We start from the raw sequence: 60,948 nt of genomic DNA, 5'->3' as shown, positions 1-60,948 counted from the left end.
TTGTATTATCTTTGTAATAAATGGATGAATAGCAGCGTGGCACAGATCCTGTTTGCTGGTACTTGATATGCTGTGTTATAAGTAGTGTGCTATTGCGTTGCAGTGCTGATTTGGGTAATTTTTCAATGAACACTAGGGATTTACTCACAAACCACATGTGGTCCCTGGAACCCCTGCGGTATACGTCTGTCTTCTGTAGTAAAATGTGTACCAGTTGTCTGTTTTGTCTTAATGTCTGAAGTTCATACTGTGTAAGGGGGTGTAATGTGAAATTGAATGGTTGTCACACCACAGGAACTAGTGGTGGGTAGTGAAAAGTTACATTTGTGTAAATAGCCTGTGCCTAAACTTTGAAGTTATTTAACTGCTCGAAATGTTTACATTTTATACTAAAAGGTATTTTAGTGCTACAGTATGTTATTTATATTTTTTTATGTGATAAAATTAATTATGAGTTATGTTTTGTATATACTATTATTAAGTACTTTTAATTTCATGTCAAAAAAATAAAATAATAATAATAATAAAAAAGCTATTCATGGGTAGAACCTGAACAAGGTCTCTTTGTACATTAATTACTGTAATATAATTAAAGCACCAAATCCTTGGACATTTCATTACAGTACATCTTATGTGTTTTTTTCATTTTTAAAATCATTGGTGACAGTAAATTGCTGCTGATATAGATTGCAGTACACATGGTTATTGTTTTTTGTTTTGTTTTGTTTTGTTTTTAATACCAGCGTAAACAACTACAAAATGAAACCATTACCCTCTGCATTCATCACCACTGCTGTCTGCTGTCTTGGCATTTATTACAAACTTTAGCGGACCAAAATGTATTTTATAGCAGAACTATCATTTGCTTAATAAATTGATACAGTTAAGCCAATAACTATATAAATTAATAAAACCTGATTCCCCGTAGTATTGTTATTATTGAAATAGTGCTCCAGATCTACTTGCAACAAATTATTCTGAACTGACACATACAAGGCAGACTTTTAGTGATCGAGTTGTAATATATACAAATTTCTCATTGACTGGTTTAATTAACTGATCAAATGAGGTCATATAGTAATTGTATTTAGAACACTTTCAAATTTGTATTAAATAAACACCTTTGACCTACATGACCTTCTACTGTATATGAATATGCTTCCTAAACTACCAGAATACAGCTTTCTTGTAAGGGTGTCTCAATCAGTAATTTTACAGAAAAGATGCATTAGACTCAGTTACACATAGTTCATTCATATTCCCATAATCATGTCTAATATGCATCCCTTGTTAATGCACTACAATTCAGCAGACCAAGAAATAGAAATTACAAAGCAGAAGGGACAAATAAACCCTTTGACTAACTGAAAAAAAAAACATAAAACAATGGAATTGAGCTGATAGTGGGATCTTTCAAAAATACAGTAATTTGCTGTGTGAGTGCCATCTTGTGCATTATTAGAACATTGCACAAGAAGTGTCTTTGAGACATCACATCGAACTTCAGGTTTCCTTTTTCCTTATTCATAAAATGGCTGCTAAATAGGCAGTTACATTTGTATTTAAAACTGGCATTTGTAGCTCATTTCCTAGAAATAGACCTCCGAATGCTCTATATGATTCTTTGATTATTCACATAGGGAAGCTAATGGTATTTATACATTTGTGTTATTCCACTTCAGTGGGATAACGAGTGGGAAAACATGTCCTTACTGGAACTAGTTTTGAATGTGTCTTTGCTTACATTCCAATCCAGTGGTGTTCTGCTGAAATTCAGGATGGAGGTGCGCCTTGGTTGTTCAAACAATACTGCCAAATTTCTATTGTTGTTTTGATTTTGACTCCGATTTCCTTGAGAACGAGTTTAGTCAAGAAATGGCAGTGACCAATCTGCCTGCGTCTGACTTATCTGAGCATCCTGTAGCTCTTTCTTAACACTGGTAACTGTTGCAAACAACAGAGAGGCTGCAAACTGACAGACTGAGCTCAAGCTTCTATCTAAAAAGATGGTTGTGAAGCGGCCATAAACTGGGTTCGAAATGAATCTGCGTCGAAGCATAGTCTGTTGACAATGAAAGATCTGCGAGTAGAATAATCCATGAATTAATTGATTTACTGTAATATAAAAAATGTACACATTTTATTGCTAGTTATTTTAAATATATACTTGGAGGAGAAACAGAATACCCAATGACTATTTATGGTATATGGTTATTATTCGTCCTTACATAAACAACTCGCCTCTCTCAGGGCTCATGTTTTACTCCGAAAAAAAACTTAAACCACAAACAATCATTCAGTATCCTCTCTCTATATAATTACCAAATATTAACACTCAACTTTAACTGTCTTTGGAATTGGAGGGATACATACAAACTTTGATACCTTCTGAATAACAGTCAAAAGGAGCAAGAAAGCGTGAGGGAGTGGCAATGAGTTCTATAAAGGGTAAAAAAAAGTTCAATTTCAGAATGTTTTTTTTTTTTTAGAAGGGGCACACAAATATTTATTATCTTTTTACTCACAAAAAGCAGCCTTTTGAAGAAGACATGCTGGAACATGTGGAGTTGCATAAAGGAGGGGTAAATATATTGCTGTTTCCTGCTTGGGTTATACCATTTCCATTATTCCTCCTTAGCCTTTGGTTAAAAATGGGGTCCTACAATTATCTCACTGCAGAGTAGACAACGAACAGATAATGTGTTCTGTGTAAGAATACAACTTTTTTTTATTTTAGTATTATTATTTTTAAACACATTAGTGTTCAGTGTTAATTTATTTGACTCAATTACTCATTTACACATTTTTTTCATTCAGTATGATCGATTGAACCCACAACCATGGATAGACGTTAAAGATGCCATTAAGAAGCACTGCCCCAAACATTAATGGTCATCAGTTAGAAAAATGAACCACAGCAGGAAGGGGAACCAAAACCGGCAACCCCAGTTTCTTCTGTTTGTGCTTACATAGCCACAAACGGAAGATTTTAATAAGAAAATACAAAATCTATATAGGTGGAATGAACCATAAATCCAAGGAACCGCATGCTGACCACAGTTCGAGTCTAACCTGCATTGTACAGGCAGCATGCACACCAGACAGGGCTACGGTTACAGGGTCTTCAAAAGCATATTTTTATTGAGAGTTAACGGTATAGTCAGAACAGGTGCGCTGTGTCAAGTGTTTTGCTTTTTAAAACCCAACTCTTAGAAACGAAATGTAAATTCAGAACAGATAAAGAAACCTCTTCAGTCGAAATGTCACTTCTCACTGCTTGTTAAATATGAATAGAAATAATAAAGTACACCTGAAAAGTATTTGGCATCATTCATTTATGTTGTAATATCATGTCTCTTAATAAAGCAAATCGAGCTGGAAAACAGTATATTGGGTCAAACTATTAAGAAATGCAGTCAAGAATATATACTGACAAAGGCACCTGCCAAAACTAGAGGTCTACCGAATAAAATGTGGGAATGACTTTGTTTGTATCTGCTACCCAACGGAAATAACAAGGATTACACAACAATGCTTTTATTTAAAACATAAATATCTACAATTAGATAGCCATTGCAGCTAGTTCAAAAGGCAATGGCAACTAAGTTTGGTCATTTCCAGTTTCATTTCTGCATGAGCTCAGTTTAGTGTTCTGTTGCAACACATAACGAAGAATCTTTTATGTCTTGATAATCAGCTTGTGTTAGTATAGCATTGCAATTCCATGTAGTTTGACAAATTCGGACATAACTCATACAAAGGCAGTCTGTCTAAAAACATGTGTTGAAACATTAGGGGTCCACTGGCTTTGGAAGAAGATGAAATTACCAAAAGCATAAGGTCTGAGCTTCAATTCTTCAACAAACGAGTAAGGACACATAAGGATACTTAAGAACATTTATTAAATATGACTGGCCTGTTCAAAGTTCAAAATTACTTTGTCTCCTTGAAAACAAAAGTCATGCCTCAAAGATCATCTGCAATGGAACCCTAGGTTTATAAGTTTGCCAAAACTTTATAAGAGGCTTATCATTGTGTGAATAGTATTATTTATTATATTATTTGTTTATTTAGCAGACGCCTTTATCCAAGGCGACTTACAGAGACTATGTGTGAATCAGATCATATTGGATAAAGCAAGTTCTGATACAGTTTGCTCTAGAGACTTTAACCAATAGGAAGGGCCAGAAAGGATGAAATAGAGCTCAAAAAATAAGCAACACCGTTTCACCCGTATTTAAACTATATTAAACAGAATTCAATTTGTTGAATTTCATCATTTCGTTTTGGTAACATGTATTTTTCCTTTGTAATTTCCTCTTTAGTATTTGTCTGGTTTATCTTCTCTTCAACTTCTCTTTTAGGGAGGTAGTATATTTTAAAATTTAAAAAAAGGTTGGGTCATCAAAAACTCGTCCTGAATCCTAGATTAACAACTGATTCACTTATCATGACCCACATTTGACCCAACACACTGTAAAAAGGTTAGTCACATGTAACTTCTGTAGCCCTTTTTATTTCTTTGATGGCCAATTATAAAGTCAAATGACCGGAGGGTCGTGGGTTCAATCCCTTGTGGGGGACACTGCTGCTGTACCCTTGAGCAAGGTACTTTACCTAGATTGCTCCAGTAAAAACCCAACTGTATAAATGGGCAATTGTATGTAAAAAAATAATGTGATATCTGTATAATCTGAAATAATGTATAATGTGATCTCTTGTAACAATTGTAAATCGCCCTGGATAAGGGTGTCTGCTAAGAAATAAATAATAATGATACTAATGATTCTGACAGCACACTGCAGATATGTCACCATGCTTGGTGCTTTTTTTTTGCAAAACAGCCCTCAGGCTTGCAAAGATCTTGTGAACTCAAGTAATGTAGCAACCCAACCACACAGGACTCTTGGAATATGATATAGACTTCCAATACATTTCCAGTAGTTTATACTGGCAGCTGCTACACTGAATAATAAAAGAAAGATTCAGTCACATAGGTTAACAATTCACTGTAAAGTTATTTACTATTTTGGTGACTACCTCAGTAACAGTGAATGTGAATGTAGGGCTGAGCTCAATTCGAACGTGTTTGGTAATGTTTGTTCTTTTCATATTGTACATTGCTGATGAATTAATCTGTGTGTATGTTGACCTGAATCCAAGTTTAAAACAAACTGAATGTCAGACTGCAAAAAAAAAAAAAAAACAACAAAACCCAACAACCCTGAAAAACTGGTAACGCTAACAGTTTCAAATAAAGTTTGTAGATTTAGAATGACATACTGTAACTGGCATGAAAAAGACATCAGGCCACGAAAGAGAAGAATCATGTCTTTTCTGGTTTTGTGCAATACCTTGCATTGTGTTTGGATATTAATTTAAATGCAACTCAGAATTATAGAACATCATCAAGATAGATGAAGAGTATGAACTACAATTGTCAAGTCAGTAGGTTTTCAAAATTCGTTCTGGTAACACATTGTCACATAATTTTTCCACGGTTCCAATGAATTTACCATTTACCATACATCTTATGCTTATGCTTTAATTAGTTTCTTTTTTTAATGTATTTAACTGATATTTACTACACTTTTCAAATCTTTAATCGTGGCAAACTTTATAGACTGCTCAGAATCTTTCAGCCAGTCAGAATGCATGTTTCACCTTCTGTATTCCACGCCACATCACAGAGAAACCCTATTCATGATGTCATTTTTACTGTGCTGTACTATCCATATCAGTGTGGTTGACGGCACCTGCTTTAATAAATCATACCTGAGGCACCTCTCGGAATTCCATTTAACTGTGAAGTCCATATAAAATGGTAACATCCCAATCGCCCACATACCTCAGCCACCGAACGGTATTCTCTTCTCTCTTAGATAGTGTTATAATATTTGAACGGGAGCTTAAAGAATAAGTAGCGGGGTTCCTAAGAATATTGTGTTATACGTGTTGCTACAACAGTTTCAATAATGTACCTGTAATTTTTCTTTTCGTTGTTAACATCCTGACAACTTTTTACACTTATAACTTTAAAGTCTGTTTCAAAGATATTTTAAAAATGGCCGCTGTAGTGCACTGGGGTTTGAGATTTGTTCCATACTACAAATCTGTTTCATACCACATCATGGATCGTTATTACTGTGTTACCTGTTTGACAATGTGTTCAATAATCCTTACACTATCAGTGCACTAGAGCAGCCATTTTGAAAAGAGCTTTGAAACAGACTTTAAAGATATAAATTTAAAAAGTTGTCAGGATGTTAACAATGAAAAGAAAAATTACAGGTACATTATTTTTATTTCTTGGCATCCCGCTACTTACTCTATAAAGCTTAGTAAATCAAATGTTTTTGAAATCGCAAATGTTCATGATAGCATAACATGTGATATGCATATGCAACAGTCATAGCTTTTGACTGCAGCATAGCCTTATAATAACCTAGAGTCCTAAATGTAAGAACAAAATGATTAACTACAATGTACCAAATACAAAAGATCATTATGAATTTACATGGTTATTTTGCATTTATATATGTTAGGATCCCAGGGTAAAAATACAACCCAGTCTTTTTGGGGTTCATTGTAGATGATGAAAATATGACCTAATCTAATAGGTGTTAAGGCTTATAGCATTTTCTTCAGTTTTAAACATCGAGTCTGTGGGGTTATACTGTATTTCTACTTCGGATCCTAACATATGTTTATTTATGCTTTTTATATTGCACATATGATGCTGTCTAAACAAGAGCTTTAGTTTTTCTGCTTTATAAAGCAAGTTCACGAATAGTGTAGTATCCATGGTCACCATCAGAGGGCAACATGTTAGAGCAGAGAGTTATGTTTTTTGAAGCGCAGCAGCTCCTCTAGTGGCAGAGAAAGTAAACCACAGCTGCTATAATAAAGAAATCTGGAAAAGCGAATAAAGGACACAGATTCATGTTCTTTCATCTATTATTAGGAATTATTAGGACATCTCCAAATACATTTCAATTTAACATTGTTCTTTAAAGCAACACCGTTTCCAGATTTGAATCTCAACATTTTCTTTCATTCTGTGGCTACAGATATATTCTCAGTAGTCATTACATGTCAAAGTTAAGTGCTATAAAATGAGTATTACAATAATCAATATTTTCAGGCAATTTTGTAATTATTTTGTTAATCAAAAATACATATATTTGGCTTTTTGTTCACCTTTTCTCTCTTAATATTACTTTAAGAATTTATTGTAATGATAAAAATTATTTATATCTTCTCACCGTAAAAAAAACCCAAAAACCAGAAGCTGAAAGTGACAGTTGAACCGTTCTTTATAAAAAAGACCCTACTGTTAACAAATAATAAAAATATCCTATAACCAGGAGTAACAGGTGGTGAGAATCGAGCCCCTGCTGCACCACAAGCATGAGGTGCTGCTCCCTGCCCTGCAGCTTCTTTGTATAAAAATAGGATCTGCGTGCCAGTTTTTTTCTTTTCACACAATATTTGGCTGAGATGGAAACATAAGGGTTGATATCACCTCAAAGCAGGCTGCTATCTTCTGACCAAACCTAATGAGCAAGGGTAGGCTGTGGCTTCAGCTACCGGCAGAGTGAGGCCAGATGAGATGACTGTAGACTCCCACAAAGAGTGGCTTGCTTCCGGCAGATGTCCTAGATATCAGGCCAGTGGATCCTACCACAAAAAGTTGCGTAAAATAAATTGTATTGTTTCTAACCTGAGAAATAGACGGACTCTTCCGTCGGCCAGGTTCATGGAGACATTTTAAATGAAATGTGGTTTACATTTAGAAACCATCTTTTTTTTATGGAAAGCAGAATGTATGACTGTAACCAAATTTTTAGTTTATAGACTTTTTTAGAATTTAAAGTAGGTATTTCTAATAGAATGTAAAATGAACTTAGAATAACAACTTCATACAATGTGTTTAGTCCCCATGCATTTTCCATTAAACTCCATCAGCATTTATTGTAAAAACTCCTTTGAAGAAAATTGCACATTTGTAGTCAAATTGCAGAATTGACATACTAATTAGAAAAAACCATGTCATACAAATATTAAACAAGGATATAACATTGTCAAGGCTCTGAACCTCTGTATTCTACATTTTGGTGGATTAAAAGCCACCTTGATTGCTGTGGTCCTGAGTACCTGCAACAAACCTAAAACATCAGATTGTTAGAATGGCCAGTAGTATATTGTAGGGCAGCAACAAGTCCTCTGAGTATAGGAATGTCGCAGACTGCTTGAAGCTGCAGCTATTAGGTACCTGTATCATGATATTCAATGATGCTTTTGTCTAAACATTTTGAAATTGCATAACCCAAGCCTTCCAATCAAAAACATCTCAATGAGGGCCTTGGTTTAAAAGTTGCAAGATCTTCCCTGGTGACAGACATCTTTTAGATTTTCAAGCTGAATCCTTCATTGACATTTCTGTATATTTACAAAAATGATCAACACTGTGCACTGGTATGGTGCATTGCTCTGGGAACTCGGTTTGATGTGGAACAGTTGTTCATTTAGCCAGGATACTCTAGAATGTCTAAGGTGGGCCTCATTGAGTAACTGTTGAGTTTGTCAATCATGAGGAGACACAGCTGGTTAGTCACAATAAAAATACATGTTGAAAAAGTTGAAAAATAGACCATTATTTGCCATATTGAGCTACAATACTGTACAATACAATGCAGAAACGTTTTGTAGGTATAGTTTGTCTGACGTTATCTTTAAAACCATAGTTATCTCACTTTAGTTGTCCAAAACCCATTAGCCACATTCTTTGGCATCTCTTCACTTGGTTTCAGAAAACATACTAAGAATGCCGCCAGCCACGCTCCCAAATCATTTTTTCAGACAACTGTTCTCCACATCACTTGTCAGACGAATGATGGCTAACGGCTAAAAGTGAAGAAATTGACCTCATGGCAGCTACAAAATAACCACTTCATAAGGGCACCTGCATTCGAAGTAGAAGGCTTGTTTCCGGAAAGTGAGCTGCCGGAAACCAGTTGTGGTTCTGACTTGCTCCTCTCTTACAGTGCGTTACCTCTCTGGTAGTTTGCCATGTCTGCCACTAGTGTACATTCACCCTTGGTCTATTTACAATTTACATGGTGCCTTAAAAAAAGGATTTAATTATGAATAAGCAAATGGTTGTGTAAAAAAAAAAATAGTGTTAATTACCAATAGACAATGTACGTTTCTAAGGTGGAGGGGTGTTTTTATTTGCAAAAAGGAGATAAGAACAATTTGTAAAGGTTTGATGACACTCATAGAGCAGGTATACAGCTTGCAGAAATGAAGCATTCTGTTACTATTCTCAAACTCTTGTATTTGTAGTAATCAGCAATCAATACTCAAGCATCTTAAAATGTACTATTGACATACAGTATATGGCTGTGACAGGACAGAAGCCCTGCACATGTAAATGGTGTTATTTTGGTACCACTTCATTTCCATGTGAGAATGTGGTGGGGATTGAAGAAAATGTGGACCTTGATTGGTGCTCCAATTAAATAATAATTGAATTTGTGTAATGATGCAGGTGTATAAAAGGCTGCACCGGGCCTGTGAGTTCAGCCCTGTAGAGACTGGTCCTTAAGGAGCGCCAGTGGGTTGCTACCAAAAGTACCCTAAAAAGAGGTGGCTGTGTATTGTTATTTGTTTTAGAATAATTTGTTTTCATTAATTGTTGTAAATGCTTTATTTACATATTTATTAATATCAGCACAGAATAGGAAAACTCTTCCAATAAGTTCAGTATTGAGATGTTGAAAGCAATTTATTTTGGCCAGTAGGCTACTGTGTCAATGTACATTTAACATACTGTAGTCAGTACCTGCAATAATTCACTGAGGGGTAGACTCAGTCATTGAATGCAGAACTGCTACATTGTTTTTCTGGTATTTGGTGCTATTTGATCACATTTCCTGGCACAAGACATTGGACACATCCAAAGACACAACTTCATAATAAAGTGTATATATACCATGTTTGGAAAGTTTGTTTTCATCCTAATAAGATTTAATTATGTTTTCAATAGCTTGTGGCTGTTAAATTAAAGGTATTTCCCTGTAACAGAGAAGTTCGCTGAATTACCGCGATGTAGTTTGATCTGGAGAGTTAATGTATGCATGATAGCTACTGTACCTTGAAGACTTTTGGAAAGTCACACAAAAAATGACTAACTACTGTCATCTAGTGGCACATTGTGTAATAGAATACCAAGGTAATGCATCTGGTGCTTGTGGTGTGAGTGTAGATTTCTGCTGATTTTGTTGTTATTATCGTTTTATTACTGCTTAAATACAATCTGGTGTTTTTTGCTGCAAACTGTAGGACAAAAGGCATAGTCAATAAAATGAATCTCATTAAATAACTATACTCTTTATGATAATCATAAACCATAAAGTTGACTTGCAACAGGGATACTAGAATAATGTCACAACTAATGTGAACTATTATTGACCAAAAAAAAAATCTCACCCATTTGTTTTGCTTTGGTAGTAAATGGATCCTGTGTAGTGTACTGCTGCACTTGTCGTACAGATTTCACATTACATCTTTTTAATTTATCTGAATATGGGATAATGATCTTTTCATAATTCCAAGATATATTGTTAAAAAGCGGTCCTAGTGGAGTCGCTGTGCATTATGTAACTGTGTCTCATGTGTCTTGTAGTTTTGAGATTCGCATGGTCGTCTCCTGTCTTCATTTAGTTCTGACTGCCACCTGGTGCTTGTTTCTTGTGATAATGGATAGCTTTTGGAAAATACATGGCAACCTACAGGGAAAAATTTAATATCACTATGGCATCTTCTTCCAGTCAATGAATATCAAGATTCATTGACCACTTTGCTACTAAAATATCTTCCTTATAAAAGACCAATAAGACCATGTAAAGAATGTTTGATTTTTTTTAAAGAAAGGGTTACACTTACTTTGGGGAATTTTAACTTGTATAAATCACTAGACAGTTCTTTTGGTGGGTGTTTGGCTGGGGTGTGAAAGTGCGTGCACCATCTCTTTGTTAATCTCATTGGTTAAACTGTTGCTTCACTACAGAGCTTATCTTTTCTTTCTCCCCCTCTTCCTCTCTGCATCCTCTGCAGCAGCATCTTCCTTTAGTGGTCAATGGGTCCAACCCCCTGACTTGGTTGGTTTCTGCTGATGTCCACCCTGAAGGTAACATATCCTTGAGCAAATTGTGTAAACTATTCCCACATACAAATTCACAAATCCTGGTGGATTCAATCCTTAAATTATGTATTTAAATACATAGGATAATCCATTGGGACTTTTCCAAGGATAACCTTGACAAAATATCTCATAACCATTTTGTATACGCAGCTCTGTTCTATACATAGAGACAGTACCCTTGATTTTGTATACGCAGCTCTGTTCTATACATAGAGACAGTACCCTTGATTTTGTATACACAGCTCTGTTCTATACATAGAGACAGTACCCTTGATTTTGTATACGCAGCTCTGTTCTATACATAGAGACAGTACCCTTGATTTTGTATACACAGCTCTGTTCTATACATAGAGACAGTACCCTTGATTTTGTATACACAGCTCTGTTCTATACATAGAGACAGTACCCTTGATTTTGTATACGCAGCTCTGTTCTATACATAGAGACAGTACCCTTGATTTTGTATACACAGCTCTGTTCTATACATAGAGACAGTACCCTTGATTTTGTATACACAGCTCTGTTCTATACATAGAGACAGTACCCTTGATTTTGTATACACAGCTCTGTTCTATACATAGAGACAGCACCCTTGATTTGTATAAACAGCTCTGTTCTATACATGTCTTAATTAAGTTGCATTACAGGTGTTGTCTAGTACAAAATGGCTGTAAAAATTTCACTGCAACTTCGTTTTAACCTCTGGCCATAACAATGATACAGACAACAGTTTTGAACTTATTCAATTGATCTACAAATCGCCACTGAGATAATATGCACTTGTGTCCCACGGTCTAACACTGCATGCGCATCTCTTTGGTGCATTTCTATCTGTAAACATGTTGAAAACGACTGGGAGAGTCTTTTTTGTGTGATTTAAGGTCAGTACTAGATCTGCCACTTTTTAGATCAATTGGTATACCATAAGAAAGGCTGTCCAGTACCAATGAAGTGATCTAATGTAATTATTTTTTGTTTCTGCAAATTATTTTCTAAACTGCCCCTTCAAGTGTTAAAAATCTATTCCTTTGAGACAAATGCTTTTAAATGTCTTAGTCATGCACTGGTAAATGCAATACAATTCTTTATATATATATATATATATATATATATATATATATATATATATATATATATATATATATATATATATATATATATATTAATCATCAATGGAACACAGACATAACAGAAAAATAAGTCATTTTTAGACACATTTTATTTTATCAAAATAAATTGACAAAAACTGTTTGTTTTTAGTCACACACGTACATTAGTTGCTAATAAAGAGCACCAAACATTTCTTACATATCAAAACACATGCAATGCCAATCATGTAAAAGAAACATCGCTCTAACCGAAGAATGTTTTTTTTTTATATATCTTTACTGTAAAACTCTTCATAGTTAAGATAAATAGATCTCAGAAAGCATATATCCCCTTAATCAGATATTCAGGCACAGTTTTTTTTCAATTTGACAAAGGTTTCCTTTTAAGATCTGTAAGTAGATGAGTGTGTACAAATGAGCTGACTTTCCCTGTGTTGTAGTTGTCTGTTTGTGTGTGTGTGTGTGTGTGTGTGTGTGTGTGTGTGTGTGTGTGGTTATATGTATGTCATAGTCCTCCACGACCATATTGTAAATGAGACGAGATAATGAAATCCAGATTTTAAATACAATTTAATTTTAAAAAGTCTCCTTTCAAAAAGTAAACTTTTTGACCAAATTAACATTCCTATAAATGTGTGATGCTGTGCAGTATACAGCTGTAATAAAGTAGATGATAGCCGGTTGCAAATCTTTACCATTTTTACTTTTCAGACTGATTGTTAATTTAAGCAAATACGACACAAAACAATGGTTATGTGCTGTTTTTTTAGCATGTTGGTGACAGATGTATAATAAAAATTACTTTTATAAATAACTGCTGAAAGGTAAATGATATCAACATATTATTAACTACATTAACAGTTTTGCATCGACAGTAGCAGGAAATTGAATTTATTCTTAAGTATGTTTTTATTTTCTCTTAATATAAATCGATTAAGTAGCATGTTCATAGCTTTATACTTTGTATTGAAGATAGGTAGATAGTACTGCATTTGTAAATACTGTACATATAAAACTAAACTTACTGCATTACAAAATACCTTATTATAAGCAATAAAGCAGTGAAGCTAAAAACAAACAAACAAGTGGACAGTCAAACTTAAAAAAACAGATTAGCCACCATGTGACTCTTTTCCTGTCAACAGAGATATGACACATTAAGATACATATTTACATCACTGCAAGCATGCTGTGGGGACCACAGATAGAAATTTGATTTTGTTTATTATTTTGCAGTCATTGATTTGATTGTGAAATCATTGTAAATATATTATCTCAATGGAATCATGCAATCATTTTTGAAGACAGACAAATCGCTAAGAGGTGACACACCTAGGTTCATCCATGTAGTTGATACTGTATTCCTAATCCGAAACAAAAGTAATGAAAAAAGCAGTGCAGCAAGAATCTTACAGTATTGACATCTGCTGAAACGTTTTCTTTTTCTTACTGCAGATACTCCACTGTAAGATAATGTCTCAGGCATGGCGCCCATAAAAACGAATTATTGTGAAATGTCGTAGTAGTAGTCCCGTAGTCTGCGTTCAACAACTACAAAAGCAGGCCTTTCTTCAATTCTGAAAAGAGAAAAAAAAAAACCTTGTTGAATATATAATTGCATCTTTTATCAGAACAAGGAAAGACAAAAAAAATATGACAAACAATATTTTAATACTGCATACAAGAGGACCTGTGATTTAGGTCCCTATTCAGCCTATAAAGTGAAGCTTGGCTTCCCCAGAGTCAGATCTTCCTGAGGCATGTCAGCATAGCTCTCCACCTTTCTGTAACTGGGAAATGCTCCCAGTAGGTGTCACTAAAGAGCTTACAACAATGTTTAGAGGCTTATCATTCATTTAGTATGTTATTCGCCTGTTTAGACTGCACTTGTCAATCTCTTGATCTACCCCTCCTACTATGCACTGGACTTGCCTGACCTAAGCACCATGTTACTGGATGCTCAGCAGATCTCTGCACTGCTATTATTTCATTGTAGATACAAATTGTTTTAATTCTAAACTCGTTACATACTAAACTTCTCATATTATATTCTAGTAGTATTTGCACTTACTGTAAACTGTACTGTACTTAAATATTGTTTTTGCCCTGTAACCTTCTATTGCCCTGTAACATCTGTAAGTTGCCTTCTGTCAAATAATAATAATAATAATAATAATAATAATAATAATAATAATAATAATAATAATATCCAACCCCACCCACTGGCAAAACAACTGCAGTCTAACTGCAATTACATTTTGGAAGTGCTTAAATTGCCTGTTGAGTTACTGGAATTAAATGACACACCAATTTATGAGGCATTCTTTTTGGGTCAGGATCTATCAAGTGGACAACTGGTAAGTTACCACTGAACCTTTGTTGACTGTTGCCTCAGATGTTACAATGGGTGACTGTTTGTAATAGGGAGGGTGTATTGCCTAAACAACTGGGAAAAGTGGGAAACATGTATGCCATACAGCTGAAAAGTGATATTAAGTTTCAGACTCACTTGTAGGTCCAGCATTGTTTCATGAGGTCATACATTTCAGGCGGACAATCAGGGGGAGACTCCATCCGATCTCCACGTTCAAGCATTTGCATGACTTCATTTCCTTTCATACCCTGAAAACAAATGTATTTTGGATATATAAATAAACCATGTGCATGTTAAGCCACTTTACTTTATTTATGTGTTCAAAATAACATCAAAATAAAACTATTTCAATATTATTAATGATGACTTTGTGTAGATCAATTTTATTGATTAGAAACCACTTTTTTTTTTGAGTATGAAAAAAATCTACTTGTCCTTTTAATTGGACTAAACAGTAAATGTTAAAAAAAAAATAAAACATATAATTAACTACATTAACAGCTTTGTATCAACAGCAGCAGGAAATTGAATTTCATCTTAAGTATGTTTTGCTTTCTCTTTACAATATAAATGTAGGTAGCATGTTAATAGTTGTATACTTTATATTGTGAATACAGATAGTACAAATAGGACATTGCAAAACCATATAAACCTATACGGAAACCTTTTTAAGAGCTTGCTGGGTAGACTAGTTTCAGAGACACTGCATTTTACACACATTCCAGTATATGGGGGAACTCACTCTGTATGGCTTCTGTCCCAAGGAAAATGCTTCCCACATCAAAACACCAAAGCTCCATACATCACTCTTGCAGGAAAACTTGAAGTAATTCATACATTCTGGAGCATACCATTTGACGGGCCATTTCCCATGTCCTTTAGCCTAAAAAACGAGGAAATGGGTAGACTCTGAAGTAAGCAAACCTTAGTACTGTACAAAATAGTTCATTTTGCTAAAGCTTCCAGTAAAGTAAAATTCTTGAGTTAACAAAAAGATAACCAGGTTGTCATTTGTGATTGATTCACACTAATAAACAAGACTCACTTTGTAGTAATTCTCTTCTGCATTCAGTGCTTTTGAGAGCCCAAAGTCACTAATTTTGGCATAATGCTGGGTGACTAACAGCACATTTCTGGCAGCCAAGTCTCTGTGAACAAAGCTGTTCTCTTCAAGGTACTTCATGCCCATGGAAACTTGATGAACTAACTCTGTGATATTCTTTTTGGAAATATGCCTAAAGAGATTTTAAAAGGAAGCAGGTTAGCAATACAGTCAACATAAATACTCTACAAACTGCCAATTTCTGTAAACAATTGTTTTTTTTTTTATTCCTAGAAAACTCTTGACATGAGGAGTTATTATCTATAAAAGCATACTAAATTGCAACGAGCCAGGGGCTGAACTTGTGAAGTCCATTAAGAGGTAGGTAGTGCAGTTTTGTTTTGTTATTTTTGGAGTATGCTATCTGAAATTTAGAGTTATTATATTTTCAAGTACGAATATAGATGTTCTAATGTACATAATATACCAGAATAGAGGCTGTTTAACGTTTTACGTTATTACAAAATATTTTTTTGAGCTCCTAAATAAAAAATATATTCCCAGTGTTCATTTTCACACTAAATTCACTGTATGGATATAAATAAAGAAAGCATGGAGGGCATACAGGGACCCAATCTGTAAACAGCCAGTGGTTAAGAAAGTCCATAGTCGACCCTGTTGTTCCTTGATGAATTTTTTTAACTATAGTTTGCCATCTGGTGGTAGGAATAATGAAGTGCAGCTGAATGAAAGCTTTAAAAAAAATAACAATTTCGGCACTGTTTCGTCAGTGGGCATAATGTAATCTGTGTCGCAGGGGTTAGAACATGTGGCTTCCACTGCGGATAAATAAATAAATACATTTCTGGCTGGCCCAGCTCTGTGCATTTGCATGGAAAGCAAACCACTAACTAAAACTGACTTACTTGTTTTTTTGCAAGAATTTGTTGAGGGGACCTAACTCTGCAAGTTCCATAACCAACATCAGATTCTCAGCTTCACAGATTCCAATCATTCGGACGATGTACGGGTTGTCCAGCCGCTGCATCACGTTTGCTTCTCTGAGCATCTCCTCCTTGACCGCTGGATCATTGTCCTCGTTCTTTAGGATTTTTACAGCTACTGTTTTTTCAGATCTGATAATAAATTGTAAAACACATCTTTAAAGTAAGTAGCTTCTAATTAAATGTTATTTTATTTTCACTGTCCCCATAACTTTTAGTTGTTTCCAATTGCAATGACTCACCACATCTGTTGTTCACTTCCATTACCTATGTAGATCTCGTGTTCATTTCTGAGATGTGTTGAATCTTGTGTTTTATGTAATTTTTATGGGAAACAGAAATGCCATGTTTGTCTAATACTTATGTACACTAGTACTGAAAAACAAAGAACACTCAAAGTAATTGTAGCTATCAATATAGTTTCATACATTTTCTCCTCCATGTACATTCATTATATAGGTTTCAAATGTGCAGTTTTGAAAGAAACACATGTTTTTAATAAACTTGTATTTGTATATGAAAACATTATATCTGGTACTAGACTGGATTAACAAAATCTCTGCTTGCAGCCATGCTTTTAGAATGCCGCACCTCCTGGGTCATTTCACCTGGTTGGTGAAACTGACCCCACCCCTTCACTGTTTTTTTATTTCCTGTCAATAACCAGTCAACTGCTTCCCCTATTGAGTGGCATGCTTTCAATCAGTAACGTGTTTTGACCCAGAAGACAAGAAAGTAAAGCAGAAACAGACTTCCTGGAACGCAAGTCAAGTCAGCTTGGAATTCACGCTAACCTATTGTAGTACTAGATGTCTGTTTAAAATGAAAATACAGTAGCTAATGGACGTGCAAAATAGGTAAGATTTATGGCATTCTTCTGTGGCTACAATTACTTTAAAAGCCAATTCGTTTGTATTAATGTCCCCTCTTATGGTAAAATAAAAAAAAATGTAACATTAAATCCATCTCTTCAGGGAAGCAGGCACAGGCGTTGAAGGTTGACTAGTAAGCAGGTTAATCTCATCTAACTTGTAGTCTCACATTGGCCCAGTTTCCATGGAGGGTTAAATGATCGTGAAGGTGCGCATGCAAGTTTGGTGGAAAATCTTGTGAAAATGGGGTTTCAGGCCAAAAAAACAATGCTCACAGAGAAGGTAAAACCCAATTTTGTAAAAAAATGTAAAGCCAACACCCAATTTTTCATGAAAACCCCAATTTCACGTGAAAATAAACTCTTGTTATTTCCTAAGTCCCAGCACTACAGACTTAAGTAAAGACGTCAGCTGAAGTAGAGTCTAAAATGGCAGCAGGTAAGTATGCTTTTTGTTTGAAATATTTTCTTCATTATATTGGTGTTCAATTAAAAATGTAAAAAAAAAAACCCCAGCATTTTGCAACTGTGACATGGTTTCCTTGTGAGAAGGTGACATTCTCGTGTGCAAATTGTTGTATGCATGGAAACCACACTTTCAGGGACGTTTCTCTGGAAAAAACAGGATAACATTTAATTGGTTGTCCGTCCGTGCCTCCCCCTGGAAGGTGCAGGGTAAATCTATTTGGCCCCCACCCTAGATGTTTCAAGTTGGGAAAAAAAAGCACATGTAAACAGCTTCCTTGCAGGATAATGAACAAAAGCAAAGAGAACTGATCTTCAGTACCAAGGCTTGTGGCTTTTAACCTAGCTGTGATGAAAAAGATGTCATAAACCCTTTTCAAGCTTGTTGTTTAATGACAGATAAGAAATCCTTGAATGGAGGCAATTTGTAGAACTGTTCTAGTAAGGCAGAGGTAGGATATATTTTGCAGGTTGAAATAATTAATTAAGGGACAACATTCTACAGTAGAATGGATGGAGGAGCCAGAGGATGCATATACCTGTAGCAATTCAACAAGCTGACCACGTGTTGGCACCTTCATTAGAAAATGTTAACTCAAGTCACATGTTGATAAAAGATACATCAGGTAAATTTAGTTGTAGGTTTTTCAAGTACTTTGTTAACTAATCTCTCTTGTTCCTTACTATTATAAAGAATACTTACATTACAACTACAAAGCACAAGCAAAAACAGTACATGTTATGTGATTCAAAAAACCAGGTCAACCTTAATTCTGCTTTACTGACGTTACAAGACTACTGCACATCAGCTAGCCCAGTGATAGGCCAGACCTCCGTGCAAAGAACTTTCCTACCTACATCCATTGTATTTGTTTTATTTTGAATTACACATTTCTCCTTGGGGTGTTACCATTGAAGACATCAGTCATACAATCACACATTACAAGACGGTATGTTGCATACTCAAAAAATACAGAATAACACAGTGCTAAAACCCCTATCACTAAGAACTAGGATTAGATTTTATTTCAATTACCCAAGAACTATTAAAATCGATGTTCAGATTGTGAGGAGAGCAGCCATTAGGAGGCTGTGTGGTCCAGTGGTTAAAGAGAAGGGCTTGTAACCAGGTGGTCCCCGGTTCAAATCCCACCTCAGCCACTGACTCATTTGTGTGACCCTGCGCAAGTCACTTAACCTCCTTGTGTTCTGGCTTTCGGGTGAGATGTTGTTGTAAGTGACTCTGTAGCTGATGCATAGTTCACACACTCTAGTCTCTGTAAGTTGCCTTGGATAAAGGTGTCTGCTAAATAAACAAATAATAATTATCCTACACAATATCGGCAGTTTAGTTTGAAATATCCAAATGTAGTCCAGTGTAAAATAGTTTTAAAAAGAATTGATTTGTATGTAAAAACTATTTTTCGGCCCAGAACAGCATTAAGCGGACATTCCTGTTTGATAACAGTCTGGAATTTTCTTGTAGTCAAAAATCAAGGAGGCATGGTGAATGTGGCGGATATTAATGCTTACTTGCATCATGCGTTTAACATGTTGATAAAGCATCTTGCCATTTTAATATAGTTTTTAGAGGCTGGTAGTGGTACTTACTTCATCATGCGATAAACCCCTTTCATCACAGTACCAAAGTTCCCAGAACCAAGCTCTCCGTCTTCCAGTATAAGTTGCTTCCGGTCTAGATGAACAGTTTTGGGTTTCAATTCTTCTGGGTCGGCATACGGGCTTTCATAAACCGCAGTGTCCATGGGCATAGCCTCTTTGGAAACTGATGGTAGAATGAAAAAGCAAAAATCAGTGCTTAGAAAAGAAGCCCTACACATTATTAACACACTACATTGGTTACTTTTTGACCTTCAGAATTGTACTGTAGATGCATTCCAAGCTTGTATTTCAATAAACATGCAGTCATCATCTCTTGTTATACCTTGTTTTTTATTTCCTGGCCTCATTTCGTAGGGGTTGAGTTGTGCAGAACTCTTAGCACGAGCACCCATATCGCTCGCCTTCTGCATGGATGAAGAAAAATACATTTAAAAAATCTGCAGGAAATGGAAAGTACGTTTTTTGTTGTTCTGTAGCAAAATCACATGCAAAATGCGCGGCACATAAAGCAGCATGATGAATTGTTTTGAACACTAGATCACGCATTAAGCAGGATTGCAAAATATGCAAGCACCAAAGCTGTATTAGAAATTTGAAAAGTGGTGAAATGTAAATTAAGTCGCAAGTTAATAACCCCATTTCCCTTACAAAAGTTTACCACGGTATTTTGGCAGTTTTACCATGCTTTTCTCTATATGTTTACCATAGTTTACCATTTATGTTTACCATTTACCATAGTTTACTCTGGTTTGCCATGTTTATTAATATGCTTTACTGTACCTTGCTATTCTGTACATTGCTTACCTACGCTTTACCAAGCGTTCACTATGCTTTATTACACGTTGCTATGATTTTACTGTGGTAAACTTTTATAAGGGTACCATAAATACATTATTTGTTGTGTTAAAAAGACAAACCATCCGAAATTCCATGAAAAAAAGAAAACAAATCTTCAGTCAGTGGATGGTGCAGTATATGTTACTGTTGTCATGCTGCATTCTGTTGTTTTTGACGTTTAATCTCAGTGATGGGAGCCTTCCTCCCATGCTCAGCGTAAAGTCACACTTAAACAACCCAATAATGGAATGTAACACTGGCTAATTCAGCAAGGGAACCCTCCCAGTTATTATCGTGACAGCGCTCTCCCATGCCAGTCCCCTGTGAAGAAGAGCCGTGCTGCCAATACACAACTACTGGAAACATAACAGGGTGTACCCCCTTGACACGCTACAACACATTTCTTGTAGAAATACATTGCGTTTACTGTAATTCTATTCTGTTCTACTGTGTTATGTCAGGTTTCGAATTATTTCTACCCATTTCATTCATTCATTATTTCTTTTTTTAAGCACATACATTCTGACAAAATTGGAAATAAAATAAAATACAAAAACAAAGAGCTTGGTGTATTCTTGTTGTTTAGTAAAAATAAATCCATATAATTTGTATAGAACTGTATTCAACCAAAAACAAGTTTTGCACTGAAGGTGGGGGGCTGAAATGGTGTGGATTTTTTCAAAAGTTGATTTAAAATATCACCTTGACGCATCCACAGTTCCACATTTAACTAACAGATGGCAGTATAGTACACCCATTCAGGACCACCTGTATGTATTTTTGCATTACAGTATACATTAGAACAAATTTAATATAGAAGGAGTAATGGAAGAATGGCAGAATTAGTCGGGATGCAGAGTAAATTCCTACAGGCTCCTACACTTCATTCCTACATGACCTTCACTGCATAGCCTCAAATTTGGTTAGATGTTTTCAGCATGGTCTGGCTGGCTCCAGATTTTATACATTCATAGAAATATTTTTTTAAAAATAAAGGTATTTACTGATTTACTGGTTTGGTTTGTTTTCTTCTTCAGTTGATTTTATGTAATGACTTCTACTTGATTAGAAGTAGCTTTTCTTTTCTTTTTTAAAGTGAAGTACCATTTTCTAACCCTATAAGACTGCCAATAGGAAACATACTACAGGCTAATTAACAACTTAGGCTTAAAAACATCAGGTATTGATTACGAAACAACTTATATTAACAACGCTTTGTTATAAAACTGCCATGACAACGAAACAACCCTGTCACCAACAAACACCCATGCAATCATGATGATGTCAGGATGTTAATGGGCCATAGGGCACTCGCAGCATCTGAAGATGTTTGATTTTTTATTGTGTTCAGATATAACTAGGCATTGTACAGGTTTTGTTGTCTGAGTGATTTTGTTAAGAGGGTGAGTGGAACTAGGTGTTTTACAGTATAACCTGCATTACTATTCTATCCAGCTGTTTAGACAGATGAACACATCACAGACACTCCTTGATAATAAAAAATATGAAACAGGTGAACACCGGTATTCTGGACCATAATTCTAAGTTTTACCTACCTTTTGGTACCTGTTTGCTTTTGGGTCAATACTCTGCCCAAATTATAGATCACCAGTTTGGTGAAAGTATATTTAAAATATTCATTGTCTCAATTCTGTGTCATACTTATAACACAATGCAGTCGTTGAAACACTGACCACCATTTAACATCCCAGCAGTACACCTACTTTCATAACAAGGTCTTAGTAATTAGTAATAGCAGGAGGAAGCCTACGTGCAGTGTGTCAGGTGGAAACAAGGTGAAACTCTACATGCACTGGGTTGGGAAGATCCTCACTCAAAAATGTTACACGGGCTGTTAAAACACTGAAACTGAATGCATGCAAATAAGTATTAATTTGCTCAGTAAAAAAGAAAGTAAATGAATTATTTCTTAGCATATGTGATGACGCAATCCGATATAAATGCCATTCTTGCCATATCAGACAGGTTGCCACTATCTACAGGTACGCTGAAGGTTTTATGCAGTATATTTTGAAGATGATTTTGATTCTGCAACAAGCACATCACTTTTTTGGACTCAAGAGTGAATAAGTATTCTGCAGTAATGATTGATAAACACACATGCTGATTAATAAATGTAGGCACAGATTGGAAGAATTAGGAAGAACACCAGCTGCCCCAACACCTTGTTAGTAGCAAACCACACATTAGTAGAAGGGTGTCAGATCAGGTTAGTTCATTGCATACATTTCCTACCACTTTAATTTCTGAGGGAAAACAATTGAAAATGGTGTGATAGTTGCACCTGTTTGCTGCCAGACTTTGGAAAGGAGTAGGATTTCATTCTGGAGAAAATTCCACCTGTTGCACCATTCTAGAAACCACAATTTCAAAGAGGAATTATTTTCTAAATGAAAAGGGCTCACATATTTCTATAACCAGCAAGTAGTTGGTTACATTTAAACACAGGAAATTGACTATAGTGTTAAAATGAAGCACAGTTTACATGACTTCTGCTGCAAGATTCCTCTTGGTTTACTCTTCTATTATGTTGTTATAAACAAAGTGTTTGTTAATGCCATGCATATCTATTAAACAGGGATGAGTACAAAGCTGTCCTATTCACTACTGTATGGATTATGGAATTCTTCATAATTTCCAAAGATTTAAAAAAAAAATGTTATGTGAAAGAAAACTACATTTGTGATGGATTGCATTTTAACTGCACTTTCACAATTTCTGTTTGTGTGGCCCAGCAGCATTCCCCCTAAACCAACTGTATTCTCAGGAAATTTCAAAAGAACAGTTAAAAAAGCAAATTATATTTTTGGGAAACTATGTCTAATTCCAACAGAATAAATAGCCACATATTTTATTTGCAAATAAATAGGCAATCTAACCCAAAGATACAGCGGGCACTTTGACAACACACACAAACTGCAAATGGAAACAGACTGTAAAAGACAGATAGGTTTGTTATAAAACAAGACCAGGGTCTCATTTCCTGAATATCGACACACCTTCATCAGGAGTTTGTCCCAATGTTAATGAGGTGGGGAAAAAAAAAACATATTTTTTTTTTCAAAACTTAAAATTTAGTTACCAACATGAGTAAGCAGAAAATGCAGAGTGGCATTAACAACAGAAACACAGAAAAAAGTAGCAAGATTCGAGAGAAGAAAAACTGCAATTCAACACACCTGCAGTTCATGACCTCTACCAATACACTAATGGAAAAAAATAATAATTCTATTGATAGAGATTAGATGGATACTTACCCTGGGGTGATTTTGAGGAATGGGTGGACAGCTCAGATCTATAGAATCTGTACAAAAATAAACCGGCAAGTACAATTGTTTTAAATAAAAAAGCAGAAGTAAATATCATCTGAATGAAGATTAAGAACAAAAAGAGGATCTTGAAAACAGCACATATTAATGTAATATGCATTAAATGAATATCTGTGCCTGTGGGCTCCGCCATGTTTTATTTCCACTTGCTGCCTTTTGAGTATAGCAAACGCATCAGCATTTTCTCCAGCTACAGTATAATATTTATAACATTGCCCCCCTCGTGTTATTCTGGATTATACACACTGTATATAAAGAATTAGTCGATTGCAATAACCAGCTTCACTGGAATGAGCCTTGTAACATTAATGATTTGTGAACAACTTTCATTCAAGACCCTAACCTCAGCGATGACAGTAAAGCAACTATGCTGGTACTTCAGGACTAATGAAGTGGTTGTTTCTGTGTAAAGGCAGCATGTTTCAACATAGAGTCTAGCAAAGCATAAACACCATCTAATATATCAAAAGAGAAAGAAAACAAAAGCAGAACTACATACCAAGTGGCAGGTCAGGCCGGAGACATGGTTCTGTGAGAACCCTTAGCAGTCCATCAGGCTTATAGGAATAGTGCTCTACCAACTGTGGAAAGACACCATGGTGAGTGAAGTTATTTCTAGTAACAACAAAAATATTTCACTTATGTCTGTGTAAAAAATACTGTCAGCAGGATTTCAAAGAAAATGCCCTTGCTTAGATACTGCGGCACTATCCCAACATCGTTTTCACTCACTCTTTTTTTGCTAATAGTCTGTATGAGACCTTTCTATTCATCATAGTTAGGGCCCTGCGTTTTTCACTTAATTATTTAACCTGTAATTTAGTCTTCTAGCCACATGATGTCGCTATAGCCTCCACAGTAAGCCACATAATGAGCAATCATTAAACAATCATCCCATCACATTACTTTAACCATTTGAATTGCTCATCCCAGTACTACAAAGTATGTATTAGCAGATTAATAAACAGAACGCTGTAGATGGCTACTGACATTTATTTAACCCTTACATCCCTGTGAATATGTATAACAGGATTTTAAAAGGAAGTTTTTTTTCAATATTATTTCAGAGAACTCATAAGTATAAATAAATTATTAAAAGGTTTTAATTTATCAGTACACTTTTACACAAATCATGTGTTAAAAAACGAAATAACATTTCCTTGATGTCTGGATCTCACCGGCACAAATATGTAATTTGTCAACAGAAAGGGAGATGTTTTTTTTTTTTTTTTTTTTTTTTTTTTAATGGATTTCCTGTTTCTAGCACCTATCCCTGAACAGTCTGGTTAATATAACCATTGATTGGAATCTGGGCATTTGATAGATTCTGTAACATATGTTAGCTGTGTTTTTATTATTATTATTATTATTATTATTATTATTATTATTATTATTATTATTATTATTATTATTGTTGTTGTTGTTGATGTTGTTTTTGTTTTGTTTTTATTGTTTTTTTTAATATAATTTAAAAAATAGTTGTTCATAAGTGTTAATTATGTTTGCATGAAAGACAAAAAAACAATTTTCAGTTTTTGTGTATTATATTTTGCTATTAAACTTAAGCATCGTCAGTTGGTTGGATTGACGTTGCTCTTGAAAATGTGTCCATATGAAGAAACACTTCTTTCAGCATCCACAAAATTGGTATCAACTGACAAATATCATTTAGCCTTTCTTGCTAAATTGGGAAATAGTACTGCATTTCTCCAAAATTCAGTGAAAGAAATTCCACTGCCATTTCCTTTTGCATATAGTTTATATCCCTCCGTGTAAATAGGGGGCAGGCCAAAGCCCTGCTGATAAAAATATTGTGGGGTATTGTGTGATTTGAAGGTGGTGGTTTATTGTTACTATTGTATGTATTGTCTGGGGTTATGTAGCATGGGTGATTTCATTTGTTACTGTTTAAATGTGGTCTGGCAGAGGCGATGTTAGCAGCTCATCTCTGCCAGACAGCTCGTGAGTATGCGTGGTTGGCAGCTGACGTTTTTTTGTCTGTCCTTTTTGTTTAATAAATACGTGCACCAGCGCTTTCAACCCGTAGTACCTGTGTGTGTGCTAGTCGGCTTCCTGGTCTGGGTACGTCACCACACAGCCGTCCTGCCACACCCTTCATTTGTGATTTACAGTCAGCATCAAACCCTGGAATAGAATCTGATGGGAGGGTTTCTTTATCCAGACTACAAACGTGTTGTGGGTCGAAAATCCTTACTGCCTTCAGAAACCTGTGAGCTGGTTGAATAAAACATGGTTTTATTCTGCATTGATCAGGGTTATAGTAGCTCGTCAATTTTTCATAAACCGTGGAACATTTTAACACACTGTTTGTTTATACTGGCATCTGTGCTGTGCAACTCTTGTGCCAATGCTTGGTATGTATTTATTCATTTTGCAACTTTATTATACGCTTGATGAACTTTATCGTTACGGCTTTCAAACCACTGAATAATATCCACTAGTGTCTAGTCATTTACCATGCATTACAAACAGGGAGAGTGGAGACACCTGGTGGATATTGCTGTGTGCAATTTCTCAAAGAAATGCTTTTTGATTGTGTGGTGCATCCATTTTTTCTCGAGGTAAGCTTTTTCATTAAACGCATTGTAACAGGGCGAGGTGCCCTGTACATCGATTTGTTTATTTATTTTTAGAACGGGGTTTCCCCCTCAGCCCCTGTGTTATTTTGTATTTGTTTTGTATTATTATTATTATTATTATTATCATTATCCTCAATATGTATTTATGTATAGATGACGGCGACGCGCCGTGGGTATTGTTTTGTATTTATGACTGTACTAGGACGGCGTAGCCGATTTGTTTTGTTTAGTAGCGTGGATGGGTAGCCCCATCCACAGAAAATTAATAAACTCGTGCAGATTGTGGCCGAGGGGTAATAGAATAATTGATAGCTAGTTAAACCCCTCGGCCACGATATATAAGCCTGCAGCTCGCTGCACTCAGGGTGGGTGTTAGAGAGGAGAGAGCGAGCAGTGAGACAGAAAAGCGAAACTAAAATGAAACTCCAGGAACAGTGAATTGCTCAGCCTGACCTGGGTTTTGTTTATTACTTTTGTGTTCGTGATTTGTTTTTGTTTAACTATTTATTTTGCTCTGTGAGCGCAGTTTCTTTTTGTTTAAACTGTTGATTTATTTTTGTTTTGCTTAATAAAAACGGCGGCCAGCCGCGTCATTTACTTTAACTGCAGTACTTGCGTGGCGTGTGTTTACCTTCCTGCTTCTGCCAGTCATCCTGTCACACGCATCCATTTCTAAAATGGCCATAATTGTCACTTGTAATTAGGGTGTATGTTCTAATAATCCAGAATGTAATGTGTTGATTCCTTAATTATTCTTTTGATCAGTTTAGCTGGAGTGGTTACACAGACACCTGGAGGTTTAGGACTGAATTGCAGGCTAGTCCTGTTTTAATTTTCCTGTGAATTTCTCAGGGCCCTAATCATAGTATCTAACAGCAGTCCTAAAAAGTGTCTTCTGTCATCCACGGCTTTCCTTGTTTTCTTCACAATCATTTTTGGTCTGTTCTCTTTGATATCCTGCTGAGCACTTGGTGAAATAACAAATTCCTTATACAGGGTTTATATTGATTTATTAACTTTACCTGCCAAAGTGTATCAAATTTCTTTCCATCAGGTATGGAGAGCTTGCCCGTCTTGTCCTTGTCAATCCTATAATGCAGCACTTTGCCCTCATGTAGCAGGCAGAGAGCAAACGAGCCTTTGTCGTCACGTTCCCTTAATCTAGAAAGAAAACAATTGAATATTAAAACATAGCCTGTTGACAACATTCCAGGAATATCATAAAACCGTCTAAGTCACTCGATCAGATCATTACAGCACAAGCAGTTTCAAATAGGGTATAAGTGTGGAGTAGTGGTTAGGGCTCTGGACTCTTGACCGGAGGTTGGGGACACTGCTGCTGTACCCTTGAGCAAGGTACTTTACATAGATTGCTCCAGTAATAACCCAACTGTATAAATGGGTAACTGTATGTAAAAAAACAATGTGTCTGTATAATGTGAAATAATGTATAATGTGATATCTTGTAACAATTGTAAGTCGCCCTGGATAAGGGCGTCTGCTAAGAAATAAATAATAATAATAATAATAATAATAAAAAATGCTTTTCAGCTAACCAATTCTTAAAAACAGATACTGACCATTTGGTTTGTTGTCTTGTTCTTAGTTAATTTCTTTACAGTTCTAGGTTTTCAAGCTCATTCTCCGAATCGTTTATATGCCGTTCTGTATTATTAATTGTAGTAGGCCTACTAGGGTTTTGTAGCAGGTTTTCAACACCAGTAGCTGGATCGGGTGTTGTAGCTGAGGATGGTAAATTTACCCACTCTGGTATTGATATGTGGCCAAATAATTCAAAATGTACATGTTTTCAGTTTAGCTGTAACCAATAATGTGATTTTAAAAAAGCCGATATACACATGGATTTATTTTAAATTTGATTCACAGTTTGTGCTGAGACGTTCCAGCGGGTATCTACCCTCTATTAGAGCTCGCTAGAACTGGAAGCTGATTGGCTGACAGTACTGAATCATTTTCTAATCGATTAAATATACAGATGCTCTGTTTCTATTTCAGCAGAAATTCTACTTAAAAAAAGGCTTCCCCAATGCTGGTGTGATAAACTGGAGAGCAGCACATACATACCAATCCTATGAGATACAGCTTTAAACTTGTGATCGTGGGTGCGTGTCTACAATAGTGCAGCCTGGCAAAATAGTACCTTTGTTTCCCGTGTTAGTTAACCAATGATAATGCATCTTCACATTTGTTCCAATATAACCAATGTTAAAGCTACCTTGTATAGCCAAGTTTGAAGCACAATGCTACAGAAAGAAGCTAGGAAAAATGATCAAATGACAATTTTCTGCAAAGGGCATAATGGAAAATCAACTGGTGTAAATATGCAGCCTTTCCAGAAAAATGTTCACGTCATCCTTTCTGCAGGTTTCCAAGGAAACAGTGTTCTTTAGAATACATTTCCCTTTGCTATTGTGACAATAAGATTAGCTTATTAAAGAGTGAAAAAAGAGCTTGAAGTTATTCAACAACAGTATTAAACACAAAGGACTGTAAACCCTTTTTTTCCCAATGTATACAATATATACCTATGAACAGCAGATGGCGCTAGTTTGATGCAAATGTCAGTGTGATACCAGAACACTACTACAGTAGTTGAAAAACAGAATCTCTCAAACTGATCAAGATATTTATTTATTTATGTATATTTTGCTCACCTCATGAGATACTATACCACATCTAGTTTTTAAAAAGGGTCCCAGAGGACAGTAATCATGCATTCAACCTGTACATCAGTCACATCAATATTATAACTGCATAAGTGGGTATTTTTTGTTGTTAAATAAACAATAGGCAATAGAAGTAATCTGCAGAAAAGTATGTCCTAGTGGAAGAACAAGATCAAGCAATGAAAGGTTCAGTGGGTCAATCAGTGGGTGGTATTAATGGAGGAGAATTTAGAATTTAGGGGGTTTTGGTTGGAGTTCCTCTCTAAAATATTACATTATAGCATTATATTTTTTAAAGCACTAGTAAGGCTTTTATTTCAACTCTTATACAAGTTAATATGGACAGAGGAACACTGTTTAGAAGCCCAGAAAGCTAGTAAATGATATGTTCAGCCTTCAGTGTGGTAATATTGCCATGGCAGAAGTTTTTGTTTTTCTGTAATTCCTTTTTCTAAATATGCACATCTGAGTTGTAGCTTTTGTAAGATCAGATAATAATAGATAACAGCAGGACATGGTATCCTAGTAAATCTCACATGGGCCCTGGAAGGTCCAAAGATAGCACTCATATTAAGGTTGTTTATATAGTGAACACAATTAAAATGGTTCCCAACAGTTCTCACTGCACAAATTATGAATGACTACACATATTCAGGAAGCTGTGAACTTGTTTCAAATACATTTACTGTAATGCTACAGTGGTCATGATTTGCATAAAGATGTTACACGACATCTTCTAAAGTAAAGACTGTTGTAATGAGGATTTGTGCAAACAACTTAACATTTATACATATATAATGGGAATGCATGAGAGAGAGAGAGAGAGAGAGAGAGAGAGAGAGAGAGAGAGAGCAGCAAAGCCTTTACTGCAAGCAAGAAATGGTGCTTTTACCCTCCAAAAATAAACGGTGCCAATGTTTGCCATAAGAATGCTTGTTTTGTCAATATAAATGTATCTTTCTAAATACCTGTAAAATAGCACACTCGTTTTAAACAAAATTTATTCGGTTTTCAAAACGTTTCCCAAGGTTTTAAGACGAGACTGCAAACAGCCACATTCTTTGCCGCAAGTCAGTGTTTTTTTCCACTCAAGCAGAGGCCTGTTTGTAAGCCAATGGTCAGTTCAGGAAGTCAATATGCAAAATGTCACTACGGAAACCACAGAAAACTTTTCTGCAGCACAGGCCTGAAAGCACTCTTGAGACGGTTTGCGAAAAAAAACAAGAAAAAACTCTATCCGAAAAACAAGGGTCTTAGATAAGAACGCTATATACTAAATGTTGTAACAAAGCATGTTTCTAACTAATGTACTTTATTGATACAATAATACAACACTTCAGAAAAGCTGTATTTGTAATGGAATTGAAATGCATTTTAAAAGCAGATGACAGCAGATATATTTCAATTTAATATATACAAAACATTTAAAAGGTTAAAGCAAACATGCAAAGAATGTTCATTTTTGCAAAAAAAAAAATATATATTTTTTTCAAATCCAAAACTATTTCAGTAAAACAAAGTATACTATGGTCTACCTTCCCAAGGCTTCTCAAACCAAATTGTGATTAGCAGAAAGTAAAAGCACAACCAATATTGCTAGCAAGAAACGTAGACATTTAATTCAGTGGCTTAAAGATGTCTTAATTTGTTTGCAATTCGTTTTAATTGACTGTTTTTGCAAATAACAATTTAAAGTAAAAAGCTTTGAGAAACGCCCCTATGTATTTCAAGTTATATTACTGTATTTTGTTGTTTTTCATGTAGTGTGCAGTTTGGTTTTAGTACCGTGGTAGTACAGTACTATGTATAAAACAATCAATTTAAAATTATGCAATTTCTATATGACGAAGAGGAAATTGCATATTCTATAACATGTTGAAATAAAAATTTGCATTAATAAAAAAAATAATTAGGACCTGTTTTGACAATTAGACTACTTTGAAAAATATAGTTTCTGCATACTATTATGGTTATATACATTAGATTTAAGACATGTACATAACATTGTTATTGTGAAAAACAAAATAAAACATTTAAAACAAGAATGTGAACCTTAAATATTTATTAATAAATGTATTTTGATGAAAAAACTAAATGAGGATCACACAAGATGAAGTGATAGTAGTGGTTTAATTTATAGATATAATTCATTGTGATAGCTCCTTATCTGCCCTGAGCACGGTCCTACTGTCCTGATTTTGATTCTTTACCTCGGGTGCAGCTGACATGTACAGTATGGAACCTTGGCCCTGCTTCGTAAAGACCTGATCTGTCTTCTGCTTTTCATTTTCTCTGTTTTATTGTTTATTTATTTGAAGTTTATCACATTTTTAGCTTTGAATTTTGAAACTGTATTTATTTTTAACTAAAAGATACAGTACAAGTCACACTTCAATTGATGCAGTTAGAACAAAGAACCAAAAATAAGTATGTTGCTCTGAGCATGAACCTGGGGTAGACCGTTTGTTCCTTTTGCTTAGCAACACTGGCAATGTTTCAGAGGACCTGGGGGATATTTTTTTATAGTCTATGTTACCAACTGTCCTCATTGGTTTTGAGCTAGCTATGGCTCAAAACCAACTCGAGACATATTACTTGTGTGGTAATATATTCTGACCCATATATTATTCTATTTATATTACAAGTAAAGTGTTTATATGACTGGGGTTTTGTACATTATATACTTACGTGTTTAAATATCAACCATGAGGTACCACAAGGTGCTCACCCTTATTATATGTGCTCCATTTTTATTAAAACATAAACACCATAACATTACATTGATCAGGGATTGATGAAATATAACAGATACTAGGTTTACAATAACAGACTCAACTCCCAGGTCCTATTAACAAATGCTTCATATCACTAACACATGTATTTACTTTAAAAACAATGCAGATTCAAAATAATATAACTGCACTGGGATATATTTTCAAACTATTTATATATTATAGTTTTTTTGAGAAAAAGAGATTCGTAAATATAGATTGAGGATGGGAACAAAGATTGTGAAGATCTGGCAGCTTTACAATTTTATGCAAAACTAACAAGTTAAATAGCAACTCATAGAAACTGAAACAGAGCTTGCAGCCCAAAATAAAAGCAAAAGTGTCTCTTTTGAAACGGTGCTATCGGTATGTTATACAGGAGTGTTACTCATACAAACATCATGAAAGGTGCTAGGGGATATATTCTGTAGGCTGGCAGTAACAGTAAATGTACAGCCATTAGTCATTCATTGTTGTTGTATTCTTTAGAGTTGTGAATAAGTTTTTTTAGCTTCCCAGTTTCAGTTTTTAATACAGCTAATTTAAATATTGTTGTGTTAAATTCCAGGTATTAACTCCAAGTAATGTCTCACATACCTCATACATATTTGTTAAATATTTTGAGATTCATTGAGCTTCAGACTCACCATTGACCATGAATCTCAAAGTACTGGATGAAGTCTTTATTGTCTTTGGTTAATCCATTTAACAGACATTTCCATGTTTCCAGGACAGTTGCTTTTTTTCAAGCTTTGGTTCTTTACTAGCAATTATTAATAAAAACAATTCTAAGACAAATGAATCAAATTAAGTTAGTTTGTACCCTGTTAATTATTATCTACCTACTGCAGCCAAATGCTAGACGTTTTTGTTATTAAAAAAGTACTGAAGGTAGGAGTGTACATTTTTGCAACAGGGGTGTGCATACACCGAAGTTCAGATTTTATATCCATATACTCAAGTCAAGATACAGTAATACAGACTAGCTTTCTGCATTGAAAACCGCAGCCAAGTGCTAGACTTGTTGGCACAAACCACGTTTTTGTTATTAATAAAGTACTGAAGGTAGAAGTGTACATTTTTGCAACAGGGGTGTGCATACACCCAAGTTCAGATTTTATATCCATATACTCTTGTCAAGATACAGTAATACAGACTAGCTTTCTGATTTGAAAATCTCAGAAATCCTTCTGTAAATACAGACTTTAATTGAATGTAATTTACTCAAACTTACAAAAATTTCCCATTGATTCTTTGCCCATTAAGGAGGCGAGGTTCTGACTCGTCCCGTGAGATGATGCCATGAAACCAGGGCATCTTCTGATGGGCAGTGGTAGCAATCAGTTTCTCCAGCTGAGGCCTTTGACTGATTATCGCCTGTTCAAGGGCTTCACCCTATTCAGAAAGACAAACAGAAAATATAATGCCTTTACTTAGCACTGTATTGATACGTTTGGCGTGTGTGAATAATTTGAGTACAGGGAAATTAAATGTTTCAAGTATGTTTTATGGAAGAAGAAAAGTAGCGGTACAGATTGCACAGGGTTCGAAATGCTCCTTGATGGCGTCCACTGGTTTGTCTTCTCGGATGATACACCCTTCATGAAACCAGAAGTGTGTCACATCTAAAATCCAATCTTTGTTCCTGTGGCTAGAGAGTTTTTTTTGTTTTTAAAGATCTCACAATTGCGAGTGTGCTTACATTTTTCAAATAACTTTAAATATATAAGAACATAAGAAGAACATAAGAAAGTTTACAAACGAGAGGAGGCCATTCAGCCCATCTTGCTCGTTTGGTTGTTAGTAGCTTATTGATCCCAGAATCTCATCAAACAGCTTCTTGAAGGATCCCAGGGTGTCAGCTTCAACAACATATTTAACACATGTTGTATTAAAAAAAGTATTAATCTTATCTATAGTTGTATGTACATTTACAGCTGGTTTCTCAGACCCTGATTTGTGCTAATCTTTGAAAAATAAATGTATTAACCAACACTTCATACTGTATAAACAGGGACACTGTAAATCAGTCAAACTTTTGGGAAAGTTTATGTGCAGCTTTTAATACATGTTATAGTAAGACTTATTTAATTGGTAACGTGTTGTCACTGCAGTGCACACTTATTGCTATTGTAAGAAGCTTACTCTCTAAATAAAACAATGGTTATTTCTGAAGCCCAACTACTACCTAAACCTGGAGATGAGGCCATAAAAGCAATGCTTATTGTAAGAGTCCACACCCTCAATTACAATTTTAACACCAGCAAAACCTTCTTGTCAGATCAGAGTTAAAATGTGTTACTTGAGGATTGTTTATTTGTGATTCCATGAGCTGCATCACCTGTAAAGGACCATTAATGATCTGAACACAAGGTCCAGAAATCAAAAATCTGCTATACTGTAATAATTAAAATTATAAATCATGCCAGAGGCAGATCATTTCAGCCTTGGTCACATTGTAAAGGACATGAATATTTTCACTATATAAAAAAGATGGTCAAGCTTAATTTAAGGAAGGGCAAGCACGGAATGCTGCTGTTTGTTTTAGGTTTAAACATAACATTATATATATATATATATATATATATATATATATATATATATATATATATATATATATATTTACTGGAACTCATTTTGGAATCTATCAGCCACAGAATGACTTGGTGAACTGCACTGCTCCAAACTAAACAACGTTGTTAAACAGATGCAGAGCTTGATATACGTAAAGTAATGAATCCAATTCAGCATAATTTCTGGTCTGTAATTTCGTTGGGAGAAATTCATGAACATTTGAACGGACACTTGGTTGGCTGAGCTATTGAATGCTATATCTTGGGAATTATAGTTAACTAGTTTATTGATTATTTTAATGTACTGCTCGATACCACTGAGCACTTTGCTTGACAGGCAGGGCCTGGAGTCAATCATTTCCTGCTTGACCAATCTGTAAGAAGGTATTTTTAGAGGAAGAAAGAATGTCTAGATAAGAGCTGGAAGGATCAATGTGTGTGTGTGTGTGTAGTCTGCTCCAGTGAGTCATGCAACTGCCATTAACTGCAGTTCAATTCTAAATTAACATCTGCACTGCATATTCCAAGCTATTTGTAAATACGAGGGCCAATCAAGATCGTCAAGCTGCTGTTCACTGACAGACCAAAAATAAAAAATACAAGGGCATTAACATGTAGCTCTTGGCACATTGTCTGAGTATAAACAAGAGTGTCTTGAAGTTTTTAGCTCGTCTGTTGCCTTCCGATAGTCTTCTCCATTGCAGGAGTTTGTTCCAACCAGTTACTGGATTATTTTATTGAACCCACTAAAGATCTATTACATAACCAAGCACCTGGGTGGAACAAATACAATGGACTGGATTGGAAGAACCAAGGTTGCCTACCCCTAATATAGATACAACCAGGGACTAAAAGCTGGAAAATAGTATCACTGGGCAGGGGCATAAGGACTCACCTGTAAATTCCAGGTCTGTTTCACATACTCCCTTATCAGGTGTTCCTTTAAATCTTCGAAGGGCCCTACTTTTGGCTCCATTCCTTTGGGTCGATTACAAGGTTTTTTGAGCAAGGAGACTAGTCCGTCTGACTCATGAGAGTGATATTCACAGAGTTCACTTGGACTGTTGTGGGATTTTCCTCCTGCTATAACATAGGTGTTGTTCATTTCCCGCTCTATGGTATAGTGGTAGCATTCTCTGTTGTAGGCCACAGACAGGGCAAAGCCTCCTAGATTGCTACGGCTCTGTCGGATGAGATAGAGGCCATCGCTCATCCCGTTCTGCTGGAGGTAGCCTTCTGCCTCCTCGCGGGTGATGTTACCGTAGAAAAACGGCTGATGGGTCATTCTTTCAGCCATTTTGTCAGTCTAGTTTTTGTAATTTCTAAAAAGAATGCTCAGCTTCTTAACCTTCTGGATGAACACCTAATGGAAAAGAAAAGTCAAATAAGTCATAACAAGTAGAGCATATCCAATTAACCCAGTTAAAGGTCTGATTTCGAATAACCTCACTGTTTAAAAACATTTAAGAAAAGATAAGAATAGTAGTTTTTGAGGGCCACACAAAATATGTAAATCTTTAACTTACCTTAAAATTATTATTTAAAAACATACACGACTAATATTTTACCTAGCAGTTGTGGAATTAAGTGATATACTTCCTCTTTCATTTTCATTGCTTTACCAACCTTTAGACTGTAAATAATCTAAAGGTTCTTCCCTTCGTTTCCAACACAAACCATGTGACCCGTCACAACATGCATTATGATTTACATTTTCAACAACCCTTTTTTTATTATTATGATGAAAGATTTTGAGTAAGGGTGTTATTTAAAAGTGTAATTATCACCATGTTTCTGGAAGTAGATAAACACCCATTGAACTTACATAACTTGAATAAAACAAATAAATTGAAGGGCTCTTAGGTGTTCTTAGGTTTGTATATTTTTAGATTTGTAACATTTACAGTTGTTTTGTGTGCTTGTACTAATGAGTTTGCCATTGCATTTGCTTTTGTTTTCCCGTTGATTAATAACTGGCATTGAAACAGCCTATTTAAAAAGCAAGGGACATATGAAATCAGCTTATATTGTAAATAGGAACAGAAAAATGAAAAAAATATAGAGCCAGATAGTATCATTAACCATTAGTTTGGTTTAAACACTGCAATAGCAGATATGTATTGTGTAATGACTCTAGTATTTATTTGTTTCTCTAGTCTGTTCTTCTTTAGATTTAAGATTGGGTTAAGTGAAGTGGGTTATGTGGGAGTTTCAACAACCATTGCTTATGATTAAAAATGATGAAAGCAGTTCCTAAATAAGAAGTTAACAGGTTTACTATTATTATCTATAGATTGTTTTTATTTGACTTTGCACTTGTGCTATTGTACAGGGCCTTATAATGGTTTGCCATGAAATGAGCTAAAGAAATGTAATCTTGCTCAAATTATCAACAAATAAGTTGAGATACTTTGTATCAAAAGTAAACCAAAAATTGGCAGGTTTACATACTAACACATGCATTTAGTGACAATCCCATTTCTATAACATTTTCATCTAATGGTTGTTTTTATTTATTTATTTGAAATACATTTCGGTTTTCTGATAGTTATTATCATTCGGTACGGTCTTCCCTATTAAAAGTGGTATCCAGGCTAAATAAAGTTAACAGCACTTGCATTTCCTACAAGCTACAGTAGCACGTTGGCCTTGCTGTTCACATTCTTAACCTGGTGCACAACACTAAAGTAGATTGAACTTTTTTATTTCACATATTAACACATTTACTGACAGTTTCACTTCATGCAGCCAAGATCAGGTGTAAAAACAGATGGTTATGAGTGAGATTTAAAGGATGTGTGTTTGGACATGTGCCATTTGGACATAGCCTATTTATCTGTACTTGGAAGTCAGAAAATACACTTGCTACAACCAGCTGTTATTTTCATGTTGTGCCGACATCTCAATAGGGCCTTTTATTTGTCTTGATAGTAGTAAATTACAGTAAAGTATATCAATCTGCACTCAACTGCACTCAAATGATTCAAACACAAACTAAACCTGCTGTAAATTCAAGCAATTACCAGCACTGGCTCAAGAAATCAAAACTAAATTGAAAGTACCTTTACTGTTAAAAAAATGATGACCATTAAATTACTATATTGCTGTAAACCATCCAGTAAGAAACCAGTAAATATATATTCCCATGCCCAACGGTTGCTGATCACCAGCAAAGTACATTTTCCTCACAGTTTATTTTCAAGCCTGAAAAGTAGCGGTTTTTGGTCCCCATTTTCAAAGCCTCTTCTCATTTTGTGGCAATAACTATTGGAGTTAAATAAATACTAGAGAATACACATTGAAAATATAACCTAAAGTGAAAAAACCACAAGCACAGCAGAAATGGCATATTGCATTTTGTTCTTATTCGACATACAGTGCTGTTCCTGTGCAGTGAGTTAGTTTCTCCTTTCTTACCCCATCAGCTTCCCGTCATATGAGTTCCTCTAACCAAGTTTAAAAAAGGCCCCACCAAACTATATTTGTTTCACACGCACTTCCAATTCAACAGAAGGTAGATTTAACTGTTTATTTTCAGACTATGCCATTGCACATCCCAACTGTTTATTTAATACGATAAATATGATGGAAACACACCAAGCTCAGAGTAAAACCTGTTGAATTAGTATCTGCTCTAGGAATATAAAACATCATCATAAATTCCCCACCCCTTTTTAGAATATTTGCATTCATTCCAACTTTATTGGGAGGGCTGTCATGTGCCAAGGGCTTCAGCAGCACAATTTCTCCAGAATCATCTTGCTCTTCATTCAAACTCAACCACATCTTTGATTATATTACTATGCAGTGACAAGCGCTATTATTATCGCTGTACAGGGGCAAGTGGCAGTACCAAAGCAGAGCTTCATATTTTTTCCCAAGTTATAGCAACTGAAGAAAGACTAGCAATGGTTTATATATTCATAAAACACCGCCTTTATTTAAAAACAGCCCTTCTTGATACTGCAGTATTACATTACATGTCATTATAGCTGCTATATAAGCAATTTGTATGCCCGAATTGAATTTTACTTAGAACTTTACACAAACAGGCTTGATTTGAAGATTGATATTATATGTATTTAGAAGTGTTTTTTATTGTTGTTATTTTATGCACCATTATTGTGCTGCGGTTTTCCTAAATAATTTCTTTATTAAATATAATTAGATTAAAAATAAGTCTTGGTGCTGTCAGCAAGGTTTACCATAGATGCCCATCATTAAATGTCTGTTAATGATTTCCTTTTTTATAAGTGTAGGCAAAAGATAATGGCTGCTAGAGTCAAGCTCTTGTTTGAATGTAAAAATACTGTGCGACAGAACTGCATGCGAGTGAAGCGTATGATTGATGATGTCAGAGGACACCTTGCCCACCCTTTTCTTTTAACATGTGTGAGCTTCAATTGTCAGTATTTAAATGGTAAACAATGCAGGTGTAACACTATGTGATAAACTTTGACGGAATCTCCTGCTAAGTATGTAATACATATACCACCGTAGTTCTTTTAGATATTCACATGGAAGCTTTATGTTGGCTTACTTGCTAACAGTATCTGATTATATGAGTGCAGTATAAAGCATGCTCAGCTATGTTTGATGAGTGCAAATACCACAGTATACACTCATAATACTACATAAAAACATGTACTATATTACACAGTACATATCGAGAGCCCTGACATTAAACATGTTATATTTAACTTGCCCCATATGTAACCTTTAACAATAAACCTGTTTGACCTGCTGAAACAAACTACTGTAATGTGCCTAAAGAAATTTGAGCTCCTGCCTTGACAGTCTACAACAGATCAAAGTTTTTAATTGGTTTGCTTTTATACCTTATCCACAATACCTAAATAATGTGATATCACAACACCCAAAGATCTGATGACTGACCTTCTTAGATATGTAACAATTTGGTTATGCTGCCTTTTAATTGAATTGACATAAACTAAATTTACTGTAATGGACCAGGAATTAGCATGCCGTCAAGCCACAATAACAGTCAGATGAAATGTTCTCAGTTATCATAACTGGTAAGTGGTCAGTAGTAGCAGTGTGAAATGATAAGCATACCTCATAGGTAGAAACTGTGGTCACATACCAAAACATTAAGAGCCTTTTTGTTAATTAATATTAGCAGTTAATATTAACCTATCAGTGCTCTCCAGGATGTTTTTTTACACTTTCTATACCTGCCAAGCTAACAGTTCAGCTGCCTATCCCTGTAGGTCGCTGCTGAAGATCAACAGGCACCTGGGGGCACTGTATCTCAGTGAGGCGAAACTCTCCCTGCCAATTTTGCCTCTCCAGACTCTCAGAGTGACAGGCCAATGCAACATAAACTGTGGGATCCCTAGTGAAGACCTGTAACATGCGTTCCCCTGACTCTATGAGTCACACTGATGCACACCAAGTTTCTTTACCAGATGTGCCATTCATGTATCTTAAGAGGAAAAGCATGTAGCTCCTAAAAAATCCCATTGAACTGCTGTTGTCTTGCATTAATTTGTTTCAGTCGGGAAACAACAATGTGGAAAACAAGACTTTATTGTTTTACTGATACAGTACATGCACGTCAATGCCACAATAAGTTGGACTATTGGTATGGCATGTCGTAAATGTCAGCCCAGCAGGACATAGTCTAAAACGAGACAGCCAGGGCACTCTGGAACCCACCTCGAGGCAGAACCTGCTGCGAGGTGGAGAGGGGGTGGGTGAAACGAAACAAGGTGACATAGGGCATAGGGGGAGTGACAGGGAAGAATAAATATTATCCGTTGATTTGTGATTGGTTGTAAGTTACCTTTTGAAATGTCAATATACTCTTTTCTTATACCTGTCAGCCAACAAACTATATCAAATAAATATTAAATTGACTCTGGGAATCCAAGTGCTTTGCAGGAATTTTAACTTCAAAAACTCTCTGTGCATAAATATTCATGGATGTGGTCTATAGTCCTTTAAAGGCTAAACGTGACCTCTTGAAGTGAGCAACATTAAAAATAATTTAGTTTTTAGAAAATTTTAAGAATCAGATTATACTTACAGTGTGTTAAACAGTCCTTTTCATTTTTGATTGAGAAATACATTTTGTGAAAATAAAAGCCCTCCTTATTAAGAATCTTGATCCATTAAATAAGCTGGAATGGGCTTTGTGAAATGTATTATACAGGATCTAAATTAAAGTTATAAGAAATACATGGGTTGATATGAAATTAGATAATATAAATATTTTACCATGCGGGTTTATAAGGGTTATAAATATAGCAAAAGTAATGTGTCCCTGGAAAATAGACTGCAGTTAGATTAACATCTATCAGTAGTTTGACTTTCTTTCCAGAACTAAATGAAAAACTACTTCCACATTTAGAGCTAAAGAAATAATTAACAAACTAAACAGAAAAAAGTTAATAGAAATGTTTTTTTTTAGTTATGACTAGCACTTTGCCACCCCCCTCTCCTCTCCCTCACAACCCCCCACCCCACATCCCCCCCACACACAGTGTTTTTATGCATGTGGCTTATACTATCTTCTCTTTTACGTTAAAAACCTGTATGCAGGGTAAGAGGGAAAGATTGTGGGCCAGTGAGCAGCTAAATTAAACAGCTAGATCAGCTCACAGTTGTGATGTTAAAGCCATTTGCCAAAAGCCACAACATACAATATTTAACACTCATCTTGCTCATTCACAGATCCTTTAGATATCAAATGACTAAACACCTACAACCTAAATAGTAATCTGCAGGTAAAACGGCTCAAATAGATCAAACCCCAAATAGACTTATTTTACAAAAAAGAAATGCCAACAAATAGAATGTCCCGATGCTATCGTTCTAATCATAGTTTATCTTATACTTATCTTATATCTTGTTTATCGCTGATATGATTTAGAACAGTTTTATATGCTTTTTTGTTATTTTATAACTATACAAGTTAAAACATAAAATGCGTTTAAATAACTAAATATCTGAGAACAACTGTTTACAAACATATAGCCTGAAAAGATGGTCTAGGCTAATATGAATAACATAATGTAATGTTCTGTATATGTCTCTTACTGGGGTTCTTTTCATATTACTGAATCCAAATGATTTACATTTAAGCAGACTGTGAAACGATTCATATTCATACTGTAGTTATTATACTGAAATATAGTAAGACTGATTCTCAAAATATAAAATATTTTACATATATGTTACTATAAAATAAAGCTGAAATGTAGCATTCTCAGTCATCAATTGTACTGGGAATAAATACATATTAAAGTGGGATTTGTGGAAATTGTAACTCCAGTTTTCTTCCCAAAAAGTAACATTTACCCTAGTTATATCTCTTCCCCATTTTGGCGAGCCCAAAATAAGATTTTTTTTTTTTATTTGATGCTCTGTAAGAGAAACTGAAAACTGGAAAGCTGCACACTTCTCGCAGCCTCTCAGAATGCACTCGCCACCTTAGTTTTAGATCTAATCTACCCCTCAGTTGTTTTTGTTTTTTTATAATTTTGTATTTATCACTGGAGCCTTAATTCCCTGAGATTCCATATAACCCCCCCAAAATACATCTTCTCTGTGTTAAAAGCATCTTCAAGATGCATAGCACCATTTTATCAAATAATTGTATTGTTAGAAGATCAATTAACAATAAGTATTTGTAATGCTGATAGAGTGGCAAAAGCCTTTTCTTCTGATATAACACAATTAATGTTTAAGTATCATAATATACAGCAATGGGAAACTGTATACTATAGAAAATGTAATACCAGAAAGACAAACACAGCCATACATAATTAGCTAATAAACACAAGTAACTCGTTTCAAATATTTCACCTTAAATGATCTCAATAATGATAATGTTTGAGAAAAGGTACATTGCATTGATTAGGCAGGTAACTATGAGCTCACTATAAATACACATATACTAAATAAATAAATAAAGGTACCAATAGTACACTGAACCAATTCTATATTTATGGGAAAAATAGATGTAAGGTGACTATGCAGCACGTTATAAAAAGTTTGTTCCCAGTGTCTGTAATTAACTTAAGCGATACTTTTAGCAATAGTTATGTACACAATATTTAAAACGTTTATACTAGAGAAGAGGGGTGATTTTCGGAGGTAGCCAGCACTAGTTATAGCAATTATTATTATTATTATTTATTTCTTAGCAGACGCCCTTATCCAGGGCGACTTACAATTGTTACAAGATATCACATTATTTTACATACAATTACCCATTTACAGTGGGGTTTTTACTGGAGCAATCTAGGTAAAGTACCTTGCTCAAGGGTACAGCAGCAGTGTTCCTCAGCTGGGATTGAACCCACAACCCTCCGGTCAAGAGTCCAGAGCCCTAACCACTACTCCACACTGCTGCCCAATTATGTGGCAATTATGTCCAATGTACCTTTAAAAAGTAAATGTTGCTGAGAAAGTATATGGTTCACATCAGTGCAGGTACCTGACAACAGTAGAATCTCAGTAAAATGCTGCTGTTTTTTTTGCGTTTTGAAGAATGGGATTGTAGATCATACTGGACTATATGGCACCCAATTGTACCAGTACTTGCATCAGATTGTACTTGCACTGAACTGCTCCACACCTTGCCGTATTCTACTGATGCTCTTAATTATAACTACTTCCTGTATCTTGTATTGACTTTACTCTTATAGGTATCCGTATTCACGTTGTTATAATTGCTCCTATTTGAAATCGTTCTCATCCACTTATGGTAGGTACTACATGATCTTAATGGACTTTGCTTGTATAAGCAAATATTTATACTATAAGTTAACTGATCTTAGTCAAATTCACTCTTAAATGTAATTATTTACGGTATTCTTTATTTTGCTCTTATTTGAATTTGATCTTATTTTCTACTGACTTAAAAAATAAATAATAATAACAATAGATCAGTTTGGTAAACACTGAAATTTCAAAACAAATTGGGCCATTTTTGTTTGAAACATTTACAAGAAAGACAAAGCTTTACCTTTGGGAGTTACAATTTCCATGAAACCACACAAGCACCCACGGCAGGAGAAAGGGAACAACAGAAGGGAATACATGTATTTTGCAATTAATTAATGTAAGCATCTCGCCCAGATAGTTACGTATTTAGAAGCATATTGAAGTATACTAGCCCTTTATTGTTGTTGCGGGTAGGCTATAGGATCGATAGCTTTTACATTTAATAATAATAATAATGGGCAGTCTCAAGAATGTAAAAAAAGGTGAATCACTATTTAGAAGTAAGGGGGGGGGCAATCAATTCAGCTGTTGTATACAATATTGTAACTCAGCAGTTTGCATGTTCATGGTTTCATTCCTCTAATACACACTCACACTCATATTGGTAATAGGCTACAATGGGACTGGTTGAATTTCACAATATTAAGTGTTACAGGTGTAACGTCAGAAAACGCATCCCTTAGAAAAATGCATCCCCCTTGGTCATATGGGCATGCGGAATACCTGTTTCAATAGTCCCCGCTTCACTCTTTTGTCCAGCCTACTTATTTTTTGCATTCCGGCCTCTGTCAAAGCATCTCAGTTGAAATAGTTGTATAGCCCTAAATAATTGTACAGGATTTTTCTTTTTTTTTTAATTGCCAAAATAATTGTACAGGATTTATATTCTGCCTTCCTGCTGTGTTAAGAAAGCTGGATGTCGGGGGGGGGGGAACACATTTTCAACAGATAAAACTAAATAATTATTCCCCAAATAAAACGATATATATATATATATATATATATATATATATATATATATATATATATATATATATATATATATATATATTCACACTGCTCCAGTTATTCTGTTTAAAACTGTTATTGTTATTCTGTTTCTCGCTGGCTCTCGTTAGTCGATTCATGTATTAAATCATTAAGTCATGAATTAGCAAACTGACTCTCTTTAAGTAAATATGTTTTATAAGAGTTGTGTGGCAACTATCTTCTTTTGCTGCAACAGGTTTTTTTTTTTAAAAACTAACATTTTCAAAAATGAACTTTATACTATTTTAATGTTTTGAACGATACATTTTTTAAATGCTTTGTTATTGTAGAGGGTGCATATTTCCATTGTAACGTCAATAAATGAACCCGCATTATAGTACGGGATGCACTTGCTTTGACTGCGCCCTGTCTTGTCGATGTCTAGTGCTGCAGAAAAACTTGTACATGCTTTTGTTTCCTCCAGACTTGATTACTGCAATGCCCTACTTGCTGGGGTGTCAAAGAATGCTGTCCAAAAACTCCAGCATGTCCAAAATTCAGCAGCTAGGGTGTTAACCAGGTGTCGCTCCAGTGAACATATAACCCCTGTATTAAAATCTCTACACTGGTTGTCGGTTAAATTCTGTATTGATTATAACATTTTATTGTTGACTTTTAAGGCCAAGAGGGAATTTCACCCCCTTATATCTCCGACCTGCTGTCTAATTACACTCCTGGTCGCGCTCTGCGGTCCGCCAATGCTGGTCTTTTAACTGTTCCCTTAACCAAGCTGCGAACAGTGAGGGGTAGGTAGAGCTTTCTTCTCCTGTGCACCAAGGCTGTGGAACTCACTCCCGCTCGAGATTCGAGTTTCTGAGTCCCTGTCTGTTTTTAAATCTTGCCTTAAAACACATTTCTTTTGTTTTGTTGATATTTTACTTGTCTTCCCTTGCTTTGTTAAGCGCTTTGTGATAATCCTATATATAAAATAGATTATTATTATTATTATTATTATTATTATTATTATTATTATTATTATTATTATTATTGTTATTATCTGATGGGATGTAAAATTTGATATACTGTACAACGTCAGAAAATGCTACCAGGATGCCTTTTGTGATGTTACATCGGTGGTGATTCTGATTCTTTACAGGACAGTGACAACAAATATAATTTGCAATATCATTTTTGATTTCATGTGCCCCTTTCGTTTACATAAAATTTCAGTTAATCCATGTAAACCGATTCCATTCGAGAACCAAGATTATCCGATCATGTAAACACTACTGGCACACTTCAAGTAACACCTCTGCATCCTGTTATTACCATAAATCGATACAATGTAAAGAAATCAATGAAGTGGGGATTGAACTACTTAGAAAAACCTCAGACATAATGTTATGTAAGAACAAATATACAGATGTACATTTTTGCTCTATGTGCAACTGTGACCACAAAAGATTCCAAAAGAGAGTAGGGCAGTCAAAAGTTAGAGTTACCTTGGTAACCAAAGCCACCCAAAGAAATGTTGCCAAAGGCCAAAGGAAAAAAAAAAAAAAAAGCACAAGCTCTAACGGAAAATGTAGAAAATGTCATTTGTGAGAAAGATTGAAATTCGTTGAATGCTTTTCAAAGAGACAGATCATTGTAGTGAAACATTGTTTCACTATCTACCTATTTAAAAAAACTACTTCGTCTTTAAATTTTAAAAAAATGTGTACAAATACAAACCATGAATTGTTAAAAAAAAAAAAAAAGAATAATAGAACACAGATACTCAACCTTACATGACTAGCATGTCATCCCATAACCTAGGACCAGTTTACATTCCACAGTCTCGACAAATACCTTCACACAAGGCTGAGGCTGAGAGAGTTTCCAGCTACACTAGAGTTTGATTTTTGAGTGAGAAACTCTCGTATGCCTTGCCTACACAAGTGCAGAACAAATTAAGAAAATTACACAAACACATTAGGTACACAGTGCTTACACTGAGTCATTGATCCCACCTGTATAAAATAATAAATAAAACCACTACCAACAAACATTTACTGAAACAAACCAGCAAAGTTCAGATCATAAGATTAGTAAGCCTGCTAACTTAACCGTCAAATTTAGCAAACATATTTGAGTTACTGTGTTACATATCACACTTTCATTGAGCAGCAAAGGCTCCATTCCTCACATTGAGTACTATTTAACACATTTGTGAGGCTGACACTTAGCAATGTGCTAAAAGTGTATAATGATCACTAAGTATTACTCTTATACTTTAAAAGAAGGAACAATAAATTCTGAGATAATTATTTTGGGTGTTCTTTTATCATTTTCTGGTTGGTTTCTATGGTAAGGAAGTGTTAATAAGGATGGGTCTAAATCTTTAGGTTTATACTTTTACTATGTTACATTCTAAAATATAACATTATAATTAGATGTTTGTAAGCAATAAGGCACGACATAGTGTGATAATTCTATCATTGACTATCGTTATAGGAATTATCTTTGCCTTTTAAATTTTGTATTCTATTGTAAAATATTGTAAAGTGCCTTGAGGTCCCTGTGATGACAGGCGATATATAAATGTAAATAAATAAATAAATACAAAAATGTATTTAAAAAAAACAAAAAATAATTTATAGATGTTGAATTGAACAATGCCATTGAAAGTGCAGTTTTTCTTTATTTGATTCATTATACTTCTTGTAATTCTTGGTTTGTTCATTATATTTAAAGTAAAATATTACTGGCTGCTTTCATCATGACACAGCACAAATGAGTCTGCCACACAGGTGGCACCGGTGGCAGCAGATGCAGCCCACCAGAGTATAAGAATGAACATAGACTGGCGGCAACGGCAACAAAACATCCATTTAACCACCACAGGCTCTTTTAAGAGTGACCAAAATATTTTGTAAAAAGCTGAAAGTTTATTTTCAGAATGGGATTGGGAAACGCTGTAGTTCAGGAGAAGGAACAGAGAGCAATCAGAATGACGAGTTTTGAATTGATTTGAATACTTACTTTATTAAAGGTAAACATTTACATCAATCTCATCAGTCATGTTTATTACGATAAATTCCAAAATGTCTGCCATTTTTGCTTAAAATTCTAATGCTGTATGGATATATATCAGTGATTTTAATCCTTTGGTGGTAGTGTGCGTACCAGTTTTTTTTTTTAGAGAACTTTATGATTAGTAGATGAAAAAACTGAACTATATAAAAGAAGAGTGCATGTAAAAACAGAACTATATTATTATTATTATTATTATTATTATTATTATTATTATTATTATTATTATTATTATTATTATTTGTTTATTTAGCAGACGCCTTTATCCAAGGTGACTTACAGAGACTATATAAAATTAGAGCGTTTTAACTATGGTGTCGTTGTGGCTACTGCGTGCAAACAGTCTGTACCATAGATATCCCACAATGCATTATTATGATATCTATGGTCTGTACTATACTACTTCCTGAAGTTGAGGACATGAGAAGCCTGGTGTATTAAGATGCTTGTGATGATTCAATTTGGCGTTGTCTTTCTATGAAAATCGCTGCTGTAGGCACTGAAAGTCGCTAGACTTGTCGCTAGTCGCTTTTACATTTTTTTGTTGCTAGGGAAACATAAAAGTCACTAGATCTAGTGAAAAAATCGCAAAGTTGGCACTGCCCCCTGAACGCGCTGCAGCACTGTCTTATAGGCTTAGCCCGCCACCTTATGCAAATAGATTACCAGGCTTCGGACACATCCCTTTGGCCCTCAGCCACACACCAGAACCAATGGGCACAGACAAACAAACAACAACCAATGAGGATGCACAGATAACCAATGAGAACAGACCAGGTCAGACAAACAAACCAGCAGGTCACATGGTACGGGAATACACACACAAAGGTAAACAAGCAATGGCGGAATACAGTAGGGAGGGATTAACACACACAGCATGCAAACACAAACAGACAGCAGGGAATACGGTACATAAACACAAATGCACGGATCACTACAATAACAATGCAACACTGACTTTGGCCCACCTCCTGTACAGGTCACAGAAAAGATGCACTGACACGCTGATTAAAACATTGTTGTCATGTGAACAGTAAACAAAAAAGTTAACCGCTTTGGAGAATTTTTTTTAAATGTTATTTGTCTAAGGTACATTATTTATTGATTTATTAATTTTTTTAACCAAAGTGCAATGCATACAGGATGGTAAAGGAATAAAAAAAAAAGCCTATCTACAGGTGTTCCTATTTGCTTGGTGCTGGCCAAGGTTGCCCCAATTTCCACAAACTCCACTTTAAATGGCTGGGCACTTTTGATAACCTGGCTTTTTTTCACATTTCCAATGTGTTTTTGTTTCAGATATCACTTCTTTTTTCACTTTTTTTTTTCAAAATTGTTCAACCTATATTGAGGCAATGTATTACTGTTTGGATATATATATATATATATATATATATATATATATATATATATATATATATATATATATATATATATATATATATATATATTAAAGTTATGTGTGCAAAAGTATGTATGTTCAATGAAAGTCATTCATATCAACTAAATTTTTTTCACATTATAAATGTGTTTGTTACACATAAATATAAAACATATATATATATATATATATATATATATATATATATATATATATATATATATATATATATATATATATATGTATATATATATATGTTTACATATAAAAGTTTACAGTATAAATCCTGTCTGGGAATCAAACCCATGATATGCTTCTAATGCAGCTTGCATTGTAGACGCCCTAGCTTTCACGCCACAAAGTTTTCCCTTCCATTTTATTACATTTGCAAGTAGTATAGCAGTAAAGTGCTAGACAAGATTTTGTAAATAATGATTATGTTTTATCCCGATTGTCTTGAAAGCTTTCATCTGACTTTGCGAACGATCATAATAAGCTTGATCCGTTCATTTAGTATATTGTAATATTTTAATTCTTTAGGAAGTAGTACTCAGGGAGACGGTGTTGAATTCTCAAAATGTTTGTTTTATTTGAAACTACAGATAATTCCTGTCGGGGCCAGAATTCATGGCACCAAAACAATAACCCTACATTTTAGTCTTGGCACTTTCACTGCACATTCTCTCCGGTCACAGCTCACATGCTCGCTCAGTCGTACCCACAGTTTCTCACTCAAGTAGAGCACTGGACTGTCTACAGTCCCCAGACTCATGCACCCCCTTATTATATAACCTCATGTTGTTTCCCACCGCTGTCTGGCTCATCAACCAGTCACATCCATGCTCTGCAGCCCCCAAAAAACAGCAACACACATTCTCCCCAATCATTCACTCACTCACTCCCCCTTCCCATGCTAAGTAACAGCGTGACCCATTCCCCTTACAATACATGTAACATTAAAGACAGACAAGACAAACTGAACAGACAACAAGTACTGCAACAAAGCAATTGTCCATATTTTTTTAATTTGAAAGTAAAAATATAAGAAAGCATGCTGTCCTTTATGTACAAAAATCTTCACTAATATACAATTGAACAAGAACTGTTGAGTATTTATTTTTGTTTCATACAGTATTAAATGGCAGTGTTTATATCTGATAGTGAAAAATAAATAAATATCAAAAAGATAAAGAAAGAAATGTCTATGCATTGATTTATGTATTCATTTATTTCAATATTTATTAATGTATTTATTTATTTATGTTTTACTTTTCCCAAATATATAGGCTATCCTTTAGCATAGAAAAATTCTCAGAAAAATGAACGTTTCTTTTTGTCCAGTGGGGACCACAAATAGCTTTACTCTCATCAACCAGTATCGAGAGGAAACCGTACTTCCTTGCGCCAAAAGGGACCACAATGAGCGTTACATTGACAGGAAACCAACATTTTTCAGAGATCAGGATCAGAATCTCAGAATGATGAGATGACGCAAAAAAAAAATCTTCAAAATGTAAAAAATGTCCAGAAAATTCTCAGCTGGCTGACTTCATCTTTCAAAATACTGCTTGTTTTCTCACCAAATCGTGTAGTACTGACAGTTAACACAACACGCTTGCAAACTGAAGGTCATAGTTTCAAATTCCATGCATTCTAGACCTTTTTTTATTTATATTATATATATAAAAAAAAAATGTAGGCAAATGTTCCATTTTAAAACAGAAATAAATAATTTATAAGAATCACATCCATCCCAGGTGATTTGATTCTTAAAAGCGGTTGATTCTTAAAAGCGGACCGATAGCTTTGTGATGAGGGTATAGAGGTGTAAGGGAGCAGAAGTAACAAAAATAAACCAAAACTTGAGTAAGAGATCGAATGTTTGTTCCACACGAAGTACTGTTAGTTAGCGCTCCAGCTGAGAGCTAGGTTTGTTTTGTTTATTTTATTAGCGGTGGTTTCACAACCGCAGTGTAAGAAAAATAAAACCAACACCGATTAAAAACTCTAAATCAAGACTACAGCCTGATAATTTACACTGTCCTCGGCCACTCTGTCACATTACAATTAGCAAAAGTGTGCCATCAGCAGTTTAAATACAGTATACAGATGTCAATGGTGCTCAATCACTGAGGACAATACATCAAAACAAGTCCTCGTGGGTAAGCAGCTTGTTATACGATCACGGTTATGACTTATGTGTACTCAAGGCTGCAGAATCCTATTTTACTACAGTATACTTGAAAAGCGATCGTCTCATGAGGGTGCCTAGTTCAACTGCCGTGCGATGTTACGTGTAATGGCCTTTGAATTTAAATGATATTACAGTACAGTATTTTGCTGTCAGGACTACCACTGCATTTAAACATCTATGGCTTACTTATTTTCTGTTATGATGCAAATCTCACAGTTTTTCATTAAGCGGAGATGCAAAGCGCTATAATCCCCTCCTCCTCCTCCTCCTCCTCCTCCTCCTCACCGCACCACACTGAAATCCCACTCCCTCTACATGCATATCACACAATAACACTGCTGCTCTCACTATGTATTCAATGAACGTGTATTCACTTTATTGAAACACATTTTCACTAACAGAGAACACAAAAAACACACCTGCACAATGCAGTGGCGCAGTCACGTCTGATTACAGACAATGCAGTGTTTCCTGCATCATTGCACTATCCACGCTGCGTACGTGCCTAATCACGCAAGATGTGATCAAATTCAAATTCCAAAACAGCTTTTATTGGCTGTACACGTCATTGCACTTGATCAAGTACCGTATTATGTAGTCCGTTTGCCCCGAAATGATTCTTATAAGCGGATTGCTTGAGCCTTACAAGCAGATTATTTTACATTGGTTAATATAGGAATGATTTGGTTCCAGTGGTTTTGATCACGATATGCGGTTGATTCTTATAAACAGACTGCACTGTATAGACGTCACAATTTTTTTTTGGATTAGATAGTAGATCAGATTATTTAAGTATGTCTGATCTGTTTGGTCTCACAAAATTGTGCTTTAAGTGGCCCCCGTTTAGACTGTATGAACAACTCTATTGTGTGATGTCACAGCAACTTATTACCTTCCTATTGGTTATAAACAAATCTGTTTGCTTGAAAAAAGAACTCAGAATGCAATTGAATAATTTCCTGGAAAATGCTGCTTCATGGTCACAACATACAGTACCGGTACGAATATGTTCCCTGTAGCTGAAAGATTGCTTTGTAAGGGAAGTATGTTTTTAGAGGGAAGTGCAGTAAGAAAGTTATGAAATGTCATTGCCTGGTAACCTGTCTGATGCCTCATCACAGAAGCTGGAAGTAATATCCTAACCTATCTACTACTTTCTCCCAGTGGAAAAATACAAAATATAAAATAAGTACACGGTAATGTAAATGCAACTATGTGAAAGAAGTGACATGTTCGGCAGAACATCAGCTCTCACTCTCACATAGACATATCACTGTCAACACATTTTTTTAAAAATATATAAATGTTTCATATTTTGTATTTATTCAAATATAATTAGCTTTCATTTTTCTGACAGCGAAATGTCAGATAACTGGGTAGTAAGTGTTATTTCCTAATTGCTTATGCCTCAAAAGTATAGAAAATGGCTATTCCCCACAAACTTTGCTTTTGTGACCTGGACAGTGATATTTTGAAATTTACCTATTTTCGAGAACATTCCAGATAGATTCAGTGCTGAGTAAACTTGGAGTAACTTCTAGAACTTTCCAGTAATATAAATAGTAGTATAAATACGGGGGCCTTAAGCCCACCAGTTCAGTTTAGTTCCAGCTGCCTAAGTGGATACATATCTGCATTTTTCTGAGATGGCATCAAGGTCATAGGAGACTTCAAAATGGTGGCATTCCTGATGGGTCTCCAAGGCGGTTTTACCAAGTTTCCCTGCTATCTTTGCCTTTGGGACAGCAGGGACACCAAGGCGCACTACCATAGGCGGGACTGGCCACAGCGGACCGAGTTCTCTGTGGGGAGGAACAACGTCAAGTGGGAGCCACTGGTGGACCACCGGAAGGTGCTGATGCCACCACTGCACACCAAATTGGGCCTTATGAAACAATTTGTCAGAGCTCTAGATAAGGAGTCAGCAGCCTTCAAGTACCTTCAAGACTTCTTCAAAAACTACTCACTTCTAAATCTTTTGTAGTCATTTTTATATTACTTTAGTATAAGTACATGTTAATTTGGATTCATATGTTGTTTTTTTCTGACTTCATGTTAACGAAAAGACACAAATTCGCCCGTTTTCTCATTGGAAATAGGTAAATTTCAAAATATCACTGTCCTGGTCACAAAAGCAAAGTTTGTGGGGAATAATAGCCATTTTCTATACTTTTGAGGCATAAGCAATTAGGAAATAACACTTACTACCCAGGAACAAAAATTGTGTTACATAGTGTAATCAACGAGCTTCCATAAAAAGTTAATTAAATGCTACACAACTCAAAACTTGTTGTACTGTATAATACTCTACCAAATAGATTTGAGATGGGCTCTAATTTTGATCCAGAACATCATCGTGTCATGGTGGGCATGTCTGGGTACATCTAGGGTGACATCCTCTCACATACAAATGCCCTGGTTTTTATTCCCAGACCCATAAGCTCCTCTTTTATAAATTCAGACATGGAAGTAAAAAATATAAATAGAGACAGCAACCCACAGATCTCAGCTGCACATACCAAACGTGTAGCTCAGCTCTTAAAAGATTTGCAGTGTCATCTGGGATTCTCAGCCTATACTTTTGAATGCGGATGTTCTACAGAACTGTGCTTTTGTGTAAGTCAGTGTATTCGACAAAAAGAAAAATCAGATTTAAAGTTACACAGCACAATTAGTGCTTAGAGAATATCAGTTTTAAATAGCAGTGTGTATAAAATATACAAATACCAGGTTTTAAAAAATAAATCAATTACTTACTGGCAGATGGATACATTTAATTATAAAATCCATGAAAATAAAAATAAATAAATAAGAAACTATGCATTTATGCATGTATTGTTAACTATATTAATTTACTATAAGCACAATAACATGCTTATTTGTGTGCAGTTGTTGTAACATACCAATAATAAAAGGCATTGGTTTACAACTTCACCAGAGGTGTGGTATATTACTACCCACCCTGTCATGTTTTCTAACTTACATAAACTGACTCTCCAAGTAATTGATCTTTTCTGAAGTAATATTTTAAATAATAATAATAATAATAATAATAATAATAATAATAATAATAATAATAATAATAATAATACACATCTAGTAAAACTATTATTTTCCATCAAAGACATTCTGGTGACAAGATGAAAGATTTAGAGTAAGCATTTTTTTTTCAAACACACACGCACACACACACACGCACACACACAACAACAGCACCTGCAGCAGTCGGCCATGTATGAAGCCTCAGATTAAATTATTAAGCAGGCCAGCTGTGATCCCTCAAGTTGAACAGAGAAAAACTTTTTTATGATTGGAGTGATATCATTATGACAATACGAAACCTGATGACGTTTTTTGTTTTTAAAGAAAACAGGAGAACTAAACAAGTGAGAATAAAATAACTGAACAATAACTGTTCGATTCTGCAGCACAATTAACATGCACTGTAATAAGAATTTAAATTAATAAATAGTAAGCATAATAATACAGTTTGTGGCACTGTTAATAATTGTCGACATATGGCATGACTGCAACATTGTTTCAAATCTCCAGTTTAATTTTTTTTTTTACATTTGTTTTTTCATAAGTTTAACTTTGATGTGCGTATATTTTAAATAAGTAAGTAGTAAAATAATTGTATGATTTTGTTCCTGTTGAAATTTCTTGTAGTTTTTCAAGGGTTTTGTTTAAATGTATTACATGAAAACTAAATTTTTTGTAATTAATGATGTCTGTTAAGATCTAGTGAAGTACAATGTGCAGCCCAGGAGCTAAATGCTTGCACATCTGCCCACATTTTATTTTTCTTCTTTTTTGACTCAACTAAAAAGGTAAATATTCCTATTTGAAAAGTAATTTATAAAGGAGCTAACAACATGTGTTTGAAAACAACAACAATAACAATAAATTCATAGGGCATGACGATGTAATGTATCAACGTAATATTTAAAATGACAGCTATTCCACTTTATTTGTTTTTTAATGTCTTCATATGGTGTCAGAAATGTCAGACACATGCACATCTGAACCGTTTATCTAAATAAGAACTAAGTGATCTAATTGATCTGACAGAAAATCTAAATATTAAAATACAAACAGAAATACACTAAAGTGAGTCGAATGTGCAGTTTATTCATTTATAGTCATGATGGCCCTATGTTAATAGACTTAACACTGGTGGTATTTCTATCCTATGACCTAACATACAACATCCTATTTTTTATAATGAACTCACATGCTGTAAGCATTAATTTGTATTTGCATTTGCATATTTTTGTTGTATGTATTGTGTATTGATATGGTTGTTTATTTTCATAAAACAACCACACAAATGTTACATGGCTTCTGCAGTGAAAGCTCTGCACACACCGTGAATGATGTAATATGCATTTAATATATCAAGCCAAAAATAATACATTTTAATACGGATAAATTAATTACGGTATATTTACAAAAAGTAAAGCTCTGTAGTTGTATAATATAGCAACGATGTAACTATCTACACAAATACATCTGTTTAAAAGTGTAATTACAGCTATTAACAAAGGAAAAGTTAGAAGCTAATATAGGACATGCAGTATAAAAAAATAATTAAATACAGACACACTCCTTCCGCATATAATACATTATATTATAAATAGTGTACAATAATTTTTTTTTATAGTAGGGGATTCTAGTGTTATGTCATTTTCCCTTGCTCTTAACATGCCAACGATGATAATGATAAGGATATTGATGCAAATTGTTTAAGGTACTTGAAAGCAATGGAATAAATACTGTAGGAATGCAGTTTGTGCAGTTTTCTTTTCATGCACCCAACTGTAATGATTAACACAGGGTTTATTCTCATTTGAATGGTAGTACATTCCATGTCATTACAGAATGCGCTCAGTTCCCCTTTTCTACACAGAGTTTATCATTGCATTTTTAAAGTTATAAACACGTAAAATGGCTCCACAGTGTAGGATAATTCTTTTAAAATATACTGTACTGCACACATATTCTGGGACTTTCCAAGCAAATAAAAACTGCCAGGCAATAAGTGACTGCTTTTACTGTATATCTAAATAATGTCTCAGCATTTGATGACCTATTATAGTTTTATTATACCACACGAGTAAGTAAAATAGTAAATGAACAACCTAAATTAGGAGTGACAGTGAAAAATGCATTTTCATGTACCGTGTTTTGTGTATTACGCCTCGTTTTAAAAGATTAAATGGAATCTCAGTTTTGGATTGGTTTCTGTGACTTTGGGTTTCCTATGAAAACCTATACAGAAGAAAGATGAAAGAACAGCTGTTGGTTCATCTTGGTAGATTTTATGTGTGTGAATGTTTCCATTCTACTGTTAAATGTTAATATTGTTAGTCTTCTCATACAAAATAAGATTGCTTGACATTTACATTACAGTGTAGACCTAGCAACCGAAAACTGTAGCCTAGCAAAACAATTATATGTAAGTTCACCAATTCTTTATAGGAAGAGATATTGTGGGGTATATGATTAATAGTCCCCCCCCCCCAAAATAAATCAATAAATCAATAAAATAAAAGCACCCCTTGCTTGCAGACAACAAATATCAAAATAGGTTAGACTATGTCCTAGATATTTCTTCTGCAAATTATTTCCAAACAATTAAATATTGTATAAATGCACTTTACCTTTTAAGAATCTCCCAGGCTTCTCTAGTTGCCTCTATATAGCCAGACAGGATGAACCATGTTCAAGCAAGGCAAACTGAACAGGATGTGGGCTGGTTCTTCTTGGATAGCTGAAATTATAACACCACGAGAGTTTGTTAATGTTTGATACTTCAGGTTAAAAAAATCTTTGCTCTGTGATATTCGACCTACAAAATAGTACGTTCTTAATTATGTTAAATTCTGTTATCAGCTGCTCCTAGAGACCTACAATACAAACATAGCATAATGTGGATGAAATGTTCTCTTGCTTCCTCATTTTCAGAACCTTGCAGCTACTTCCTTAACTGTTTTTTTTCATAAGCTAACTTCCCCTTTTGACCACAGTTTATATAGAAATAAAATAAAAAGCAAATTTACATGTAGCGTTCAAAATCATGTTTAATTCTAAAGGCTATATATTTAGAAAGAAAGTGCAAAGACAACATTGTCAGAGAGGAATACAATTATTTTAATTGTATGAAACTACCAAGAAACAACATTGTAACTGTTCTTCCCTGCTACAAAATCATTTCTTGGTAGTTTGAAATGCTTTGTACCAAACAAAAATAGGGCCCTAAGAATATCAGTACCTTCTCAGACCAGTTTCTGAGGTAAGTTTTCAGGATATATTATCAGGGTTAGGTTTGCACAATAAGCTCATTACAACCTATGTACCAAACTGGTGAGTGTGTGGGGCTTCCTTGAGAGTAATAGGGATTGGAAAATTGGCATGCTATGTGGTTGTCGTTATTGAGCTTAGTTTGTGAAACTGGGGTAGGCTGCAACTGGGGTAGGGGTGATGATAGGGGTGTTTAGACGGGGACCTGCATAGCAGTATGAGGAGCTAGCTGTATCCAGGATAGACAACCAAGACCACCAAGTTGTCTAGAGTCTCCTTAACCCCAATGCTACAGTACAACCTGTGTTCTAATACATGTTGGATGGGAGGGTATGTGTCTTTATAATAGGAGTTTGGGAATCTGCTGCAAGTGAGGGAGGGAATGCAGTCAAAATACCACACAAGCACTTAGGTTTTATTTACAATATTTACACAATTCTGATTGTAGCAACAGGTAGTCACCTCTAGGGTATCAGCAATGGTAGTCGTAGTGCAGGGTTGCTTTCTTAACATACATTAAACAGACAATGGAAAATGAAATGCTGTTGTAAAAGAAAGTTAAGAAAATAAAGGTTGCCCCAATTGTGGAAGGGCTCTATTTCCGCTATAAGAGAGGCCCTGCTCCAGGAGTCTTCTACACAGACACAGGCTGTCTGTACTTGTCAGATAAAAACCCTCTGAACTATTTCCCAATTTCTTAAACACCAAGGGTGACTTGCAACGATCCACTTAAACTGGTTTAACTGAGGTTTAAACCTGAAAACGAGTCTTAAAAAAGGCCGGTCTAAGAGCTCAATTGCAACGTGCCAATTCAGTCCTCAAGGTGTCAAAAGGCTTTTTCAGCTTATCAGCAGCGGCTTCATTTACTGTGGGTTTTCTACCTTTGAAGTTACTCACCGATGTGTAAATAGATTACAATGTCAGGTAACATGTTAATTAAACATAGTCGTATGCCATTTTTATTTTAATGGAGGTTTAACATTTTTTTCATATAAATAATTATTGTTGAAGTGGTTTTGCGAGCAATATGTACCGCAGCTCATGCTGTGCCTAATTGTTTCATTTTAGATTTTTTTATTTTGCAGAAAATGTGATTTTTGTGAAAAGGGGTTATATATATATATATTAGCAGGGTCTATCCAAATGCCCATCTGCTTTATTTAAAAGCAGTATGTAAAATTCTATAGGGGTGGGTATAGTTATAATGGCGTTGGTGTCACTATGCATGCGTGCAGCAGGACTATATGGTAGAATGCTAACCACAAACATTAGAAAATTGGGTTATATGCTGTAAATGACTGAGGAACATTTTATTTTGCATGTTACTGTATTTCACTGGCAAAAGCGGTTGTGTGTGAAAAAAAAGTCTATTTTTATAAGGATGTGACACAGCCATTTCCTATTATGAATTAAATCCTATACTTCAGAGTACTATAATCTGCCAAGTGTTTAATCTGTAGTATTTTGTATTTAATTATATCCTGATGCAACTATCACTGACACTGTTATCTGCTGTATTATTGAATTGTATTTTGTCACACCTGTACTTGCTTGAACCAAAGTCATTGTATTCATCATTGTATTTATCTTGCTCTTAATTGTATTATTACTTGTACTGTGATTCTTGAAATGTATTTGTTTACGACTGTAAGTCGCCCTGGATAAGGGCGTCTTCTAAGAAATAAATAATAATAAGAAGAAGAAGAAGAACTAAAAGAACATGAATTTTGAACTGAGATGGCCGAAAATTGATATACATACATGATACTGAAGAGATCTTTTCAAATGTATTCATATAAAAAAAATCATGTTTTAGTAACTCACTACATATTTAAACATTCAAAAATGATTTAGTAAGTTGAATAACATCCACATTTAGCTTTTTTAGTACTCAACTTATAGGTCCTTGCTATTACCATGGATGTCTACATTAAATTAGGCAAAACATAATGGCAAACTAAATTTGACAGTTGTATTAGTTCTGTATAGTAGAATACAAATATATGCCTGCAAATAAAAAGTCCATTAAGCAGGTTGTGTAAAAATACATTCTCTATGCTGACCTCCAGTGGCTGTTATTGCTGCAAGGAATTTACAGTTATCAGCCTTATCCCCAAAGGAGATCAAATCCCTGGCAACAGGGGTATAGTGGAGGTGGGGGTGCGTATATACACACTTTATATTTTAACAGGTATCTGGCAAACAGCTTATCCAATTGCAATGAAGTTTATTAACATTATTTACAGTAAGTTATTAAGAGTATTAGATTCTGGAGCTATGGAGCACAGTTTGTCACACTTACATTTTAGACCTTTATAGAACACATTTTACAACAACAGCACACACACCCCACCCCTCCACCATTACTTGGAATTTTGTGCAACATAAACACACTTGCTGGAATAACGATGTTAGGATGTGTGTGTGTGTGTGTGTGTGTGTGTGTGCGCGCGTGTGTGCGTGTGTGTGTGTGCCTGTGTGTGTGTGTGTGTTATTTGTACACCTCTGCTCACCCATTGTACTGTATCTTCCTGACAAATCTACCGTAATTGATGCATTTCTGTCTGACTAATGTGAAACAAATGACAGCCTCCACAACTTTCTGTCTCATCTTCAAACAAATTGTGTTGGAGTCCATGGGGAAGTGCTGGTGCTTGGCCCTAGCTCTGGGTGCACAATAATGATCCACCTACAGGCTGTGATGCTGATGAGATACAGACACAGTGAAAAAGAGCAATTATAAATTTCACTGGGGAGATCATTTTTACTGAAAGAGGAAAATGTCTTAGTTCATGACTGGTTTCACTGTATCCTGTGATAAACAGGATGTACATGATGTGGCCACTTTGTTAGGATGGGGTTGTGGGGATTGTGAAAATCCCTCCTAACTCTGAAATGCTGCTGTTTATTTCAGTATACTGTAGGAGGCTCACTACCTCCATCCAATGCTTATCTCACTGTGTTGTGCTTATTGATTGACTTCTCAGATGCCACTATCCTCTGCTGCACTTGTATTCCCCTATCAGTCCTCTGTCGCTTTAGACTTTAAGTCTGGGAATTGATTTTAGTTGGGCTCCCAATGTAATTCTCATTTCAACTGTAGATACATCTTTACCTATTTTACTGCCAGCTTATAACAGCAGGCCTTATATACAGTCAATTACCGTAGTCCAGCTACTGTATAATAAACCGACCACACCCTGTGCATGTTTAGTCTTCCAATGTTGTATGGATGGCTTCTCTAGCAGTCACTGGACCATATTTGAAAAGCTTTTTACTCCATCACATTTTCCTAAAGGTAAAAAAAAAAAAAAACAACAATTCTAAAACAAATTTTTTTAAAAAAACTTAAGATACTTCCATGGTTTTAAATCAGATGTCTGAGTTGTTTGTTTCTGATTTAGTAACTTTATCAGGTGAATTGCTCCTAACGATAATTTGGAGTGAAGAGCTTTGAAATTCTAGCCCATTGTTATTATGCGCCCGTAAATCACCCACTACAAATGTTTTGTTGTGTGCATTGTGTCATGTTCAGCAAAAGATCATGTGCAACAATCATTTCTAAACATTTTCTGGACCCAGTATTAAAAAGCTGTACTTCTATTTTCTGAGAGGATAAAAAATATTAACATAATCAGAAATAAGGAAGTGGAAAATGATTATTGTATCTTAAACTACAGAGGTTCTAGTTTTGAAAAATGAACAGGTGTCTTTTTCACATTTCAAAAAACTGGTAAATTACCCTTAGAGTGGCCAT

General features: G+C 35.1%; 1 protein-coding gene across 2 annotated transcripts; it reads right to left on the bottom strand.

Annotated features, from left to right (window-relative positions):
• Window positions 1-12,410: 12,410 nt before the first annotated feature.
• Window positions 12,411-56,854, bottom strand: LOC117971937 (tyrosine-protein kinase SYK-like). 2 transcript variants are annotated; one of them, XM_059022190.1, is made up of 14 exons: window positions 56,552-56,854; window positions 35,411-35,878; window positions 33,177-33,337; window positions 27,507-27,645; window positions 24,384-24,465; window positions 23,813-23,859; window positions 22,840-22,908; window positions 20,020-20,101; window positions 19,686-19,860; window positions 16,661-16,870; window positions 15,738-15,927; window positions 15,435-15,575; window positions 14,828-14,940; window positions 12,411-13,895 (listed from the first exon to the last, which is right to left on the bottom strand). In XM_059022190.1, the coding sequence occupies exons 2-14, from the start codon at window positions 35,810-35,812 to the stop codon at window positions 13,823-13,825; spliced, it is 1,884 nt and encodes a 627-aa protein (XP_058878173.1). In that variant the 5' UTR covers window positions 35,813-35,878; window positions 56,552-56,854; the 3' UTR covers window positions 12,411-13,822. The 2 variants fall into 2 exon arrangements, with proteins under 2 accessions (XP_058878173.1, XP_058878179.1); XM_059022196.1 differs by lacking the exon at window positions 22,840-22,908.
• Between the last annotated feature and the right edge of the window lie 4,094 nt (window positions 56,855-60,948).

Source organism: Acipenser ruthenus, chromosome 1 (genome assembly GCF_902713425.1).
Source record: "Acipenser ruthenus chromosome 1, fAciRut3.2 maternal haplotype, whole genome shotgun sequence".
Classification (NCBI taxonomy): domain Eukaryota; kingdom Metazoa; phylum Chordata; class Actinopteri; order Acipenseriformes; family Acipenseridae; genus Acipenser; species Acipenser ruthenus.
This window is presented reverse-complemented; position numbering and strand designations above follow the sequence as displayed.

Coding starts and splice junctions, on each gene's coding strand:
- LOC117971937 (XM_059022190.1), bottom strand. CDS start 35,812: ATGGCTGAAAGAATGACCCATCAGCCGTTTTTCTACGGTAACATCACC. Junction 27,646..33,176: donor AGAATCAATGGGAAATTTTT/GTAAGTTTGAGT, acceptor TTTTCTTTCTAG/ATTAAGGGAACGTGACGACA. Junction 13,896..14,827: donor AAACAATGCTGGACCTACAA/GTGAGTCTGAAA, acceptor TTCTCTTTTCAG/AATTGAAGAAAGGCCTGCTT.